Source organism: Strongylocentrotus purpuratus, unplaced genomic scaffold (genome assembly GCF_000002235.5).
Source record: "Strongylocentrotus purpuratus isolate Spur 01 unplaced genomic scaffold, Spur_5.0 spur5_scaffold_3, whole genome shotgun sequence".
In the NCBI taxonomy this organism is placed as follows: Eukaryota; Metazoa; Echinodermata; class Echinoidea; order Camarodonta; family Strongylocentrotidae; genus Strongylocentrotus; species Strongylocentrotus purpuratus.
The window spans coordinates 33,672,199-33,731,629 of record NW_022145609.1 but is presented as its reverse complement, the minus strand read 5'-3'; the positions used below and the strand labels follow the sequence as shown (position 1 = coordinate 33,731,629).

Below are 59,431 nucleotides of genomic sequence, written 5' to 3'. Positions count from 1 at the left end.
TAAAAGCTGATGGTGATTAGGTAAACCATATATACCAAAATGGGGATGAAATTGTGCTAAAATTGATTTGACACATAATTACTCCCATGTTGGGCAATTGTTAGTATTTAACCCTGTACCTTTACAGTATAAAATCATATAACCCTTTTGATCTTACCTTTGCACACTTTGGATCCATTTACTGTCGCAATCTCGTGACCTTCATAACAGTTACACTTGTAAGAGCCGATATTATTCAAACAGAAACTGTTGGAAATGTTCGCACATGGGTCACTTTCTTGGCATTCATTTACATCTGCAATGGAAGATTAAACAGGTAAAACAGAAGAAGAAATTTAAAGCATGTAGCTGCATTTATTAATAACCATGTTTAGACGTGGATTCCTACCCAGCGTAAGTTTTTCCCTGCATTAACAAATATTCTATAAATATTTAACGTACACCATTAGTTGTCCAAACGCTCTTACTCGGAAAAACTTGCCACGATTAAGTTAACACGACCTTCCACTGACCCATTCTTACTCACCGTTACTTCCGGAAGTGGTGGCGCCCGTACAAGCCGACCTGTAGTGTAAACGTTGTTATGCTACGTTTACACTATGTTCCCGGCGGGCACGGCAACCACGTTTCAGGCCACCGTGGACGATACGGGATTGACGTGACACAACTCGGGGGACCGTATGGCCAAACGTGACAGGCCGTGATTGCCGTGGATACCGTGTCAGATTTTTAAACTGTCAACAAATTTGCCACGGCAGTCACGGTGCGGATGAGAAACATAGTAGGCCGTCGTAAAACGGGGTGAACGTAACAAAACGTGACAGTCCGTAATAGGCCGTAACAAAACTGGGAGGTGGTCCGTAGTGGGACGGTAGGCCCGCACATTCCCCGGCATCGTACGGTCTGTTCAAGTTTTGTCACGGTCTGCCACGTTTAGTGCACGTTTTGTCACGGTTGCCTCACGGTTGCTGCGCATTTTCTCACGTTTTGCCACGTTTTGCCACGGTTTGCCACGGTTTCCCACGGTTTGCCACAACCAGGGTGTATGGTAGCCGTTTTGTCGCGTTAATCAATACGAAGAAAGAAGGTCAAGCTATGCCACCGAAGAAGCCAAGTCGTTCGAAAACCCTCCGCCCTGCACCACCACCACCAGTAGTGCTTGGGAGGCCTTCTTTTTATACCGTGGGCACAACCGTGCTCCAAAGCCGCCCGGCGTCCACGTTTCATCCGTAGAAAGCCTTGACAGAACGTGAAAAACGTGTCAGAACTTGATAAAAACGTGAGAAACGTGAAGGACCCCAACAGAACGTGAGGGACCGGGAGGGAACGCTCTGTCATCCCTGGTAGAACGCGGGCCGAACCGCAGTGCGCCTTGGAGCCTCCGGGACTCAGCATCCCCCCACGGCCCGTCACGGATACCGTGGTAGACCGTGAGAAAACTTGGCAAGACTTAACAAAACTTAAATCCAGAGATAAAAATTGGTCTAAATCCTAATGCGCACTACGTTTCGGGCAAACGGGGCTGCCGTGGCCGCCGGGAACATAGTGTAAACGTAGCATAACAAAAAGTATATCAATGAAGCTTTTATGAATCAAATTACCATGATTTCACCCAATTGGATCCAATTATGGACATTATATACGATATCGGTAGATCAGTTTACAAGGTAATGGAACCTGTTTCTCAATAATACTGTAGTAATGACACAACTTTGATAATGTTTGAGCTTTGGTTATGCATTCCTTTCACTTGTGCTCAGTCATCCGTGAAATAATGGATTCAAGGTCAGCAGAGTGTCAGGAGATTATTTACCAGCCCAAGACTTACACACAGCACCGACATTCATTAATTTTACCATCTCTCAGTGCACATTAATTTTTTTGAATTTTGAACTGCAATCACAGTTCCTTCTGGGTAAATTCGTTCAAAACTTTGCGGTTCAGAAATATGTAATGATTCGCCCAGGGAAGAATTTTCTTATCATGTTTTCTTCATCAACTTAAATTTCACCAAGAGCCCAATGTTATCTCCCCCGAATTGCCATTTTCTCAAACTTGAAGTGTTTCTGGGGAAAGGTACATTACAGTCCAGAAACAAAGAGTCCCCTAAACTAAATAAAATCGAGTTTTGAAATATGGAGGTGTTTTTTGTTTTGTTGGTGCAATCGAGTCGTCGACTGCTGATGACCCCATAGACAAATCATGTCCAGGCTACTTTGGCCTGTTTACTAATGCACATCTCTCTGAATGTCTTGTCTGTTTCTTCTGTCACACCTTCTATCCATCATTATTGCCTTCATCTCCATTACAAATCATTTAAGACGTATAACTTGCAGAGCTTGGGCTTCATCGCGTTGTGCTATACCTAAATTGGGCGAATCTCTTTAAATACATGCCTAAAACTTTAAAGATTAGATAAAAAAAAAAGGGATAGGTATCTTTTTTTATCTATAAAAGTTACCTGTTTCACAAATGATTCCTTTATAATTGGCAGGACAGAGACAACTATCATTTGAACAGGTTGCTCCATTAAGACAAGAATTGGTTCCGCAGTCAACTGTATGGAAAATAATAAAGGAATTTCTAACACATTTTAGTGTGTCTTATTATCAAGACAACAATACATAACAAAGATTGTTCACACAAAGGACATTGGACCATTTCAGATTACCTTTTAAGTCTTGCATTCAAAATTTAACTTTTTAATTCTACTGTGCTGTGTAAAAGTTGATTGTTATGTGCATATGCAGAAATATCTGCAGCCTTAGAGATCTCGTCAATACAATCGTATTATATAACTTATCTAGCAGAGTAATGGATGATAGTATGCACGGTACGTGCAGAGTAAGACGACCTAACGGTTCGCTTAAATGACACATGCATATCTGAATCGGATGTACTGTACATGATCACCGAGAGGGCTTACATCATCATTGATTGTGCGGTGGTGGGATAGTATTTCGACTCTGCATGAATGGTAGAGCTATACAAAAAAAAAAATCCAACACTTTACATCAGTAATTTTTTTAAAATCTGATGAGAATATTTACTCACCACCATTACAGGTACTTCCAATGTAACTGGAAGGACATGTGCATCCACTGCTGGAGCAGTTTCCTCCGTTGTGACAAGGATCAGAGCTACAATTAACTGTGATGATACATAAATAGAAATAGAAGCTGACACTGTATGCGGGTCATGGTGTTTCCGACTAAGATTTTGACACGATACATATATTTGTAAAATGATATATGATGCTGTGATAAAAGTTTGTAGGTTTACAAAACTATGGAATTGAGGATAGTTTCACAACAGTTGCATTTAGTATTTTCTTGTATTATGAAATTGTGTATAGTTTAAAATAAAGAAGTGTTTGCGGGATGCGCACTTTTTTTTTCCCAATGAAAATTTTTCCTCAGCCACCAGCCCCAGACAACCATGCCCCCATCTGCATGGACTGCATCAAAAATTGATACGTCACCCACAATAACCCGAATAAAACATTTTATACATCTCATTGGTGGGATGACACTAACGTGACCGTGCATCGTTCTCTCCTACCGCGTCTACAGTGCAAAAAGTTTCAATCAAAAAGTGATAACTCATGGCTAATAGACCGAATAAAACATTCTAATAACCCGAGTGGCTGAAAAAAAGGTCTGTTTTATTTAGAGTCGGTTTGGCGACGTGAATGTGGTATATCACCTCAGTCAGATCAACGAGGTCAAGACCAAATCTATTAATTCTTGGACGCTTTGTGTGATTTAATAGAGTACCGAAGTGCTTACGTCATACTCGCTACTGATTACTGGTCTGGGCAAGAGGTTCACTGCTAAATCATAGAAGCAATGTGCTGGAGCAGGGCAAATGCAATGTTTTGGGGCTAGTGTGATCAGCACACCATTGTTTAGCACAAAACCAGCAACCTTGACAACTCGGCAAGTATGACGGCACTCATATTTCGATCTATTGTAAGTCTCGAAATTTGTACTTGAGTACTAGGAATTCGAAACTATGCTTTACCCATGATTGTAACGATTAACGTGCAGAAAGCAGTGTTTCCCGCCTTATCTGTAGCATTGCAGGAGACGTTGGTATTCCCAGCAGGGAACCTGGAACTGCTACTGTGAGAGCAGACGACAGGTAGACTGTTATCCACATTGTCTGATGCTGGCGGGTTCACATCGATGTCCGTTGCTGTCACTCCATCAGTCGTGGAATAAATGACGTTAGTACAGCTTAGAATGGGTTCCTCATCATCTGCATCGTACATCCGGAGAAAGGTTTCATACATGTTAACTGACATAGTTATAAGAATATAATTTAATAATTCCTCAATGTCGAGGATTGGAAACCATTGCAGAATTTATATCAGGGATCACTCCCTTTGGAGTTAGATCCACTCCAAATCCTAGTGAAATCCATCCCAAGAGGGTAGATGACTCTTTACCCCCCCCCCTCCCTTCTCGGTTTTCCACTCCAAACATAATGATTGCTAACAAGACTCTCTCTCTAAAAAAGAAAAAAAGGATTTCCACTCCTCTGCATTGGGCAAAGAAATTATATCCGTCTATTGAGTATAGAGCACATCAAATGTTTCGGACTGGTATTTGTATGTTGTGTTCATGATAATCTCCATCAGTTTATCGTGTTGTTTGCTTTCAAACACCATTCCCATAATAATTACGTTTGGTTTCACGAGCAGTCGTTCTTCACATGCTCCGCTGGTAATTGCTCATCGGTAAAGCCCCCATCACACCAAACTAATTCTCACTACGTTCTGGAACCGTCCTAGAAAATCGTAAAACGGGTTATGGTCGAAGCAGAATGTGTAAAAATGTCTATAATACGATCCTAGCTCGTTCGTAAACAGTCCTCAATACGTCCATCTTGTTTGTTCCTCGTCCACAGCCAGTTCATATTAAGTTCAGATCGGGTAGATTAGGCAGTCTAAGCCAGTACGTAGTCAGTTTAAACCCATTATTAACTAGTTCTACCTCGTTCCCAATACGTCCAAACCCATTCTAGCTAGTTCGCCACTTATTCTAACTAGTTTTTAACCCGACCACCCCGTTCAGAGGCAGTTCAACTCTTCCTCATCTCGTTCTGACTGCGTTCGAACGCGCTCCTAGAGCGTGTGCAATCCCGTCCTGACTCATTCCCGTTCAACTTCAACGCTTTAGGTTTGCAGATCAAGACGTTCAAGTCAAGCAACTATCACACCAAACTAGTTCTCACTACGTTCTGGAAAATCTGAACGTATTAGCAACTATTTACGATCTTTTTAAGGACTTCATGGACGGGCTCGGACTGGCTTGGACGGGAAGGGTGGTCTAGAACTTGGGGCTGTTCAAAATTATCCCCGTTCTGCAATAGGACGGGGTGACAACGTACTTAAAACGAGATGGACGTACTACAAACGGAATTGTCGTACTATGAACGGAATTGCCGTACTTCGATCCTACTAGGAACGTGTTACCACGTGATGTGGTCGAGCATCAATAAGGAAGAACGCGTTGGGTTTGTATAGCGCTCGAACCAGGACGGGATTGCAAAAGCAGGATAGAAGTGCGTTCGAACGCACTAAGTACAAGATGAGGACGAGTTAAACTGTCTCTGAACGGGGTGGTTGGGTTATAAACTAGTTAGAACAAGTTCCGAACTAGTAAAAAATGGTTGGGACTGCTTGGAAATATCAAATTTATCCGATTTAAACTTGATATGAACTGACTGTAGACGGGTACAGACGAGTTGGACGTATTGTGGACTGTTAATGAACGATCTAGGATCGTATTATAGACATTAGTCCAGTGCGATCCCGTCAATAAATTCCTTAAACAGGTCGCAAACAGTTGTTATTACGTTCAACTCCGTTCGCACACAGTTTGAGTCCGTTTGGCAACATTTTCGAGAACGTAGTGAGAACTAGTTTGGTGTGATGGGGTCTTTAATGTTCTACTCTTACCAACTCCGTAAGTTTAACTCTAAATTTAAAGCCCAGTGCACACTTTACGATCCTCCTGCGATCCGCTTTTCGAAGAAATGGTAATAATATTGGATATGGAAATCTTTTTAAAAAATCGTTCTTCCAGATTTTGTTTAATAATAAGGTTACTTACAACCGCAAGTTTAGTGTATTTGAACCTTCTAGTTAGAATTAAAGCCAACTGGGACTTACATCTTACACAATCACAGGTCTTACGGTACTACGATTTTGGGCAGCCTCAGCTTTTTTTCTCTTCGAAAGAACTTGAAATCCATTAAAAGTTAGATTTCATAAAGCATTTCACTGTTCAGATCCTCGAATATTAAATTTTTTGTGTGAATATTCAAATTAAATTCTTTTGGAATTTTTTTTCGAAATCGGATTGTATTCAGATTTTATAATGTGTGGTGGGCCTAACATTCTTACCAAACTAATCTCACTCCTTACTCCGACCCCAACCTTCAAACTCAACTGCAACCATAGGGCCCCAAAAGTGCTCTGTTTTTATTTCTCTTATTTCTTGTTTGGTTCAGTTTCTGAATGCGTAGTCGGTACAACAGAAATAGACGATTAGCAATAAATATTGCCAAATTTAATTTTGCGTGCTTTATGTTCATTCTTACAGTTTATTCTGAAAAAAAGTGGAACTACGTTTTAAGGATATGAGACAGAAACCTTGAAGAAAAACATTTGTCAATTCCCTTACACCTTCCACCTTATATTTTGAAAAAAATGTTTGGTTAAAAAGGAAAATCATACATTTTCATACCCGTGACTGAAACAAAGAAAGTGCAATTGCCAGTTTTTCTGGCATTTTGAGTAGACGAACAATTTACAGTTGTTATGCCAATCAGGAAAGTATCATAAGATGAATGGGAACAGGTAACATTGGCATCTGCATCCGCAATAGTAGATGCAGTTGCCCTTATAACAACTCCTGACGATGAATTTAGTCCCGAATCCGTGGTGGAAGTTACATTTTGACAGCTAAGAATAGGTGCTTCGTCATCTGTATAAACAACACAAATATAGAAGATATTTCAATGATTGAAAAACGAGCATTAATCAATTGTCTTAAACATCTTAGTTAAAATTTTCAAAAGATTTGTGTATATTAAGGAAGATATGTTCCACCTTTGACAGGAACAAATTGAAAACACAGTTTATTCTGACAAAAGTAAAACTAAGTTTCAAAGAAATGATAAAGAAACCAAGAAAAACGCCAGTCGTCAATTCTCTTAATCGTTCTACCCTAAACTATGATATGAAAGATATTCGATTAGAAAGGAAAATTATTTATTAGTACATGTCACTGTAACAAAAAGAATGCAAGTGCCAGTGTTTCGGGCATCATCGGTAGACGAGCAATTTACAGTTGTAATGCCAATCAGGAATGCTTGGTTAGATGAATGCACTTTTGTAGTATATTTCTTATATTTACTCATAATCATGTATTGTGTGTGTGTGTCTGTTTGTGTGTGAATGTCTGTTTGTGTTTTGTTATGTATGCAAGTATGTATGCCATCCTGGGTAGTCATTTTCAAGACTTATATGTGTATAGAGTTTATTGTGCCATTAATTTTCTTAATTGTAAATAATGGAAACCATTGTTGAAGAAGATGTAAACATAATGCTTAGAAATTGTGCATATGCTTATTGTGGTGCATTTGACCAGAATCTACAAGGAAATTTCGATCTTTTGCATGTAAATGCCAGGAGTTTATGTAAGAATTATGATGAGATGTTACAATTGTTGTCTTGCTTAAAACATGATTTTTCTGTGATAGGTGTCTCTGAAACTTGGTTTAAAACTTCAACTGATATCAATATGTTTCAGATACCTGGCTATTCTTTTGTTCACATATGTAGGGCAGACAAAAATGGCGGTGGGGCATGTCTGTACATTAAAGATGATTTGGAATTTAAATTCCGTTTTGATTTATCTGGATCCAATTCAGGGTATGAAGTTGTTTTTGTTGAAATAACAAACCTCAGTAAAAAGATTATTGTTGGATGTGTATATAGGGCTCCAAGCTATGATAGTGTATCCTTTGTGGAAAACTTAGAACATCAGCTACAGATATTGAGTAGAGAAAACAAGGAAATATATTTAATGGGTGACTTCAACATCAATTTAATGAATTATGATACTGATCGTAGTGTTAAAGATTTTGTAGATTTCATGTACTCATTTGGATTATTTTCTCTCGTCACAAAACCTACCCGTATTACTGAAATTAGTGCAACATTGATTGACACTATTTTCACAAACTGCATTCAAAATGAGTTTAGCTCGGGTATAATATGTTCAGATATTTCAGATCATATGCCTATATTTTGTGTTAAAAAGGGCTCTGTGGTAACTTATGTCAAGAGAGATGGACAAGTTATGAAGCGGTCAATAAATGATGAAAGAATCTCAAGGTTTAAGCAACACTTAGCTGAAATTAATTGGCAGGCTCTGCCTCCACTGGAGGGCGTCAATGAGTCATATGAACATTTTTACAAATATTTCTGGAATTATATAATTTATGTTTCCCATTAATTGAAGTATCGATAAAAAGTAAATGTATAAAGCCATGGGTAACTCGTGGTTTATTGAAAAGAATAAATCATAAACATAAGCTTTATGGTAGTTATGTCAAGAGACCAACAGCTGAGAATAAAAAGAAATATATCGATTATAAGAATGTCTTGGTTAATACTCTTCGTATAGCCAAGCAAAATTATTACAATGATTTGTTCCACAGTGTTAAAGGTGATATTAGGAAAACTTGGTCTCATATCAATAAATTGTTAGGTCGGTCAACTAGGCATTCACTCCCTCAAGAGATGGATTTTAATGGAGTACTTCTTTCTTCTGCCAAGGATAAGGCTGAAAGTTTTAATAAATATTTCATTGGATTACCCATGAAAATCAGTGCAGACATTCCTAAAGTACCACAATCTTTTCAAGATTATATGAAACAGTGTGATGATAATGCGTCAATGTTTCTAAAACCAGCTTCAAAATCTGAGATCATCGATATTGTGTTGTCTTTGAAACCATCTAAATCTAGTGGTTCTGATGATATTTCACCTAGGATTATAAAGGAGTGCATTCACCTTTTTTTGATCCCTTGTGTAAAATCATGAATATGTCTTTATCTCAGGGAGTTGTTCCTGATAAACTCAAGGTAGCTAAAGTGGTACCAGTGTATAACAAATCTGACCGTCATTATTTACGTCATTATTTACAGGCCAATAGCATTGTTACCAATCTTTTCTAAAATTCTTGAGAAAATAATTTATAAACGCTTAAATGAGTTTTTATCTAAAAAGAATATCTTGATTCCTCAGCAGTGTGGTTTCCGCAAGCACTTCTCGACACAATTGGGTGTGTTTAATTTATTAAGTAATATCATAAAAGCTATTGATGGAGACAAGTATTGTTTGGGGATATTCTTAGATCTATCTAAGGCGTTTGATACTATTGACCATGGCATCCTCCTCAGGAAACTTGAGCATTATGGAATACGTGATGTAGCATTGTCTTGGTTCCAAAGCTATTTGTTTGACAGGACACAATTTGTTGTGGTGAATGGTACTAATTCTCAACTTGCTTCTATTAAATATGGTGTACCTCAGGGTACTGTTCTTGGTCCCCTGTTGTTTCTGATCTATATAAATGATATAATACACTCATCAACATTATTCTCATACTCACTTTTTGCTGATGATACCAGCTTGCTGTTGGCTGATAACAAGGCTGAAGATTTATTACTAATTGCGAATCAAGAGATTCAGAAACTGTATGCATGGTATTGTTGTAATAAGTTATTGTTGAATGTTCAAAAGACCAAATGTGTTATTTTTCGCTCCAAGGGTAAAAAGCTTCCAGATGGCATTACTTTTCTTAATGTTGAAGGCCATGATGTTGCGCTTAGTGAAAATGTTCAGTTCTTAGGGTTAACCATGGATGAGCATTTATCTTGGAGAAATCATTTAGATACTGTATGCACAAAGTTGTCCCGTAGTGTAGGTGTCATTTTTAGATTTAAATTTATTTTACCTGAAAGAGTGCTGATAACATTATATAATAGTATTATTCTTCCTTATTTGACATATTGTAATGTTGCTTGGGGAAACACTTTTAAGTCATATCTTGATAAGTTGAGAGTATGGCAGAAGAAGGCAATACGGCTTATTACTAATTCTTATTATAGACATCCAAGTTCTCCATTGTTCCTTCGACTAAGAATGTTACCACTAAGTGGACTTGTGTCATTTAATTGCATATTGTTTATGTTTAATCTTAAGTCTATGCCTCATGAATGTACGTTAAAAGATTTATTCCGTCAGAACTCGCAAATTCATACACGTCAAAGGTGTCTTATTCGACAGCCTTTTGCAAGAACAAATGTCACTCTGACCTCTTTCCATATCTCTTGCATTTAAGAATGGAACAGTCTGCTTGATGATATAAAAAATAGTACAACTCTTTCTAGGTTTAGAAGTTTATCCAAAACGTACCTACTTGAAAGACTGACATAGTTTTTATTTGCATCTTAGTAATTTCTTATTCTGAAATGCTTTTTGACCACTAAGGACCTACTCGTCAGTGTGTTTGCTGTGTATGGGCGTGTGTGTGTGTGTGTGTGTGGGTGTATGTTCTATATTCTGTAGCTTAGTATTTTCATCCATTATATAATCATACGTGACATTCTTTTTACTGTAAATGTATGTATTTTGTTGACTATAGGGCCCCGTTCACAAGCTTAGCTTCTAAAGGGGTCCTAAAACCTTTCAGTTTATGATGTAATTAAGTTAGAATATGTTGATTGATGTACTATTACCAGTCTCTTTTTTATGTAACAGATTATATCATGCGTTGTATGGTTTTGAATAAAATGAACTGAACTGAACTGAACTGAACTTAATTGAACTAGTATTACCTGTGATTGTAACTAAGAAAGTGCAATTGCCAGTGTTTCCAGCGTTATCTGTAGACAAGCAGGTTACAGTTGTGATGCCGATCAGGAATAGATGGTCAGATGAATGGGAACAGGTCACATTGGGATCTGCATCAGCATTGTCAGTTGCATAAAGCATGATATCAACGTGCGACGATGAATTTAGTCCAAAATCCGTCGTGGAAGTGATATCTGAACAATTCAGAGTAGGTGCTTCGTCATCTGTAAAAGGAAACAAAAGTAAAGCGGCGTTTTAAAGGAAATGATGTAGCAAACTTAAAGAGCAACACATGTTTATTCTCTGTCACCTTTTTTTTACCAAAGTTGGAAAGGATATTTAGTTTTTAAAGAACTTATATAGTTTTACCTGTAACTGTAACTAAGAAAGTGCAATTGCCAGTGTTTTCAGCGTTATCTGTAGAAAAGCAGTTTACAGTTGTGATGCCGATCAGGAATTCATGTTTAGATGAATGGGAACAAGTCACATTAGGATCTGTATCAACATTGTCAGTTGCATATGGCATGATATCAACGTCCGACGATGAATTTAGTCCCAAATCCGTCGTGGAAGTGATATCTGAACAATTCAGAGTAGGTGCTTCGTCATCTGTAAAAGGAAACAAAAGTAAAGCGGCGTTTTAAAGGAAATGATGTAGCAAACTTAAAGAGCAAGACATGTTTATTGTCTGTCACCTTTTTTTTAACCAAAGTTGGAAAGTATATTTAGTTTTTAAAGGACTTATATAGTTTTACCTGTGACTGTAACTAAGAAAGTGCAATTGCCAGTGTTTTCAGCGTTATCTGTAGACAAGCAGTTTACAGTTGTGATGCCGATCAGGAATTCATGTTTAGATGAATGGGAACAAGTCACATTGGGATCTGTATCAACATTGTCAGTTGCATATGGCATGATATCAACGTCCGACGATGAATTTAGTCCAAAATCCGTCGTGGAAGTGATATCTGAACAATTCAGAGTAGGTGCTTCGTCATCTGTAAAAACAAACAAAAGTAAGGCGGCGTTTTAAAGGAAATGATGTAGCTAACTTAAAGAGCAACACATGTTTATTATCTGTCACCTTTTTTTTTACCAAAGTTGGAAAGGATATTTAGTTTTTAAAGAACTTATATAGTTTTGGCTGTAACTGTAACTAAGAAAGTGCAATTGCCAGTGTTTTCAGCGTTATCTGTAGACAAGCAGTTTACAGTTGTGATGCCGATCAGGAATTCATGTTTAGATGGATGGGAACAAGTCACATTAGGATCTGTATCAACATTGTCAGTTGCATATGGCATGATATCAACGTGCGACGATGAATTTAGTCCCAAATCCGTCGTGGAAGTGATATCTGAACAATTCAGAGTAGGTGCTTCGTCATCTGTAAAAGGAAACAAAAGTAAAGCGGCGTTTTAAAGGAAATGACGTAGAAAACTTAAAGAGCAAGACATGTTTATTCTCTGTCACCTTTTTCTCCAAAGTTGGAAAGGATATTTAGTTTTAGAGGAACTTATATAGTTTTACCTGTGACTGTAACTAAGAAAGTGCAATTGCCAGTGTTTTCAGCGTTATCTGTAGACGAGCAGGTTACAGTTGTGATGCCGATCAGGAATTCATGGTCAGATGAACGGGAACAAGTCACATTGGGATCTGCATCTGCATTGTCAGTTGCATATGGCATGATATCAACGTGCGACGATGAATTTAGTCCCAAATCCGCCGTGGAAGTGATATCTGAACAATTCAGAGTAGGTGCTTCGTCATCTGTAAAAGGAAACAAAAGTAAAGCGGCGTTTTAAAGGAAATGACGTAGAAAACTTAAAGAGCAAGACATGTTTATTCTCTGTCACCTTTTTCTCCAAAGTTGGAAAGGATATTTAGTTTTTAGAGGAACTTATATAGTTTTACCTGTGACTGTAACTAAGAAAGTGCAATTGCCAGTGTTTTCAGCGTTATCTGTAGACGAGCAGGTTACAGTTGTGATGCCGATCAGGAATTCATGGTCAGATGAATGGGAACAAGTCACATTGGGATCTGCATCAGCATTGTCAGTTGCATATGGCATGATATCAACGTCCGACGATGAATTTAGTCCCAAATCCGTCGTGGAAGTGATATCTGAACAATTCAGAGTAGGTGCTTCGTCATCTGTAAAAGGAAACAAAAGTAAAGCGGCGTTTTAAAGGAAATGATGTAGCAAACTTAAAGAGCAACACATGTTTATTCTCATTCACCTTTTTACCAAAGTAGGAAAGGATATTTAGTTTTTAAAGGACTTATATAGTTTTACCTGTGACTGTAACTAAGAAAGTGCAATTGCCAGTGTTTTCAGCGTTATCTGTAGACAAGCAGTTTACAGTTGTGATGCCGATCAGGAATTCATGTTTAGATGAATGGGAACAAGTCACATTAGGATCTGTATCAACATTGTCAGTTGCATATGGCATGATATCAACGTCCGACGATGAATTTAGTCCCAAATCCGTCGTGGAAGTGATATCTGAACAATTTAGAGTAGGTGCTTCGTCATCTGTAAAAGGAAACAAAAGTAAAGCGGCGTTTTAAAGGAAATGACGTAGAAAACTTGAAGAGCAACACATGTTTATTCTCTATCACCTTTTTCTCCAAAGTTGGAAAGGATATTTAGTTTTTAAAAGAACTTATATAGTAGTACATGTGACTGTAACTAAGAAAGTGCAATTGCCAGTGTTTTCAGCGTTATCTGTAGACGAGCAGGTTACAGTTGTGATGCCGATCAGGAATTCATGTTTAGATGAATAGGAACAAGTCACATTAGAATCTGTATCAACATTGTCAGTTGCATATGGCATGATATCAACGTCCGACGATGAATTTAGTCCCAAATCCGTCGTGGAAGTGATATCTGAACAATTCAGAGTAGTTGCTTCGTCATCTGTAAAAGGAAACAAAAGTAAAGCGGCGTTTTAAAGGAAATGACGTAGAAAACTTAAAGAGCAAGACATGTTTATTCTCTGTCACCTTTTTCTCCAAAGTTGGAAAGTATATTTAGTTTTTAGAGGAACTTAAATAGTTTTACCTGTGACTGTAACTAAGAAAGTGCAATTGCCAGTGTTTTCAGCGTTATCTGTAGACGAGCAGGTTACAGTTGTGATGCCGATCAGGAATTCATGGTCAGATGAATGGGAACAAGTCACATTGGGATCTGCATCAGCATTGTCAGTTGCATATGGCATGATATCAACGTGCGACGATGAATTTAGTCCCAAATCCGTCGTGGAAGTGATATCTGAACAATTCAGAGTAGGTGCTTCGTCATCTGTAAAAGGAAACAAAAGTAAAGAGGCGTTTTAAAGGAAATGATGTAGCAAACTTAAAGAGCAACACATATTTATTCTCATTCACCTTTTTACCAAAGTAGGAAAGGATATTTAGTTTTTAGAGGAACTTATATAGTTTTACCTGTGACTGTAACTAAGAAAGTGCAATTGCCAGTGTTTTCAGCGTTATCGGTAGACAAGCAGTTTACAGTTGTGATGCCGATCAGGAATTCATGTTTAGATGAATGGGAACAAGTCACATTAGGATCTGTATCAACATTGTCAGTTGCATATGGCATGATATCAACGTCCGACGATGAATTTAGTCCCAAATCCGTCGTGGAAGTGATATCTGAACAATTTAGAGTAGGTGCTTCGTCATCTGTAAAAGGAAACAAAAGTAAAGCGGCGTTTTAAAGGAAATGACGTAGAAAACTTGAAGAGCAACACATGTTTATTCTCTGTCACCTTTTTCTCCAAAGTTGGAAAGGATATTTAGTTTTTAAAAGAACTTATATAGTAGTACATGTGACTGTAACTAAGAAAGTGCAATTGCCAGTGTTTTCAGCGTTATCTGTAGACGAGCAGGTTACAGTTGTGATGCCGATCAGGAATTCATGTTTAGATGAATAGGAACAAGTCACATTAGAATCTGTATCAACATTGTCAGTTGCATATGGCATGATATCAACGTCCGACGATGAATTTAGTCCCAAATCCGTCGTGGAAGTGATATCTGAACAATTCAGAGTAGGTGCTTCGTCATCTGTAAAAGGAAACAAAAGTAAAGCAGCGTTTTAAAGGAAATGACGTAGAAAACTTAAAGAGCAAGACATGTTTATTCTCTGTCACCTTTTTCTCCAAAGTTGGAAAGGATATTTAGTTTTTAGAGGAACTTATATAGTTTTACCTGTGACTGTAACTAAGAAAGTGCAATTGCCAGTGTTTTCAGCGTTATCTGTAGACGAGCAGGTTACAGTTGTGATGCCGATCAGGAGTTCATGGTCAGATGAATGGGAACAGGTCACATTGGGATCTGCATCAGCATTGTCAGTTGCATATGGCATGATATCAACGTCCGACGATGAATTTAGTCCCAAATCCGTCGTGGAAGTGATATCGGAACAATTCAGAGTAGGTGCTTCGTCATCTGTAAAAGGAAACAAAAGTAAAGCGGCGTTTTAAAGGAAATGATGTAGCAAACTTAAAGAGCAAGACATGTTTATTCTCTGTCACCTTTTTACCAAAGTTGGAAAGGATATTTAGTTTTTAGAGGAACTTATATAGTATTACCTGTAACTGTAACTAAGAAAGTGCAATTGCCAGTGTTCTCAGCGTTATCTGTAGACGAGCAGGTTACAATTGTGATGCCGATCAGGAATTCATGGTCAGACGAATGGGAACATGTCACATTGGGATCTGCATCAGCATTGTCAGTTGCATATGGCATGATATCAACGTCCGACGATGAATTTAGTCCCAAATCCGTCGTGGAAGTGATATCTGAACAATTCAGAGTAGGTGCTTCGTCATCTGTAAAAACAAACAAAAGTAAAGCGGCGTTTTAAAGGAAATGATGTAGCAAACTTAAAGAGCAACACATGTTTATTATCTGTCATCTTTTTTTTACCAAAGTTGGAAAGGATATTTAGTTTTTAAAGAACTTATATAGTTTTACCTGTGACTGTAACTAAGAAAGTGCAATTGCCAGTGTTTTCAGCGTTATCTGTAGACGAGCAGTTTACAGTTGTGATGCCGATCAGGAATTCATGTTTAGATGAATAGGAACAAGTCACATTAGAATCTGTATCAACATTGTCAGTTGCATATGGCATGATATCAACGTCCGACGATGAATTTAGTCCCAAATCCGTCGTGGAAGTGATATCTGAACAATTCAGAGTAGGTGCTTCGTCATCTGTAAAAGGAAACAAAAGTAAAGCGGCGTTTTAAAGGAAATGATGTAGCAAACTTTAAGAGCAACACATGTTTATTCACATTCACCTTTTTACCAAAGTTGGAAAGGATATTTAGTTTTTAAAGAACTTATATAGTTTTACCTGTGACTGTAACTAAGAAAGTGCAATTGCCAGTGTTTTCAGCGTTATCTGTATACGAGCAGTTTACAGTTGTGATGCCGATCAGGAATTCATGTTTAGATGAATGGGAACAAGTCACATTAGGATCTGTATCAACATTGTCAGTTGCATATGGCATGATATTGTAACGGCGACTTATATTGTTCGACAATATAGGAAGTAAAAGTCCCAAAATATAGCCCCGTTGTATGTTGAAGGTTAGTTGTTAGGGATGGCCGAGATTCGGGGAGAATAAACACTCGAGAGGCAGGAATTACAGTTGAAGAGTTTATTACAGCAAACCCAAACACATTTACAAGGATGGATAAAAGAGAATGTCTTGCGAATCAGAGAGGCAAAATAATGCAGCAGGCGTTAGAACAGGCTAAAAAGATAGACTAACATGACTGGAGACCATTTCTGAACTGGTTGGCTCTCTATCCCATTCGTAAAGTACTCTCGCTTCAAACACTGTGATGACAGGCTTGTCACACTAACTGACACAATTAACTCTCGACAGCTCACTAGTTTCACTCTTCACTGACAGATTCTTCGCTCCTAACTGCCTAAGATACGAATGCAGTCTGTCTTATATACCCTTCGAGAGAGATGGAGAAAGACCAGTCATGTAGGTCACAAGTATCGCGCTGCGGAGTATTTAGGAGAAGGGCGTCATTGAGCACATAAATAGAGAGCTCAAAGTCATATTGAGAGAGAGGATACAAGGACAGGAGAAAGTCAAGACAAGAAGCAAGCTGAAAGGGCTGAAGGACAGTGCAAGGTTGAAATGAGAGTTTCGGGCAAACAAGAGAGAAGGGAAAGAGCGAGAGCTCTGAAAGTCAGGCAAAGTCAAAGTGAGAAGGGACAGAGTGAAAGTTCTGAAAGTCAGGCAAAGTCAAAGTGAGAAGGGAGAGAATGAAAGTTCTGAAAGTGAATGCAAGGTCAAAGTGAGGAGAGAATAGAACTCCGCTGTATGCAAAGCAATTGGGATCGAGCTGGCTGGATTTGTAATAGCGTTATTATAGCAAGACATCCTTAACACAGACTGGTACAATAATCATGGATAGTTGTAAAGTAGACTAAAGCATGGAATAAAATATATACATAATATTACATCAAATATCTTAACCAAACTGCGTGACACTATCCTCCCCCTACGGAAGATATCGCTGTCCCCAGCGATGAAAAGGAGAATGAAGGAAAAATAACAAGAAGAACAGAAGAGAAGGATAAGAAAGGGATAGGAAAGAAAAGCAAAAGCAACAGTAAAATCATGATAAATAAAGCAAATATCGAAAAACGAATACGCAACAGATGCACCAGTATAGTAAAATGTAGGATAAATACAAATTTCCTTATAGTTGAACTCTACCAACAGACGCAATGATACAAAAGCATAACTTAACATCTATAGTACAACAAACAAGTCATGGGGAAAGGAAACCAAAGAGAGACTATAGGAATGGAGAGAGAAGAGAAGGCAAGGTGATGACAGCGAAAGAGACAAGAGAGAAAGAGATAGAGAAAGAATCAGGAAAAGAGAGGGAGCGTTGGTTATCAAAAGGAGCCTTATGTACACAACCAACAAGTTCAAGTTTGTTCCCTATGGTATACCAATGCAAAGATAGCATGGAAGAAACAGGCAAAATAATTAAGCCAATGGCCTGAGCCTCTAAGAAGATGTATATACATTACCCCCAAAAAAAGAGAAGACTTACAAAACAAAGGAATGTGACCTTTACTCATATATTAACAGTTGCAGGTACACATGTATAATGAATTAAAGATAGACGAAGATACAAAATACTATCTGACCTAATCTGACTATTAAAAATGCATACATAAAAAATAAATGAGTACATCGTGCGCTATATGGCGCAACAAAACAAAAACATTGCAGCAGGATGTAACCAATTAAGAAAGGTAAGAACAGCGAATTTGCGACAAGCAGTATAATTTCATGATAATGTGAAGGAACTTAAAACATACCGAAAACTTCGAGTAGTACATTTTCCCGCAAGTAGATACAAAAGTTAGGGCACACCCTATGTAATGTGGCAGAAATTAAATAGCAAATGGTGTAAAACATTGAAAATAGCATAACATCCGAGAGAGTACTAAGAGTAAACACAGTGGCAATAACTCCACCCAGTCACATAATTCTCAAATAGATGATAAGAGAAAAAGACAGAGAGATAGGCACAGAGAGAGAGGTAGGGAGGTTAGATAGAAGAAACGGAAAGTACAGTAGAAAACAGGCAATGGCAATGTACGAACAATTATTGAAGAGACAAAATAATTAGATCCAAATAATTATAGAAAGTACGCATGGTAATCAATATGGAACTCTCATAGTTCCATTAAATATAAAACTGACAGTTCGTCCAAAACAAGTCCTCCGATATAAGTTAAGGCACTCAATGTCCGCAAAAAAAAAAATATTTCACAAGGCATTTAGACGGAATCAACAAGTTCATGCCTGGAGTATGTCATCTATGGTAATTTAGTATACAAATCTGTCAGGGGCTATAGATCTTCGCGAAGAGCGGCGAGGGGAGAAGGCGTCTTTCTGGCTAGTCTGGGTACCAGTAGTACAAGTATTAGAAAAAGAAACATTATTACGAACTTTCTTAGATAGTTCCTTTACCCATTGTGGAATGTCATTAGATTTGAAGGGTTTAAGACGATCATGATGGAGGACTTTGACTTTTCCCTGTTGTTGCGCTTTAATCTCAAACACTAAGTCACTCATTTTTCTGGTCACCACACATGGACCAACCCAGAAAGCAGACTTCAGTTTTGGGGAAAGTCCCTTCTTTCTAGTTGTGTCTAAATAGTAGACTAAATCCCCTGGTCTGTAGGTGTTTACTGATAGTCTCGCATCATAATCTCTCTTCTGTCTCTGAGTTTGTGAGGCCAGATGCTTACGGGTTAAGTTGTATGCTTCCTTCATCGTTGAGACGATGTTGGCGGCGTATTCATGATAGTCCTGGTCATTGATGTCGGGCTTGTCTACACCAAGTGCTATTTCAATTGGGGTTCTAACCTCACGCCCTAACATGAGAAAATTTGGTGAAAATCCAGTAGTCTCATGAATAGTGCTTCGATAGGCTGATGTCAAGAGCGACAAATTTAAGTCCCAGTTCTCCTGCTTTTTGTCAACATAAGCAGACATCATATTAACAAGTGTTTGATTAAATCGTTCAATCATACCGTTGGATGACGGGTGGTATGGTGTAGTCCTTGTTTTCGTTATTTCCAGTAGCTGGCAAACGTGCTGGAAAAGTTGTGATTCAAATGTTTTGCCTTGGTCTGAATGTATTTCCAACGGTATGCCCCATCTAGCGATAAATTCATTCACCACGATGTTGGCGACAGTACGAGCTGTTTGATCAGGAATCCCATAGGCCTCGATCCATTTGGTAAATACATCTCCCACTACCAAAACATAACGGTTACCTTGGTTACTGATGGGAAATGGACCCATGATATCGAGAGCGACACGATCCATAGGAAATCCCGAGTTATATTTACCAAGAGGCCCCTTTGGTTTTGATGTCGGACGCTTGCGGGCACCACATGTTACACAATTACCAATATAAAGTTTTACAGATTCTCTCATATTTAACCAGTAAAATCGTTGGATTCTACTGAAAGTTTTTTTAACTCCGAGATGCCCTGATAGCACAGACTTGTGATTAGACTCCAAGATCTGATCACGCAGTATGAATGGGACGACGAGTTGTCTAGTAGTAGTTAATTTATGATTAGTGACATGCCGTTTGTATAGAACACCGTCAATTAATTCAAGCTGAGTCCATAAGAGCCATAGATTCCTGACGATTGGGCTTTTGTCATGAACTAAGGCTCGATTAGGTCTTTCAGGAGACTCCGAAATCCATTTGTAGATTATGCCGACGTCGGGGTCGTCACGTTGCATTGTCAACAAAGTTTCTCGGTCAAAATTATCACGCAGGACTTCCCGCTGCCCAGAGTTTCCTCCAGCGATGGCACCTGTGTCCGAGGCGCAGGGCAGGTTATCACTCGCTCTGACATTAACCGATGAATGTTTAGTTCTCGACTTCAATCTCGATGTCGACGCATTTCTCACTACTGAAACTCTAAGTGGGGATGGCCAATTCCCTCTCTTCATTACATCAAATCCATCTCTCACATAACGTAATCCTCTAAGCTCTAAAACAACAATATATAAGATAAAATCCAAAACAATCCTCGGAAGTCGACAAAACATCTTAACCACGAATACGACTACGACTAATATCATGGTGACGATATTAGAGAGTCGACTTGAATGGCTCGAGTCCTCTGGTTTCAATGGCGGCGTCTGGTCGCTGTAGTCACTTACTGATTTCAAGCGTGTTTGCTGCACTCTCATATGGGTAACGGGAACAACATCGTCGTCCTCGTCGAAGAACTGTGACCAGGCCTTGTGCCGCTTCACACATGTTGTACATCCACCGCATGGCAATTGTTCAATGATAGATTCTTTGTCATAACAGTCACATGATTCTGGATCACATGGTATTCGAGACATTGCGTCTGCATTACCATGATTCCTGCCAGCACGATGTTCGATGTCAAAGTCGAACTGGCTGAGAATCTCGATCCACCGGGCAAGCTGATCTGTAGGTTCGCGAAATGACATAATCCATCTAAGGGAAGAATGATCTGTGCGCACAAGAAATTTCCTCCCAAGTAGGTAATGTCGAAAATGACGAACAAACGAGACGATTGCCAACAATTCCCGTCGTGTAGTGCAATATCGGCGTTGAGTTTTGGTCAATGTCCGGCTAGCAAAAGCGACTGGTCTCTCAACTTCTCGTTGGGTGACGTCATCCCACTGGATTTGAGATAAGACCGCGCCTATTCCCGAAGAAGATGCGTCGGCATCAAGAATGAACATGCCGTGGTCATCGGGGTAGGCCATGACGTTGTCGCTAACCAGTACGTTTTTCAATTGTTCCAAGGCTGATTTACAGTCGTCATTCCATTCGAATTTACTAGATTTTTCAAGTAGCCTGTTCAAAGGAGCCGCAATTGTCGAAAATCCACGGATGAACCGGCGATAGTAGGAGCAAAAACCAAGGAAAGAACGGACATCGCTTATCGATGTCGGTGTCGGCCAGTTCCGCACTTGTTCAACCTTTCCCGGGTCAGGCCTGATGCCAGCCGCGCTGACGACATGTCCAAGGTAAGATACTTCAGTTTGGAAGAGATGACACTTACTTGGCTTTAGCTTAAGTCCTGCTTGTCCAAGGCGCCCGAGAACCTCGTCGAGACGGTTGATGTGCTCCCCAATAGTCGAGCTCATAACAATGATGTCGTCAAGATATAAAATCAAGGTTCGCCACTGAAGACCTTTCATGATGAGTTCCATTGCACGCTCGAATGTGCCAGGAGCATTGCATAGTCCAAATGGCATCGTGACATATTCGTAGTGTCCAGTCTGTGTACTAAATGCTGTTTTGTGACGATCCTCCTCTTTAATGTCTATCTGCCAGTAACCTGACTGTAAGTCTAAAGTTGAGAAGATTTGTGCACCTCCTAAGCAATCTAGGCAGTCTTCTATGCGAGGTAGTGGATAGGCATCCTTTCTTGTGACGTCATTTAGTTTTCGGTAGTCAACGCAGGGCCGGGTCGTGCCGTCACGCTTCTTGACATACACAAGCGGGCTCGACCAAGCACTCGTTGATTCTCGAATGATGCCCATTTGCAGTTGTGTCTCGATTATTTTCTCCTCCTCATCTATGAATGCTCGAGGTGGGCGACGGGGTCGCTGCTTGATTGGAGCTGCATCTCCAGTGTCAATGCTGTGCTGAACAATGGAGGTTCGTCCAATATCAGTAGAAGAAGATGCAATTGTAGATGAATGTTTATCCAGCAAGGCAAATAACTGATCCTGTGTATGCGGGTCTAATCCTTCACATGATTTCTGATATAATGTCTGTAAGTCATCTGGCCAGCTCTTTTGCGAAACCTCTTTATTCGAATCAGCCTTTACTGTGCGAATGCTGGGGTTTGAACTCTTGATTACATCATTATTACACATATCACATACATCACTGATTAATTCCATTGAACCTATTCGCATTCCAGCATGAAGATTAATTTCTTCACTTGATGTGTTAACGACTCGCACTGGTATGTCAATATCATTCCGAGTTACATCGATGAGACATCCCGCGACATGAAGATTCTTTATATTCCACTCATGAGCGGTTTGCTCAATAATAGCACATGCTTGGGAATCAATATCACAATTATCTATCTTCCCTGGTACAATGAACTCACATCTGGGCGGCACCACAACATCATATTTCACATAAACTGCACTTCTAATAGAATTACAGTCCTGAAGTTCGATTGGAATCAAAATATTATCAATATGAAGCCCACGTCTGGCCTCGAGGGTACAATTAAAATGGTGCATAAAATCAAAGCCAATCAGACCTTCATCACTTATATCTGCAATGTATGCATTCCATTCAAAATCTTTAGAACCAACATTCACAGTTGCTCCAATAATTCCATGTACATTTAGAATTCCTTTATCCGCTGACTGGAGCTGAACATGATCCGACAAGGGGATTAATTTTGGGCGAGTTTCGGTGGGCATTTGTTCATACAGTTTTATCGACATAACTGTCACTGCTGCCCCAGAATCGACCAAAAGTTTGCACGAGGCCCCATTCACATTACCTGTAATATACGCTGTCAGTCCGTTCGATTCATCAATGCGAATTATTCGGGGGCCCGATTTAACTCCATGGCCGGCCTCGACCTGGTCGATGAGGTCGGCCCTGTTTAGTTTCCCGAAGTATTGTCCATGGCTGGTTCTGCTGCCCGTTGTTGCTGCGGTGGCTGCGGCTGGAATGGTACGTGTGGCTGCCATTGCCGGGGTGGTGGGAATTGTTGCTGCGGCGGTTGCGTCCTCTGACGTCGCTGACACCGATCGGATTTGTCGAGCTCCTCTGCCGGATTCCTCTTGGAGATGGTGAAATCGCTCAGCAATCTCCCGAGCTTCTTGGAGAGTCGCTGGCTCTCGCATCCCTATAGCCATAGCCATAGAGCTATCACCAAGCCCTCGAAGAAAATGGCGGGTCCCGATCATCTCCCTTGTTGCAGCATCCGCCGTCGGGTAGCCAAATGTCGTGAGGCGGCGAATATCTGCAGCATAGTCAGCAATTGATTCCCTCTGACCAAGACGACGTAATTCTAGCTGCGACACAAACGTAGAAGGCGTCTTTCGTGCAGCAAAACGATGCTCGAGCGCAGATATCAAATTCCCGAAGTCAGCGATGTCGTCTGGGGCGAGCTGCTGGAAGACAAAATCGGCTGCATCACCTCGGAGACAGGCGAGAAGACGAACACGCTGCTCCGACTCCTCCCAGCCACAAGTAGCCGCGAGGTTTCTGAAAGACGATACAAAACTCTCCCATGATCGTCCAGTACCATTATACGGCTCTTGGGGTGGTAATTGGACTTTCACTCCAGTGTGAATGGACACCTCATTTTCATCTCTCCATTCAGTATTTTCACTAGCATCATTGTCATTGTCGATATCATTCGGCTCGCCGATTTGTTTCTTGGCGATGCTGAGTTCTGCCTTTAACTCCCTGATCTCTCTCTCAAGATCGGCTTTTCGCTTCCTCGGAGACATTGTATCGTATTTAAAGCACGTGTTAAAGTCTGTATCCCACTTCTGACACCAGTGTAACGGCGACTTATATTGTTCGACAATATAGGAAGTAAAAGTCCCAAAATATAGCCCCGTTGTATGTTGAAGGTTAGTTGTTAGGGATGGCCGAGATTCGGGGAGAATAAACACTCGAGAGGCAGGAATTACAGTTGAAGAGTTTATTACAGCAAACCCAAACACATTTACAAGGATGGATAAAAGAGAATGTCTTGCGAATCAGAGAGGCAAAATAATGCAGCAGGCGTTAGAACAGGCTAAAAAGATAGACTAACATGACTGGAGACCATTTCTGAACTGGTTGGCTCTCTATCCCATTCGTAAAGTACTCTCGCTTCAAACACTGTGATGACAGGCTTGTCACACTAACTGACACAATTAACTCTCGACAGCTCACTAGTTTCACTCTTCACTGACAGATTCTTCGCTCCTAACTGCCTAAGATACGAATGCAGTCTGTCTTATATACCCTTCGAGAGAGATGGAGAAAGACCAGTCATGTAAGTCACAAGTATCGCGCTGCGGAGTATTTAGGAGAAGGGCGTCATTGAGCACATAAATAGAGAGCTCAAAGTCATATTGAGAGAGAGGATACAAGGACAGGAGAAAGTCAAGACAAGAAGCAAGCTGAAAGGGCTGAAGGACAGTGCAAGGTTGAAATGAGAGTTTCGGGCAAACAAGAGAGAAGGGAAAGAGCGAGAGCTCTGAAAGTCAGGAAAAGTCAAAGTGAGAAGGGACAGAGTGAAAGTTCTGAAAGTCAGGCAAAGTCAAAGTGAGAAGGGAGAGAATGAAAGTTCTGAAAGTGAATGCAAGGTCAAAGTGAGGAGAGAATAGAACTCCGCTGTAGGCAAAGCAATTGGGATCGAGCTGGCTGGATTTGTAATAGCGTTATTATAGCAAGACATCCTTAACACAGACTGGTACAATAATCATGGATAGTTGTAAAGTAGACTAAAGCATGGAATAAAATATATACATAATATTACATCAAATATCTTAACCAAACTGCGTGACAATATCAACGTCCGACGATGAATTTAGTCCCAAATCCGTCGTGGAAGTGATATCTGAACAATTCAGAGTAGGTGCTTCGTCATCTGTAAAAGGAAACAAAAGTAAAGCGGCGTTTTAAAGGAAATGACGTAGAAAACTTAAAGAGCAAGACATGTTTATTCTCTGTCACCTTTTTCTCCAAAGTTGGAAAGGATATTTAGTTTTTAGAGGAACTTATATAGTTTTACCTGTGACTGTAACTAAGAAAGTGCAATTGCCAGTGTTTTCAGCGTTATCTGTAGACGAGCAGGTTACAGTTGTGATGCCGATCAGGAATTCATGGTCAGATGAATGGGAACAAGTCACATTGGGATCTGCATCAGCATTGTCAGTTGCATATGGCATTATATCAACGTGCGACGATGAATTTAGTCCAAAATCCGTCGTGGAAGTGATATCTGAACAATTCAGAGTAGGTGCTTCGTCATCTGTAAAAGGAAACAAAAGTAAAGCGGCGTTTTAAAGGAAATGATGTAGCAAACTTAAAGAGCAAGACATGTTTATTCTCTGTCACCTTTTTCTCCAAAGTTGGAAAGGATATTTAGTTTTTAGAGGAACTTATATAGTATTACCTGTAACTGTAACTAAGAAAGTGCAATTGCCAGTGTTTTCAGCGTTATCTGTAGACGAGCAGGTTACAATTGTGATGCCGATCAGGAATTCATGGTCAGACGAATGGGAACATGTCACATTGGGATCTGCATCAGCATTGTCAGTTGCATATGGCATGATATCAACGTCCGACGATGAATTTAGTCCCAAATCCGTCGTGGAAGTGATATCTGAACAATTCAGAGTAGGTGCTTCGTCATCTGTAAAAACAAACAAAAGTAAAGCGGCGTTTTAAAGGAAATGATGTAGCAAACTTAAAGAGCAACACATGTTTATTATCTGTCACCTTTTTTTTGCCAAAGTTGGAAAGGATATTTAGTTTTTAAAGAACTTATATAGTTTTACCTGTGACTGTAACTAAGAAAGTGCAATTGCCAGTGTTTTCAGCGTTATCTGTAGACGAGCAGTTTACAGTTGTGATGCCGATCAGGAATTCATGTTTAGATGAATAGGAACAAGTCACATTAGAATCTGTATCAACATTGTCAGTTGCATATGGCATGATATCAACGTCCGACGATGAATTTAGTCCCAAATCCGTCGTGGAAGTGATATCTGAACAATTCAGAGTAGGTGCTTCGTCATCTGTAAAAGGAAACAAAAGTAAAGCGGCGTTTTAAAGGAAATGACGTAGAAAACTTAAAGAGCAAGACATGTTTATTCTCTGTCACCTTTTTCTCCAAAGTTGGAAAGGATATTTAGTTTTTAGAGGAACTTATATAGTTTTACCTGTGACTGTAACTAAGAAAGTGCAATTGCCAGTGTTTTCAGCGTTATCTGTAGACGAGCAGGTTACAGTTGTGATGCCGATCAGGAATTCATGGTCAGATGAATGGGAACAAGTCACATTGGGATCTGCATCAGCATTGTCAGTTGCATATGGCATGATATCAACGTGCGACGATGAATTTAGTCCCAAATCCGTCGTGGAAGTGATATCTGAACAATTTAGAGTAGGTGCTTCGTCATCTGTAAAAGGAAACAAAAGTAAAGCGGCGTTTTAAAGGAAATGATGTAGCAAACTTAAAGAGCAACACATGTTTATTCTCATTCACCTTTTTACCAAAGTAGGAAAGGATATTTAGTTTTTAAAGAACTTATATAGTTTTACCTGTGACTGTAACTAAGAAAGTGCAATTGCCAGTGTTTTCAGCGTTATCTGTAGACAAGCAGTTTACAGTTGTGATGCCGATCAGGAATTCATGTTTAGATGAATGGGAACAAGTCACATTAGGATCTGTATCAACATTGTCAGTTGCATATGGCATGATATCAACGTCCGACGATGAATTTAGTCCCAAATCCGTCGTGGAAGTGATATCTGAACAATTTAGAGTAGGTGCTTCGTCATCTGTAAAAGGAAACAAAAGTAAAGCGGCGTTTTAAAGGAAATGACGTAGAAAACTTGAAGAGCAAGACATGTTTATTCTCTGTCACCTTTTTCTCCAAAGTTGGAAAGGATATTTAGTTTTTAAAAGAACTTATATAGTAGTACATGTGACTGTAACTAAGAAAGTGCAATTGCCAGTGTTTTCAGCGTTATCTGTAGACGAGCAGTTTACAGTTGTGATGCCGATCAGGAATTCATGTTTAGATGAATGGGAACAAGTCACGTTGGGATCTGTATCAACATTGTCAGTTGCATATGGCATGATATCAACGTCGGCGTTTTAAAGAAAATGACGTAGAGAACTTGAAGAGCAACACATGTTTATTCTCTGTCACCTTTTTCTCCAAAGTTGGAAAGGATATTTAGTTTTTAAAAGAACTTATATAGTAATACCTGTGACTGTAACTAAGAAAGTGCAATTGCCAGTGTTTTCAGCGTTATCTGTAGACGAGCAGGTTACAGTTGTAATGCCGATCAGGAATTCATGGTCAGATGAATGGGAACAAGTCACATTGGGATCTGCATCAGCATTGTCAGTTGCATATGGCATGATATCAACGTGCGACGATGAATTTAGTCCCAAATCCGTCGTGGAAGTGATATCGGAACAATTCAGAGTAGGTGCTTCGTCATCTGTAAAAGGAAACAAAAGTAAAGCGGCGTTTTAAAGGAAATGATGTAGAAAACTTGAAGAGCAAGACATGTTTATTCTCTGTCACCTTTTTTTACCAAAGTTGGAAAGGATATTTAGTTTTTAAAGAACTTATATAGTTTTACATGTGACTGTTACTAAGAAAGTGCAATTGCCAGTGTTTTCAGCGTTATCTGTAGACGAGCAGTTTACAGTTGTGATGCCGATCAGGAATTCATGTTTAGATGAATGGGAACAAGTCACGTTGGGATCTGTATCAACATTGTCAGTTGCATATGGCATGATATCAACGTCGGCGTTTTAAAGAAAATGACGTAGAGAACTTGAAGAGCAACACATGTTTATTCTCTGTCACCTTTTTCTCCAAAGTTGGAAAGGATATTTAGTTTTTAAAAGAACTTATATAGTAATACCTGTGACTGTAACTAAGAAAGTGCAATTGCCAGTGTTTTCAGCGTTATCTGTAGACGAGCAGGTTACAGTTGTAATGCCGATCAGGAATTCATGTTTAGATGAATGGGAACAAGTAACATTGGGATCTGCATCAGCATTGTCAGTTGCATATGGCATGATATCAACGTCCGACGATGAATTTAGTCCCAAATCCGTCGTGGAAGTGATATCTGAACAATTCAGAGTAGGTGCTTCGTCATCTGTAAAAGGAAACAAAAGTAAAGTGGCGTTTTAAAGGAAATGACGTAGAAAACTTGAAGAGCAACACATGTTTATTGTCTGTCACCTTTTATTTTTACCAAAGTTGGAAAGGATATTTAGTTTTTAAAGGAACTTATATAGTTTTACCTGTGACTGTAACTAAGAAAGTGCAATTGCCAGTGTTTTCAGCGTTATCTGTAGACGAGCAGGTTACAATTGTGATGCCGATCAGGAATTCATGGTCAGACGAATGGGAACATGTCACATTGGGATCTGCATCAGCATTGTCAGTTGCATATGGCATGATATCAACGTCCGATGATGAATTTAGTCCCAAATCCGTCGTGGGAGTAATATCTGAACAATTTAGAGTAGGTGCTTCGTCATCTATAAAAGGAAACAAAAGAAAAGCGGCGTTTTAAAGGAAATGATGTAGCAAACTTGAAGAGCAAGACATGTTTGTTCTCTGTCACCTTTTTACCAAATTTGGAAAGGATATTTAGTTTTTAAAGAACTTATATAGTTTTACCTGTGACTGTAACTAAGAAAGTGCAATTGCCAGTGTTTTCAGCATTATCTGTAGACGAGCAGTTTACAGTTGTGATGCCGATCAGGAATTAATGTTTAGATGAATGGGAACAAGTCACATTAGGATCTGTATCAACATTGTCAGTTGCATATGGCATGATATCAACGCCGGCGTTTTAAAGAAAATGACGTAGAGAACTTGAAGAGCAACACATGTTTATTCTCTGTCACCTTTTTCTCCAAAGTTGGAAAGGATATTTAGATTTTAAAAGAACGTATATAGTAATACCTGTGACTATAACTAATAAAGTGCAATTGCCAGTGTTTTCAGCGTTATCTGTAGACGAGCAGGTTACAGTTGTGATGCCGATCAGGAATTCATGTTTAGATGAATGGGAACAAGTCACATTGGGATCTGTATCAACATTGTCAGTTGCATATGGCATGATATCAACGTCCGACGATGAATTTAGTCCCAAATCCGTCGTGGAAGTGATATCTGAACAATTCAGAGTAGGTGATTCGTCATCTGTAAAAACAAACAAAAGTAAAGAGGCGTTTTAAAGGAAATGATGTAGCAAACTTAAAGAGCAACATATGTTTATTATCTGTCACCTTTTTTTACCAAAGTTTGAAAGGATATTTAGTTTTTAAAGAACTTATATAGTTTTACCTGTGACTGTAACTAAGAAAGTGCAATTGCCAGTGTTTTCAGCATTATCTGTACACGAACAGTTTACAGTTGTGATGCCGATCAGGAATTTATGTTTAGATGAATGGGAACAAGTAACATTGGGATCTGCATCAGCATTGTCAGTTGCATATGGCATGATATCAACGCCGGCGTTTTAAAGAAAATGACGTAGAGAACTTGAAGAGCAACACATGTTTATTCTCTGTCACCTTTTTCTTCAAAGTTGGAAAGGATATTTAGTTTTTAAAAGAACGTATATAGTAATACCTTTGACTGTAACTAAGAAAGTGCAATTGCCAGTGTTTTCAGCGTTATATGTAGACGAGCAGGTTACAGTTGTGATGCCGATCAGGAATTCATGTTTAGATGAATGGGAACAAGTCACATTGGGATCTGTATCAACATTGTCAGTTGCATATGGCATGATATCAACGCCGGCGTTTTAAAGAAAATGACGTAGAGAACTTGAAGAGCAACACATGTTTATTCTCTGTCACCTTTTTCTCCAAAGTTGGAAAGGATATTTAGATTTTAAAAGAACGTATATAGTAATACCTGTGACTATAACTAATAAAGTGCAATTGCCAGTGTTTTCAGCGTTATCTGTAGACGAGCAGGTTACAGTTGTGATGCCGATCAGGAATTCATGTTTAGATGAATGGGAACAAGTCACATTGGGATCTGTATCAACATTGTCAGTTGCATATGGCATGATATCAACGTCCGACGATGAATTTAGTCCCAAATCCGTCGTGGAAGTGATATCTGAACAATTCAGAGTAGGTGATTCGTCATCTGTAAAAACAAACAAAAGTAAAGAGGCGTTTTAAAGGAAATGATGTAGCAAACTTAAAGAGCAACATATGTTTATTATCTGTCACCTTTTTTTACCAAAGTTTGAAAGGATATTTAGTTTTTAAAGAACTTATATAGTTTTACCTGTGACTGTAACTAAGAAAGTGCAATTGCCAGTGTTTTCAGCATTATCTGTACACGAACAGTTTACAGTTGTGATGCCGATCAGGAATTTATGTGTAGATGAATGGGAACAAGTAACATTGGGATCTGCATCAGCATTGTCAGTTGCATATGGCATGATATCAACGCCGGCGTTTTAAAGAAAATGACGTAGAGAACTTGAAGAGCAACACATGTTTATTCTCTGTCACCTTTTTCTTCAAAGTTGGAAAGGATATTTAGTTTTTAAAAGAACGTATATAGTAATACCTTTGACTGTAACTAAGAAAGTGCAATTGCCAGTGTTTTCAGCGTTATATGTAGACGAGCAGGTTACAGTTGTGATGCCGATCAGGAATTCATGTTTAGATGAATGGGAACAAGTCACATTGGGATCTGTATCAACATTGTCAGTTGCATATGGCATGATATCAACGCCGGCGTTTTAAAGAAAATGACGTAGAGAACTTGAAGAGCAACACATGTTTATTCTCTGTCACCTTTTTCTCCAAAGTTGGAAAGGATATTTAGATTTTAAAAGAACGTATATAGTAATACCTGTGACTATAACTAAGAAAGTGCAATTGCCAGTGTTTTCAGCGTTATCTGTAGACGAGCAGGTTACAGTTGTGATGCCGATCAGGAATTCATGTTTAGATGAATGGGAACAAGTCACATTGGGATCTGTATCAACATTGTCAGTTGCATATGGCATGATATCAACGTCCGACGATGAATTTAGTCCCAAATCCGTCGTGGAAGTGATATCTGAACAATTCAGAGTAGGTGATTCGTCATCTGTAAAAACAAACAAAAGTAAAGAGGCGTTTTAAAGGAAATGATGTAGCATACTTAAAGAGCAACATATGTTTATTATCTGTCACCTTTTTTTACCAAAGTTTGAAAGGATATTTAGTTTTTAAAGAACTTATATAGTTTTACCTGTAACTTTAACTAAGAAAGTGCAATTGCCAGTGTTTTCAGCGTTATCTGTAGACGAGCAGGTTACAGTTGTGATGCCGATCAGGAATTCATGTTTAGATGAATGGGAACAAGTAACATTGGGATCTGCATCAGCATTGTCAGTTGCATATGGCATGACATCAACGTCCGACGATGAATTTAGTCCCAAATCCGTCGTGGAAGTGATATCTGAACAATTTAGAGTAGGTGCTTCGTCATCTGTAAAAGGAAACAAAAGAAAAGCGGCGTTTTAAAGGAAATGATGTAGCAAACTTGAAGAGCAAGACATGTTTATTCTCTGTCACCTTTTTACCAAATTTGGAAAGGATATTTAGTTTTTAAAGAACTTATATAGTTTTACCTGTGACTGTAACTAAGAAAGTGCAATTGCCAGTGTTTTCAGCATTATCTGTACACGAACAGTTTACAGTTGTGATGCCGATCAGGAATTTATGTTTAGATGAATGGGAACAAGTAACATTGGGATCTGCATCAGCATTGTCAGTTGCATATGGCATGATATCAACGCCGGCGTTTTAAAGAAAATGACGTAGAGAACTTGAAGAGCAACACATGTTTATTCTCTGTCACCTTTTTCTTCAAAGTTGGAAAGGATATTTAGTTTTTAAAAGAACGTATATAGTAATACCTTTGACTGTAACTAAGAAAGTGCAATTGCCAGTGTTTTCAGCGTTATCTGTAGACGAGCAGGTTACAGTTGTGATGCCGATCAGGAATTTATGTTTAGATGAATGGGAACAAGTCACATTGGGATCTGTATCAACATTGTCAGTTGGATATGGCATGATATCAACGTCCGACGATGAATTTAGTCCCAAATCCGTCGTGGAAGTGATATCTGAACAATTTAGAGTAGGTGCTTCGTCATCTGTAAAAGGAAACAAAAGTAAAGTGGCGTTTTAAAGGAAATGACGTAGAAAACTTAAAGAGCAACACATGTTTATTCTCTGTCACCTTTTTTTTAACCAAAGTTGGAAAGGATATTTAGTTTTTAAAGTACTTATATAGTTTTACCTGTGACTGTAACTAACAAAGTGCAATTGCCAGTGTTTTCAGCGTTATCTGTAGACGAGCAGTTTACAGTTGTGATGCCGATCAGGAAGTCATGTTTAGATGAATGGGAACAAGTCACATTTGGATCTGTATCAACATTGTCAGTTGCATATGGCATGATATCAACGTCCGACGATGAATTTAGTCCCAAATCCGTCGTGGAAGTGATATCTGAACAAGTCAGAGTAGGTGCTTCGTCATCTGTAAAAGGAAACAAAAGTAAAGCGGCGTTTTAAAGGAAATGATGTAGCAAACTTGAAGAGCAACACATGTTTATTCTCTGTCACCTTTTTTTTACCAAAGTTGGAAAGGATATTTAGTTTTTAAAGGAACTTATATAGTATTACCTGTGACTGTAACTAAGAAAGTGCAATTGCCAGTGTTTTCAGCGTTATCTGTAGACGAGCAGGTTACAGTTGTGATGCCGATCAGGAATTCATGTTTAGATGAATGGGAACAAGTAACATTGGGATCTGCATCAGCATTGTCAGTTGCATATGGCATGACATCAACGTCCGACGATGAATTTAGTCCCAAATCCGTCGTGGAAGTGATATCGGAACAATTCAGAGTAGGTGCTTCGTCATCTGTTAAAGGAAACAAAAGTAAAGCGGGGTTTTAAAGGAAATGATGAAGCAAACTTGAAGAGCCACACATGTTTATTCTCTGTCACCTTTTTCTCCAAAGTTGGAAAGGATATTTAGTTTTTAAAGAACTTATATAGTTTTACCTGTGACTGTAACTAAGAAAGTGCAATTGCCAGTGTTTTCAGCGTTATCTGTACACGAGCAGTTTACAGTTGTGATGCCGATCAGGAATTCATGTTTAGATGAATGGGAACAAGTCACGTTGGGATCTGTATCAACATTGTCAGTTGCATATGGCATGATATCAACGTCGGCGTTTTAAAGAAAATGACGTAGAGAACTTGAAGAGCAACACATGTTTATTCTCTGTCACCTTTTTCTCCAAAGTTGGAAAGGATATTTAGTTTTTAAAAGAACTTATATAGTAATACCTGTGACTGTAACTAAGAAAGTGCAATTGCCAGTGTTTTCAGCGTTATCTGTAGACGAGCAGGTTAGAGTTGTAATGCCGATCAGGAATTCATGTTTAGATGAATGGGAACAAGTAACATTGGGATCTGCATCAGCATTGTCAGTTGCATATGGCATGATATCAACGTCCGACGATGAATTTAGTCCCAAATCCGTCGTGGAAGTGATATCTGAACAATTCAGAGTAGGTGCTTCGTCATCTGTAAAAGGAAACAAAAGTAAAGTGGCGTTTTAAAGGAAATGACGTAGAAAACTTGAAGAGCAACACATGTTTATTGTCTGTCACCTTTTATTTTTACCAAAGTTGGAAAGGATATTTAGTTTTTAAAGGAACTTATATAGTTTTACCTGTGACTGTAACTAAGAAAGTGCAATTGCCAGTGTTTTCAGCGTTATCTGTAGACGAGCAGGTTACAATTGTGATGCCGATCAGGAATTCATGGTCAGACGAATGGGAACATGTCACATTGGGATCTGCATCAGCATTGTCAGTTGCATATGGCATGATATCAACGTCCGATGATGAATTTAGTCCCAAATCCGTCGTGGGAGTAATATCTGAACAATTTAGAGTAGGTGCTTCGTCATCTATAAAAGGAAACAAAAGAAAAGCGGCGTTTTAAAGGAAATGATGTAGCAAACTTGAAGAGCAAGACATGTTTATTCTCTGTCACCTTTTTACCAAATTTGGAAAGGATATTTAGTTTTTAAAGAACTTATATAGTTTTACCTGTGACTGTAACTAAGAAAGTGCAATTGCCAGTGTTTTCAGCATTATCTGTACACGAACAGTTTACAGTTGTGATGCCGATCAGGAATTTATGTTTAGATGAATGGGAACAAGTCACATTAGGATCTGTATCAACATTGTCAGTTGCATATGGCATGATATCAACGCCGGCGTTTTAAAGAAAATGACGTAGAGAACTTGAAGAGCAACACATGTTTATTCTCTGTCACCTTTTTCTCCAAAGTTGGAAAGGATATTTAGATTTTAAAAGAACGTATATAGTAATACCTGTGACTATAACTAAGAAAGTGCAATTGCCAGTGTTTTCAGCGTTATCTGTAGACGAGCAGGTTACAGTTGTGATGCCGATCAGGAATTCATGTTTAGATGAATGGGAACAAGTCACATTGGGATCTGTATCAACATTGTCAGTTGCATATGGCATGATATCAACGTCCGACGATGAATTTAGTCCCAAATCCGTCGTGGAAGTGATATCTGAACAATTCAGAGTAGGTGATTCGTCATCTGTAAAAACAAACAAAAGTAAAGAGGCGTTTTAAAGGAAATGATGTAGCAAACTTAAAGAGCAACATATGTTTATTATCTGTCACCTTTTTTTACCAAAGTTTGAAAGGATATTTAGTTTTTAAAGAACTTATATAGTTTTACCTGTGACTGTAACTAAGAAAGTGCAATTGCCAGTGTTTTCAGCATTATCTGTACACGAACAGTTTACAGTTGTGATGCCGATCAGGAATTTATGTTTAGATGAATGGGAACAAGTAACATTGGGATCTGCATCAGCATTGTCAGTTGCATATGGCATGATATCAACGCCGGCGTTTTAAAGAAAATGACGTAGAGAACTTGAAGAGCAACACATGTTTATTCTCTGTCACCTTTTTCTTCAAAGTTGGAAAGGATATTTAGTTTTTAAAAGAACGTATATAGTAATACCTTTGACTGTAACTAAGAAAGTGCAATTGCCAGTGTTTTCAGCGTTATCTGTAGACGAGCAGGTTACAGTTGTGATGCCGATCAGGAATTCATGTTTAGATGAATGGGAACAAGTCACATTGGGATCTGTATCAACATTGTCAGTTGCATATGGCATGATATCAACGCCGGCGTAATAAAGAAAATGACGTAGAGAACTTGAAGAGCAACACATGTTTATTCTCTGTCACCTTTTTCTCCAAAGTTGGAAAGGATATTTAGATTTTAAAAGAACGTATATAGTAATACCTGTGACTATAACTAAGAAAGTGCAATTGCCAGTGTTTTCAGCGTTATCTGTAGACGAGCAGGTTACAGTTGTGATGCCGATCAGGAATTCATGTTTAGATGAATGGGAACAAGTCACATTGGGATCTGTATCAACATTGTCAGTTGCATATGGCATGATATCAACGTCCGACGATGAATTTAGTCCCAAATCCGTCGTGGAAGTGATATCTGAACAATTCAGAGTAGGTGATTCGTCATCTGTAAAAACAAACAAAAGTAAAGAGGCGTTTTAAAGGAAATGATGTAGCAAACTTAAAGAGCAACATATGTTTATTATCTGTCACCTTTTTTTACCAAAGTTTGAAAGGATATTTAGTTTTTAAAGAACTTATATAGTTTTACCTGTAACTTTAACTAAGAAAGTGCAATTGCCAGTGTTTTCAGCGTTATCTGTAGACGAGCAGGTTACAGTTGTGATGCCGATCAGGAAGTCATGTTTAGATGAATGGGAACAAGTAACATTGGGATCTGCATCAGCATTGTCAGTTGCATATGGCATGACATCAACGTCCGACGATGAATTTAGTCCCAAATCCGTCGTGGAAGTGATATCTGAACAATTTAGAGTAGGTGCTTCGTCATCTGTAAAAGGAAACAAAAGAAAAGCGGCGTTTTAAAGGAAATGATGTAGCAAACTTGAAGAGCAAGACATGTTTATTCTCTGTCACCTTTTTACCAAATTTGGAAAGGATATTTAGTTTTTAAAGAACTTATATAGTTTTACCTGTGACTGTAACTAAGAAAGTGCAATTGCCAGTGTTTTCAGCATTATCTGTACACGAACAGTTTACAGTTGTGATGCCGATCAGGAATTTATGTTTAGATGAATGGGAACAAGTAACATTGGGATCTGCATCAGCATTGTCAGTTGCATATGGCATGATATCAACGCCGGCGTTTTAAAGAAAATGACGTAGAGAACTTGAAGAGCAACACATGTTTATTCTCTGTCACCTTTTTCTTCAAAGTTGGAAAGGATATTTAGTTTTTAAAAGAACGTATATAGTAATACCTTTGACTGTAACTAAGAAAGTGCAATTGCCAGTGTTTTCAGCGTTATCTGTAGACGAGCAGGTTACAGTTGTGATGCCGATCAGGAATTTATGTTTGGATGAATGGGAACAAGTCACATTGGGATCTGTATCAACATTGTCAGTTGGATATGGCATGATATCAACGTCCGACGATGAATTTAGTCCCAAATCCGTCGTGGAAGTGATATCTGAACAATTTAGAGTAGGTGCTTCGTCATCTGTAAAAGGAAACAAAAGTAAAGTGGCGTTTTAAAGGAAATGACGTAGAAAACTTAAAGAGCAACACATGTTTATTCTCTGTCACCTTTTTTTTAACCAAAGTTGGAAAGGATATTTAGTTTTTAAAGTACTTATATAGTTTTACCTGTGACTGTAACTAACAAAGTGCAATTGCCAGTGTTTTCAGCGTTATCTGTAGACGAGCAGTTTACAGTTGTGATGCCGATCAGGAAGTCATGTTTAGATGAATGGGAACAAGTCACATTTGGATCTGTATCAACATTGTCAGTTGCATATGGCATGATATCAACGTCCGACGATGAATTTAGTCCCAAATCCGTCGTGGAAGTGATATCTGAACAAGTCAGAGTAGGTGCTTCGTCATCTGTAAAAGGAAACAAAAGTAAAGCGGCGTTTTAAAGGAAATGATGTAGCAAACTTGAAGAGCAACACATGTTTATTCTCTGTCACCTTTTTTAAACCAAAGTTGGAAAGGATATTTAGTTTTTAAAGGAACTTATATAGTATTACCTGTGACTGTAACTAAGAAAGTGCAATTGCCAGTGTTTTCAGCGTTATCTGTAGACGAGCAGGTTACAGTTGTGATGCCGATCAGGAATTCATGTTTAGATGAATGGGAACAAGTAACATTGGGATCTGCATCAGCATTGTCAGTTGCATATGGCATGACATCAACGTCCGACGATGAATTTAGTCCCAAATCCGTCGTGGAAGTGATATCTGAACAATTCAGAGTAGGTGCTTCGTCATCTGTTAAAGGAAACAAAAGTAAAGCGGGGTTTTAAAGGAAATGATGAAGCAAACTTGAAGAGCCACACATGTTTATTCTCTGTCACCTTTTTCTCCAAAGTTGGAAAGGATATTTAGTTTTTAAAGAACTTATATAGTTTTACCTGTGACTGTAACTAAGAAAGTGCAATTGCCAGTGTTTTCAGCGTTATCTGTAGACGAGCAGTTTACAGTTGTGATGCCGATCAGGAAGTCATGTTTAGATGAATGGAAACAAGTCACATTGGGATCTGTATCAACATTGTCAGTTGCATATGGCATGATATCAACGTCCGACGATGAATTTAGTCCAAAATCCGTCGTGGAAGTGATATCTGAACAATTCAGAGTAGGTGCTTCGTCATCTGTAAAAGGAAACAAAAGTAAAGCGGCGTTTTAAAGGAAATGATGTAGCAAACTTGAAGAGCAACACATGTTTATTCTCTGTCACCTTTTTTTACCAAAGTTGGAAAGGATATTTAGTTTTTAAAGTTCTCTTCACCAAGGAAAAATAGAAGGAAGGCATTGAAAGCAGTCATAATTAACTGCAATGGCCTCAAGAGTTTTACGAAACAGTCCCAATTTCAGGCCCTGATCGATCACCACAGACCTGATATCATACTTGGTTGTGAATCGAAGCTAGACGGCACCTGCCCGACATATAGCGTCTTTCCTAGCTCTTACAATGTTTTTCGAAAGGACAGAAATGAACATGGCGGAGGAGTTTTTGTAGCTGTTCACAACTCCCTCATCGTGTCAAATTGTCCAAAGTTTGACACAGACTGCGAGCTAGTATGGTGTCACCTTCAATTCACAAATGCCAAGCCTCTCTTCATTGCAAGCTATTGCCGCCCTCCTTCTGGCCGAGAACAAGGACTCGAAGAACTACGCAACTCAATTGCCACATTGATGTCTAGACACCGACGCAATCATCCAAATATTATAATCGGCGGGGACTTTAACCTACCAGATATCGATTGGAAGGAATGCATTGTTAAAAACAGCAATCGCACTAGCATCCACCAACTCCTCCTTGATATCCTGCTAGAGAACTCTCTTCTCCAGTTTGTTAATGAAGTTACCCGCCCTGCATCTGAGAATACACTTGATCTTCTTCTTGCGTCAAATCCAACACTGGTGTCCGATGTCTGTGTCCATCCAGGAATATCGGACCATAACATCGTTGCTTTTTCGATCTCGGGGAATCCAAGAACTTGCCGCATTCCGCCAAGAAAAATCTACCAATTCCACAAAGCTGATCTTCAGAAACTCCGCAAGGCTGTTGCGAAATTCTCAATGGATTTTCTATCATCTTCACCAGAGCTGAAGTCAGTTGATGAAAACTGGACCTGTATCACATCACTCATCAACAAGTGCAAGGATGAATTCATCCCATCCAAGATGTCAAGAGCCAGACGCAACTTGCCTTGGATCACCATTTCCCACAAAAGGCAAATGAGGAAGCGGGATCGTTTGTTCAAGAGGGCACGAAGTCAGCCTAGTGCATCCAATTGGAAGGCCTACAGGCAGCTTCGAAACGAACTGACCAAACGTGTCCGCCAAGCTCATCACAATTACGTCTGCAACATAATAGGTGAGAGCCTATATGCGAACCCCAAGGCTTTCTGGTCATATGTAAAACAGCGTCGATCTGAAAACTTTGGTATACCACCCTTGAGAAATGATAACAAGCTCCATATCACAAACAAGGACAAGGCTGAATGTTTGAATAATTACTTTCATTCTACCTTCACCAAGAGCAACGTGGATCAAGTTTGCATAAACCGGCCCTCCCTATACAATGACATAGGGCATCTCCACATCCACCGGTCTGGTGTAGTTAAGCAACTGCATCAACTGAATCCATCCAAAGCCAGTGGCCCAGATGAGATACATCCAAGACTTCTGAAGATGCTAGCACACGAGATAGCCCCTGCATTGTCATTTCTGTTTCAACAGAGTTACAATACCGGAGAAGTGCCTTTGGACTGGAAACGTGCACTTGTAGCCCCTATTCATAAGGCAGGAGATAAATGTTGCCCAGGTAACTACAGACCTATATCGCTGACGTGTATCTGCAGTAAGGTGATGGAACATATTATGCTTAGCCACATTTCTAAACATCTTGCAGCTAACAACATACTCATTGATGAACAGCATGGTTTCAGACAGAATCTTTCGACAACAACACAACTTGTCACAGCTACCGATGATTGGTCATCCTCTCTTCAATCTAGAGGCCAAACTGATATCGTCTTTCTCGACTTCCAAAAAGCGTTTGATCGCGTACCACATCCACACCTTAGATCCAAACTACATTACTACGGAATCAGGGGAGACTCTCTCCGCTGGACTATGTCACTCCTAGCGAATAGACATCAAGCTGTCGTCGTCAATGGTGCTCGCTCAGCATGGATGCCTGTTACTTCAGGAGTACCGCAGGGTTCTGTCATCGGCCCCGTACTTTTCCTGCTGTACATCAATGACATCAAACTCAACATCAAGTCCACAATGCGTCTATTTGCAGATGACAGTGTCATCTACCGGCGTATCGACTCTCCCTCAGACACTCATATACTGCAAGAAGATCTCCATGTTCTTGCAGACTGGTCTACTAAATGGCTGATGGGATTCAACATCAAGAAGTGTGCTTCATTGTCAATCACAAACAAGAAGCACCCCATCACAGTGGACTACACCCTACTAAATGAGTCAATTCCTCGAGTAAAACAATACAAGTATCTTGGTGTCACGATTACCCATGACCTTAAATGGAACACCCAATGTAAACTCACCACCCAGAAAGCCAATAGAACCCTTGGCCTCCTACGCAGAACTCTATCACCGTGCACCAAGAACATCAAATACAAAGCCTACACAATGCTTGTTCGTCCCCAACTTGAGTATGGCAGTGAAGCTTGGAACCCTCGGACTCTGACATCAATACAAAGTCTTGAGAAAGTACAGCGAGCTGCCGCCCGTTTTGTATACCAAGACTACCGGAGAGTAACATCAGTCACAGCACTTGTCAACAAACTGGGATGGGATACCCTTCACAATCGCAGGCTTCTTGCACAGTCCACTTTGTTTTACAAGATGCAACATCATCAACTCAACATGCCTCTTCCCACTCACATTATCCCAGCTACATATCTGGGCAGAAATGATCACCCTCTGAAGTATGCAGTACCGCCAGCTTCCATTGATAGCTTCAAGTACTCCTTCTATCCTCGCACCATCTGGACGTGGAACCACCTATCAGCTGCTGCGGTAATATCTCCAACAGTGACCATCTTCCAGGAGACTGCTCTACCCATCATCAGAGCGTTGCCTCCTCCTGTTGGGTCCAAGCTACTGTAGACTCCACGTCTTGGTTTTTACTTGCACGTCCACCGTTTTATTGTAAATAATAGACATCATTCACTGTTTTGAATTACTTCATGCACTGTCACTATGCCAGCACGTTGCACGGACATCCCAGTTTAGCTGTATGATAGCTGCCATCGGGATTATCTCTACAAGTAACAAGTAACAAGTAACAAGTAAAGAAACTTATATAGTATTACCTGTGACTGTAACTAAGAAAGTGCAATTGCCAGTGTTTTCAGCGTTATCTGTAGACGAGCAGGTTACAGTTGTGATGCCGATCAGGAATTCATGTTTAGAAGAATGGGAACAAATAACATTGGGATCTGCATCAGCATTGTCAGTTGCATATGGCATGATATCAACGTCCGACGATGAATTTAGTCCAAAATCCGTCGTGGAAGTGATATCTGAACAATTCAGAGTAGGTGCTTCGTCATCTGTTAAAGGAAACAAAAGTAAAGTGGCGTTTTAAAGGAAATGACGTAGAAAACTTAAAGAGCAACACATGTTTATTCTCTGTCACCTCTTTCACCAAAGTTGGAAAGGATATTTAGTTTTTAAAGGAACTTATATAGTATTACCTGTAACTGTAACTAAGAAAGTGCAATTGCCAGTGTTTTCAGCGTTATCTGTAGACGAGCAGGTTACAGTTGTGATGCCGATCAGGAATTCATGGTCAGATGAATGGGAACAGGTCACATTAGGATCTGTATCAACATTGTCAGTTGCATATGCCATGATATCAACGTCCGACGATAAATTTAGTCCAAAATCCGTCGTGGAAGTGATATCTGAACAATCTAGAGTTGGTGCTTCGTCATCTGTAAAAGGAAACAAATGTAAAGAGGCGTTTTAAAGGAAATGATGTAGAAAACTTGAAGAGCAACACATGTTTATTCTCTGTAACCTTTTTTTTTTTACCAAAGTTGGAAAGGATATTTAGTTTTTAAAGGAACTTATATAGTTTTACCTGTGACTGTAACTAAGAAAGTGCAATTGCCAGTGTTTTCAGCGTTATCTGTAGACGAGCAGTTTACAGTTGTGATGCCGATCAGGAAGTCATGTTTAGATGAATGGGAACAAGTCACATTGGGATCTGTATCAACATTGTCAGTTGCATATGGCATGATATCAACGTCCGACGATGAATTTAGTCCAAAATCCGTCGTGGAAGTGATATCTGAACAATCTAGAGTTGGTGCTTCGTCATCTGTAAAAGGAAACAAATGTAAAGAGGCGTTTTAAAGGAAATGATGTAGAAAACTTGAAGAGCAACACATGTTTATTCTCTGTAACCTTTTTTTTTTTAACCAAAGTTGGAAAGGATATTTAGTTTTTAAAGGAACTTATATAGTTTTACCTGTGACTGTAACTAAGAAAGTGCAATTGCCAGTGTTTTCAGCGTTATCTGTAGACGAGCAGGTTACAGTTGTGATGCCGATCAGGAATTCATGGTCAGATAAATGGGAACAGGTCACATCAGGATCTGTATCAACATTGTCAGTTGCATATGGCATGATATCAACGTCCGACGATGAATTTAGTCCCAAATCCGTCGTGGAAGTGATATCTGAACAATTCAGAGTAGGTGCTTCGTCATCTGTTAAAGGAAACAAAAGTAAAGTGGCGTTTTAAAGGAAATGACGTAGAAAACTTGAAGAGCAACACATGTTTATTCTCTGTCACCTCTTTCACCAAAGTTGGAAAGGATATTTAGTTTTTAAAGAACTTATATAGTTTTACCTGTGACTGTAACTAAGAAAGTGCAATTGCCAGTGTTTTCAGCGTTATCTGTAGACGAGCAGTTTACAGTTGTGATGCCGATCAGGAAGTCATGTTTAGATGAATGGGAACAAGTCACATTGGGATCTGTATCAACATTGTCAATTGCATATGGCATGATATCAACGTCCGACGATGAATTTAGTCCAAAATCCGTCATGGAAGTGATATCTGAACAATTCAGAGTAGGTGCTTCGTCATCTGTAAAAGGAAACAAAAGTAAAGCGGCGTTTTAAAGGAAATGATGTAGCAAACTTGAAGAGCAACACATGTTTATTCTCTGTCACCTTTTTTTACCAAAGTTGGAAAGGATATTTAGTTTTTAAAGAAACTTATATAGTATTACCTGTGACTGTAACTAAGAAAGTGCAATTGCCAGTGTTTTCAGCGTTATCTGTAGACGAGCAGGTTACAGTTGTGATGCCGATCAGGAATTCATGTTTAGATGAATGGGAACAAGTAACATTGGGATCTGCATCAGCATTGTCAGTTGCATATGGCATGATATCAACGTCCGACGATGAATTTAGTCCAAAATCCGTCGTGGAAGTGATATCTGAACAATTTAGAGTAGGTGCTTCGTCATCTGTAAAAGGAAACAAAAGTAAAGCGGGGTTTTAAAGGAAATGATGTAGCAAACTTGAAGAGCAACACATGTTTATTCTCTGTCACCTTTTTCTCCAAAGTTGGAAAGGATATTTAGTTTTTAAAGAACTTATATAGTTTTACCTGTGACTGTAACTAAGAAAGTGCAATTGCCAGTGTTTTCAGCGTTATCTGTAGACGAGCAGTTTACAGTTGTGATGCCGATCAGGAAGTCATCTTTAGATGAATAGGAACAAGTCACATTGGGATCTGTATCAACATTGTCAGTTGCATATGGCATGATATCAACGTCCGACGATGAATTTAGTCCCAAATCCGTCGTGGAAGTGATATCTGAACAATTTAGAGTAGGTGCTTCGTCATCTGTAAAAGGAAACAAAAGTAAAGCGGCGTTTTAAAGGAAATGACGTAGAAAACTTGAAGAGCAACACATGTTTATTCTCTGTCACCTCTTTCACCAAAGTTGGAAAGGATATTTAGTTTTTAAAGGAACTTATATAGTATTACCTGTAACTGTAACTAAGAAAGTGCAATTGCCAGTGTTTTCAGCGTTATCTGTAGACGAGCAGGTTACAGTTGTGATGCCGATCAGGAATTCATGGTCAGATGAATAGGAACAGGTCACATTAGGATCTGTATCAACATTGTCAGTTGCATATGGCATGATATCAACGTCCGACGATGAATTTAGTCCCAAATCCGTCGTGGAAGTGATATCTGAACAATTTAGAGTAGGTGCTTCGTCATCTGTAAAAGGAAACAAAAGTAAAGCGGCGTTTTAAAGGAAATGACGTAGAAAACTTAAAGAGCAACACATGTTTATTCTCTGTCACCTCTTTCACCAAAGTTGGAAAGGATATTTAGTTTTTAAAGGAACTTATATAGTATTACCTGTAACTGTAACTAAGAAAGTGCAATTGCCAGTGTTTTCAGCGTTATCTGTAGACGAGCAGGTTACAGTTGTGATGCCGATCAGGAATTCATGGTCAGATGAATAGGAACAGGTCACATTAGGATCTGTATCAACATTGTCAGTTGCATATGGCATGATATCAACGTCCGACGATGAATTTAGTCCAAAATCCGTCGTGGAAGTGATATCTGAACAATTTAGAGTAGGTGCTTCGTCATCTGTAAAAGGAAACAAAAGTAAAGCGGCGTTTTTAAGGAAATGATGTAGCAAACTTGAAGAGCAACACATGTTTATTCTCTGTCACCTTTTTACCAAAGTTGGAAAGGATATTTAGTTTTTAAAGAACTTATATAGTTTTACCTGTGACTGTAACTAAGAAAGTGCAATTGCCAGTGTTTTCAGCGTTATCTGTAGACGAGCAGTTTACAGTTGTGATGCCGATCAGGAAGTCATGTTTAGATGAATGGGAACAAGTCACATTGGGATCTGTATCAACATTGTCAGTTGCATATGGCATGATATCAATGTCCGACGATGAATTTAGTCCCAAATCCGTCGTGGAAGTGATATCTGAACAATTTAGAGTAGGTGCTTCGTCATCTGTAAAAGGAAACAAAAGTAAAGCGGCGTTTTAAAGGAAATGACGTAGAAAACTTAAAGAGCAACGCATGTTTATTCTCTGTCACCTCTTTCACCAAAGTTGGAAAGGATATTTAGTTTTTAAAGGAACTTATATAGTATTACCTGTAACTGTAACTAAGAAAGTGCAATTGCCAGTGTTTTCAGCGTTATCTGTAGACGAGCAGGTTACAGTTGTGATGCCGATCAGGAATTCATGGTCAGATGAATAGGAACAGGTCACATTAGGATCTGTATCAACATTGTCAGTTGCATATGGCATGATATCAACGTCCGACGATGAATTTAGTCCCAAATCCGTCGTGGAAGTGATATCTGAACAATTTAGAGTAGGTGCTTCGTCATCTGTAAAAGGAAACAAAAGTAAAGCGGCGTTTTAAAGGAAATGACGTAGAAAACTTAAAGAGCAACACATGTTTATTCTCTGTCACCTCTTTCACCAAAGTTGGAAAGGATATTTAGTTTTTAAAGGAACTTATATAGTATTACCTGTAACTGTAACTAAGAAAGTGCAATTGCCAGTGTTTTCAGCGTTATCTGTAGACGAGCAGGTTACAGTTGTGATGCCGATCAGGAATTCATGGTCAGATAAATGGGAACAGGTCACATCAGGATCTGTATCAACATTGTCAGTTGCATATGGCATGATATCAACGTCCGACGATGAATTTAGTCCCAAATCCGTCGTGGAAGTGATATCTGAACAATTCAGAGTAGGTGCTTCGTCATCTGTTAAAGGAAACAAAAGTAAAGTGGCGTTTTAAAGGAAATGACGTAGAAAACTTGAAGAGCAACACATGTTTATTCTCTGTCACCTCTTTCACCAAAGTTGGAAAGGATATTTAGTTTTTAAAGAACTTATATAGTTTTACCTGTGACTGTAACTAAGAAAGTGCAATTGCCAGTGTTTTCAGCGTTATCTGTAGACGAGCAGTTTACAGTTGTGATGCCGATCAGGAAGTCATGTTTAGATGAATGGGAACAAGTCACATTGGGATCTGTATCAACATTGTCAGTCGCATATGGCATGATATCAACGTCCGACGATGAATTTAGTCCAAAATCCGTCGTGGAAGTGATATCTGAACAATTTAGAGTAGGTGCTTCGTCATCTGTAAAAGGAAACAAAAGTAAAGCGGCGTTTTAAAGGAAATGACGTAGAAAACTTAAAGAGCAACACATGTTTATTCTCTGTCACCTCTTTCACCAAAGTTGGAAAGGATATTTAGTTTTTAAAGGAACTTATATAGTATTACCTGTAACTGTAACTAAGAAAGTGCAATTGCCAGTGTTTTCAGCGTTATCTGTAGACGAGCAGGTTACAGTTGTGATGCCGATCAGGAATTCATGGTCAGATGAATAGGAACAGGTCACATTAGGATCTGTATCAACATTGTCAGTTGCATATGGCATGATATCAACGTCCGACGATGAATTTAGTCCAAAATCCGTCGTGGAAGTGATATCTGAACAATTTAGAGTAGGTGCTTCGTCATCTGTAAAAGGAAACAAAAGTAAAGCGGCGTTTTTAAGGAAATGATGTAGCAAACTTGAAGAGCAACACATGTTTATTCTCTGTCACCTTTTTACCAAAGTTGGAAAGGATATTTAGTTTTTAAAGAACTTATATAGTTTTACCTGTGACTGTAACTAAGAAAGTGCAATTGCCAGTGTTTTCAGCGTTATCTGTAGACGAGCAGTTTACAGTTGTGATGCCGATCAGGAAGTCATGTTTAGATGAATGGGAACAAGTCACATTGGGATCTGTATCAACATTGTCAGTTGCATATGGCATGATATCAATGTCCGACGATGAATTTAGTCCCAAATCCGTCGTGGAAGTGATATCTGAACAATTTAGAGTAGGTGCTTCGTCATCTGTAAAAGGAAACAAAAGTAAACGGCGTTTTAAAGGAAATGACGTAGAAAACTTAAAGAGCAACGCATGTTTATTCTCTGTCACCTCTTTCACCAAAGTTGGAAAGGATATTTAGTTTTTAAAGGAACTTATATAGTATTACCTGTAACTGTAACTAAGAAAGTGCAATTGCCAGTGTTTTCAGCGTTATCTGTAGACGAGCAGGTTACAGTTGTGATGCCGATCAGGAATTCATGGTCAGATGAATAGGAACAGGTCACATTAGGATCTGTATCAACATTGTCAGTTGCATATGGCATGATATCAACGTCCGACGATGAATTTAGTCCCAAATCCGTCGTGGAAGTGATATCTGAACAATTTAGAGTAGGTGCTTCGTCATCTGTAAAAGGAAACAAAAGTAAAGCGGCGTTTTAAAGGAAATGACGTAGAAAACTTAAAGAGCAACACATGTTTATTCTCTGTCACCTCTTTCACCAAAGTTGGAAAGGATATTTAGTTTTTAAAGGAACTTATATAGTATTACCTGTAACTGTAACTAAGAAAGTGCAATTGCCAGTGTTTTCAGCGTTATCTGTAGACGAGCAGGTTACAGTTGTGATGCCGATCAGGAATTCATGGTCAGATAAATGGGAACAGGTCACATCAGGATCTGTATCAACATTGTCAGTTGCATATGGCATGATATCAACGTCCGACGATGAATTTAGTCCCAAATCCGTCGTGGAAGTGATATCTGAACAATTCAGAGTAGGTGCTTCGTCATCTGTTAAAGGAAACAAAAGTAAAGTGGCGTTTTAAAGGAAATGACGTAGAAAACTTGAAGAGCAACACATGTTTATTCTCTGTCACCTCTTTCACCAAAGTTGGAAAGGATATTTAGTTTTTAAAGAACTTATATAGTTTTACCTGTGACTGTAACTAAGAAAGTGCAATTGCCAGTGTTTTCAGCGTTATCTGTAGACGAGCAGTTTACAGTTGTGATGCCGATCAGGAAGTCATGTTTAGATGAATGGGAACAAGTCACATTGGGATCTGTATCAACATTGTCAGTCGCATATGGCATGATATCAACGTCCGACGATGAATTTAGTCCAAAATCCGTCGTGGAAGTGATATCTGAACAATCTAGAGTTGGTGCTTCGTCATCTGTAAAAGGAAACAAATGTAAAGAGGCGTTTTAAAGGAAATGATGTAGAAAACTTGAAGAGCAACACATGTTTATTCTCTGTAACCTTTTTTTTTTTACCAAAGTTGGAAAGGATATTTAGTTTTTAAAGGAACTTATATAGTTTTACCTGTGACTGTAACTAAGAAAGTGCAATTGCCAGTGTTTTCAGCGTTATCTGTAGACGAGCAGTTTACAGTTGTGATGCCGATCAGTAAGTCATGTTTAGATGAATGGGAACAAGTCACATTGGGATCTGTATCAACATTGTCAGTTGCATATGGCATGATATCAACGTCCGACGATGAATTTAGTCCAAAATCCGTCGTGGAAGTGATATCTGAACAATCTAGAGTTGGTGCTTCGTCATCTGTAAAAGGAAACAAATGTAAAGAGGCGTTTTAAAGGAAATGATGTAGAAAACTTGAAGAGCAACACATGTTTATTCTCTGTAACCTTTTTTTTTTTACCAAAGTTGGAAAGGATATTTAGTTTTTAAAGGAACTTATATAGTTTTACCTGTGACTGTAACTAAGAAAGTGCAATTGCCAGTGTTTTCAGCGTTATCTGTAGACGAGCAGGTTACAGTTGTGATGCCGATCAGGAATTCATGGTCAGATAAATGGGAACAGGTCACATCAGGATCTGTATCAACATTGTCAGTTGCATATGGCATGATATCAACGTCCGACGATGAATTTAGTCCAAAATCCGTCGTGGAAGTGATATCTGAACAATTCAGAGTAGGTGCTTCGTCATCTGTTAAAGGAAACAAAAGTAAAGTGGCGTTTTAAAGGAAATGACGTAGAAAACTTGAAGAGCAACACATGTTTATTCTCTGTCACCTCTTTCACCAAAGTTGGAAAGGATATTTAGTTTTTAAAGAACTTATATAGTTTTACCTGTGACTGTAACTAAGAAAGTGCAATTGCCAGTGTTTTCAGCGTTATCTGTAGACGAGCAGGTTACAGTTGTGATGCCGATCAGGAATTCATGGTCAGATGAATAGGAACAGGTCACATTAGGATCTGTATCAACATTGTCAGTTGCATATGGCATGATATCAACGTCCGACGATGAATTTAGTCCCAAATCCGTCGTGGAAGTGATATCTGAACAATTTAGAGTAGGTGCTTCGTCATCTGTAAAAGGAAACAAAAGTAAAGCGGCGTTTTAAAGGAAATGACGTAGAAAACTTAAAGAGCAACACATGTTTATTCTCTGTCACCTCTTTCACCAAAGTTGGAAAGGATATTTAGTTTTTAAAGGAACTTATATAGTATTACCTGTAACTGTAACTAAGAAAGTGCAATTGCCAGTGTTTTCAGCGTTATCTGTAGACGAGCAGGTTACAGTTGTGATGCCGATCAGGAATTCATGGTCAGATAAATGGGAACAGGTCACATCAGGATCTGTATCAACATTGTCAGTTGCATATGGCATGATATCAACGTCCGACGATGAATTTAGTCCCAAATCCGTCGTGGAAGTGATATCTGAACAATTCAGAGTAGGTGCTTCGTCATCTGTTAAAGGAAACAAAAGTAAAGTGGCGTTTTAAAGGAAATGACGTAGAAAACTTGAAGAGCAACACATGTTTATTCTCTGTCACCTCTTTCACCAAAGTTGGAAAGGATATTTAGTTTTTAAAGAACTTATATAGTTTTACCTGTGACTGTAACTAAGAAAGTGCAATTGCCAGTGTTTTCAGCGTTATCTGTAGACGAGCAGTTTACAGTTGTGATGCCGATCAGGAAGTCATGTTTAGATGAATGGGAACAAGTCACATTGGGATCTGTATCAACATTGTCAGTCGCATATGGCATGATATCAACGTCCGACGATGAATTTAGTCCAAAATCCGTCGTGGAAGTGATATCTGAACAATCTAGAGTTGGTGCTTCGTCATCTGTAAAAGGAAACAAATGTAAAGAGGCGTTTTAAAGGAAATGATGTAGAAAACTTGAAGAGCAACACATGTTTATTCTCTGTAACCTTTTTTTTTTTTACCAAAGTTGGAAAGGATATTTAGTTTTTAAAGGAACTTATATAGTTTTACCTGTGACTGTAACTAAGAAAGTGCAATTGCCAGTGTTTTCAGCGTTATCTGTAGACGAGCAGTTTACAGTTGTGATGCCGATCAGGAAGTCATGTTTAGATGAATGGGAACAAGTCACATTGGGATCTGTATCAACATTGTCAGTTGCATATGGCATGATATCAACGTCCGACGATGAATTTAGTCCAAAATCCGTCGTGGAAGTGATATCTGAACAATCTAGAGTTGGTGCTTCGTCATCTGTAAAAGGAAACAAATGTAAAGAGGCGTTTTAAAGGAAATGATGTAGAAAACTTGAAGAGCAACACATGTTTATTCTCTGTAACCTTTTTTTTTTTACCAAAGTTGGAAAGGATATTTAGTTTTTAAAGGAACTTATATAGTTTTACCTGTGACTGTAACTAAGAAAGTGCAATTGCCAGTGTTTTCAGCGTTATCTGTAGACGAGCAGGTTACAGTTGTGATGCCGATCAGGAATTCATGGTCAGATAAATGGGAACAGGTCACATCAGGATCTGTATCAACATTGTCAGTTGCATATGGCATGATATCAACGTCCGACGATGAATTTAGTCCAAAATCCGTCGTGGAAGTGATATCTGAACAATTCAGAGTAGGTGCTTCGTCATCTGTTAAAGGAAACAAAAGTAAAGTGGCGTTTTAAAGGAAATGACGTAGAAAACTTGAAGAGCAACACATGTTTATTCTCTGTCACCTCTTTCACCAAAGTTGGAAAGGATATTTAGTTTTTAAAGAACTTATATAGTTTTACCTGTGACTGTAACTAAGAAAGTGCAATTGCCAGTGTTTTCAGCGTTATCTGTAGACGAGCAGTTTACAGTTGTGATGCCGATCAGGAAGTCATGTTTAGATGAATGGGAACAAGTCACATTGGGATCTGTATCAACATTGTCAATTGCATATGGCATGATATCAACGTCCGACGATGAATTTAGTCCAAAATCCGTCATGGAAGTGATATCTGAACAATTCAGAGTAGGTGCTTCGTCATCTGTAAAAGGAAACAAAAGTAAAGCGGCGTTTTAAAGGAAATGATGTAGCAAACTTGAAGAGCAACACATGTTTATTCTCTGTCACCTTTTTTTACCAAAGTTGGAAAGGATATTTAGTTTTTAAAGAAACTTATATAGTATTACCTGTGACTGTAACTAAGAAAGTGCAATTGCCAGTGTTTTCAGCGTTATCTGTAGACGAGCAGGTTACAGTTGTGATGCCGATCAGGAATTCATGTTTAGATGAATGGGAACAAGTAACATTGGGATCTGCATCAGCATTGTCAGTTGCATATGGCATGATATCAACGTCCGACGATGAATTTAGTCCAAAATCCGTCGTGAAAGTGATATCTGAACAATTCAGAGTAGGTGCTTCGTCATCTGTAAAAGGAAACAAAAGTAAAGCGGGGTTTTAAAGGAAATGATGTAGCAAACTTGAAGAGCAACACATGTTTATTCTCTGTCACCTTTTTCTCCAAAGTTGGAAAGGATATTTAGTTTTTAAAGAACTTATATAGTTTTACCTGTGACTGTAACTAAGAAAGTGCAATTGCCAGTGTTTTCAGCGTTATCTGTAGACGAGCAGTTTACAGTTGTGATGCCGATCAGGAAGTCATGTTTAGATGAATGGGAACAAGTCACATTGGGATCTGTATCAACATTGTCAGTTGCATATGGCATGATATCAACGTCCGACGATGAATTTAGTCCAAAATCCGTCGTGGAAGTGATATCTGAACAATGTAGAGTTGGTGCTTCGTCATCTGTAAAAGGAAACAAATGTAAAGAGGCGTTTTAAAGGAAATGATGTAGAAAACTTGAAGAGCAACACATGTTTATTCTCTGTAACCTTTTTTTTTTTACCAAAGTTGGAAAGGATATTTAGTTTTTAAAGGAACTTATATAGTTTTACCTGTGACTGTAAATAAGAAAGTGCAATTGCCAGTGTTTTCAGCGTTATCTGTAGACGAGCAGGTTACAGTTGTGATGCCGATCAGGAATTCATGGTCAGATAAATGGGAACAGGTCACATCAGGATCTGTATCAACATTGTCAGTTGCATATGGCATGATATCAACGTCCGACGATGAATTTAGTCCAAAATCCGTCGTGGAAGTGATATCTGAACAATTCAGAGTAGGTGCTTCGTCATCTGTTAAAGGAAACAAAAGTAAAGTGGCGTTTTAAAGGAAATGACGTAGAAAACTTGAAGAGCAACACATGTTTATTCTCTGTCACCTCTTTCACCAAAGTTGGAAAGGATATTTAGTTTTTAAAGAACTTATATAGTTTTACCTGTGACTGTAACTAAGAAAGTGCAATTGCCAGTGTTTTCAGCGTTATCTGTAGACGAGCAGTTTACAGTTGTGATGCCGATCAGGAAGTCATGTTTAGATGAATGGGAACAAGTCACATTGGGATCTGTATCAACATTGTCAATTGCATATGGCATGATATCAACGTCCGACGATGAATTTAGTCCAAAATCCGTCATGGAAGTGATATCTGAACAATTCAGAGTAGGTGCTTCGTCATCTGTAAAAGGAAACAAAAGTAAAGCGGCGTTTTAAAGGAAATGATGTAGCAAACTTGAAGAGCAACACATGTTTATTCTCTGTCACCTTTTTTTACCAAAGTTGGAAAGGATATTTAGTTTTTAAAGAAACTTATATAGTATTACCTGTGACTGTAACTAAGAAAGTGCAATTGCCAGTGTTTTCAGCGTTATCTGTAGACGAGCAGGTTACAGTTGTGATGCCGATCAGGAATTCATGTTTAGATGAATGGGAACAAGTAACATTGGGATCTGCATCAGCATTGTCAGTTGCATATGGCATGATATCAACGTCCGACGATGAATTTAGTCCAAAATCCGTCGTGAAAGTGATATCTGAACAATTCAGAGTAGGTGCTTCGTCATCTGTAAAAGGAAACAAAAGTAAAGCGGGGTTTTAAAGGAAATGATGTAGCAAACTTGAAGAGCAACACATGTTTATTCTCTGTCACCTTTTTCTCCAAAGTTGGAAAGGATATTTAGTTTTTAAAGAACTTATATAGTTTTACCTGTGACTGTAACTAAGAAAGTGCAATTGCCAGTGTTTTCAGCGTTATCTGTAGACGAGCAGTTTACAGTTGTGATGCCGATCAGGAAGTCATGTTTAGATGAATAGGAACAAGTCACATTGGGATCTGTATCAACATTGTCAGTTGCATATGGCATGATATCAACGTCCGACGATGAATTTAGTCCCAAATCCGTCGTGGAAGTGATATCTGAACAATTTAGAGTAGGTGCTTCGTCATCTGTAAAAGGAAACAAAAGTAAAGCGGCGTTTTAAAGGAAATGACGTAGAAAACTTGAAGAGCAACACATGTTTATTCTCTGTCACCTCTTTCACCAAAGTTGGAAAGGATATTTAGTTTTTAAAGGAACTTATATAGTATTACCTGTAACTGTAACTAAGAAAGTGCAATTGCCAGTGTTTTCAGCGTTATCTGTAGACGAGCAGGTTACAGTTGTGATGCCGATCAGGAATTCATGGTCAGATGAATAGGAACAGGTCGAATTAGGATCTGTATCAACATTGTCAGTCGCATATGGCATGATATCAACGTCCGACGATGAATTTAGTCCAAAATCCGTCGTGGAAGTGATATCTGAACAATTTAGAGTAGGTGCTTCGTCATCTGTAAAAGTAAACAAAAGTAAAGCGGCGTTTTAAAGGAAATGACGTAGAAAACTTAAAGAGCAACGCATGTTTATTCTCTGTCACCTCTTTTACCAAAGTTGGAAAGGATATTTAGTTTTTAAAGGAACTTATATAGTATTACCTGTAACTGTAACTAAGAAAGTGCAATTGCCAGTGTTTTCAGCGTTATCTGTAGACGAGCAGGTTACAGTTGTGATGCCGATCAGGAATTCATGGTCAGATGAATAGGAACAGGTCACATTAGGATCTGTATCAACATTGTCAGTTGCATATGGCATGATATCAACGTCCGACGATGAATTTAGTCCCAAATCCGTCGTGGAAGTGATATCTGAACAATTTAGAGTAGGTGCTTCGTCATCTGTAAAAGGAAACAAAAGTAAAGCGGCGTTTTAAAGGAAATGACGTAGAAAACTTAAAGAGTAACACATGTTTATTCTCTGTCACCTCTTTCACCAAAGTTGGAAAGGATATTTAGTTTTTAAAGGAACTTATATAGTATTACCTGTAACTGTAACTAAGAAAGTGCAATTGCCAGTGTTTTCAGCGTTATCTGTAGACGAGCAGGTTACAGTTGTGATGCCGATCAGGAATTCATGGTCAGATAAATGGGAACAGGTCACATCAGGATCTGTATCAACATTGTCAGTTGCATATGGCATGATATCAACGTCCGACGATGAATTTAGTCCAAAATCCGTCGTGGAAATGATATCTGAACAATTCAGAGTAGGTGCTTCGTCATCTGTTAAAGGAAACAAAAGTAAAGTGGCGTTTTAAAGGAAATGACGTAGAAAACTTAAAGAGCAACACATGTTTATTCTCTGTCACCTCTTTCACCAAAGTTGGAAAGGATATTTAGTTTTTAAAGGAACTTATATAGAATTACCTGTAACTGTAACTAAGAAAGTGCAATTGCCAGTGTTTTCAGCGTTATCTGTAGACGAGCAGGTTACAGTTGTGATGCCGATCAGGAATTCATGGTCAGATGAATGGGAACAGGTCACATTAGGATCTGAATCAACATTGTCAGTTGCATATGGCATGATATCAACGTCCGACGATGAATTTAGTCCCAAATCCGTCGTGGAAGTGATATCTGAACAATCTAGAGTTGGTGCTTCGTCATCTGTAAAAGGAAACAAAAGTAAAGCGGCGTTTTAAAGGAAATGACGTAGAAAACTTAAAGAGCAACACATGTTTATTCTCTGTCACCTCTTTCACCAAAGTTGGAAAGGATATTTAGTTTTTAAAGGAACTTATATAGTATTACCTGTAACTGTAACTAAGAAAGTGCAATTGCCAGTGTTTTCAGCGTTATCTGTAGACGAGCAGGTTACAGTTGTGATGCCGATCAGGAATTCATGGTCAGATAAATGGGAACAGGTTACATCAGGATCTGTATCAACATTGTCAGTTGCATATGGCATGATATTAACGTCCGACGATGAATTTAGTCCAAAATCCGTCGTGGAAGTGATATCTGAACAATTCAGAGTAGGTGCTTCGTCATCTGTTAAAGGAAACAAAAGTAAAGTGGCGTTTTAAAGGAAATGACGTAGAAAACTTAAAGAGCAACACATGTTTATTCTCTTGCACCTCTTTCACCAAAGTTGGAAAGGATATTTAGTTTTTAAAGGAACTTATATAGTATTACCTGTAACTGTAACTAAGAAAGTGCAATTGCCAGTGTTTTCAGCGTTATCTGTAGACGAGCAGGTTACAGTTGTGATGCCGATCAGGAATTCATGGTCAGATGAATGGGAACAGGTCACATTAGGATCTGTATCAACATTGTCAGTTGCATATGGCATGATATCAACGTCCGACGATGAATTTAGTCCCAAATCCGTCGTGGAAGTGATATCTGAACAATCCAGAGTTGGTGCTTCGTCATCTGTAAAAGGAAACAAATGTAAAGAGGCGTTTTAAAGGAAATGATGTAGAAAACTTGAAGAGCAACACATGTTTATTCTCTGTAACCTTTTTTTTTTTACCAAAGTTGGAAAGGATATTTAGTTTTTAAAGGAACTTATATAGTATTACCTGTAACTGTAACTAAGAAAGTGCAATTGCCAGTGTTTTCAGCGTTATCTGTAGACGAGCAGGTTACAGTTGTGATGCCGATCAGGAATTCATGGTCAGATGAATAGGAACAGGTCACATTAGGATCTGTATCAACATTGTCAGTTGCATATGCCATGATATCAACGTCCGACGATGAATTTAGTCCAAAATCCGTCGTGGAAGTGATATCTGAACAATCTAGAGTTGGTGCTTCGTCATCTGTAAAAGGAAACAAATGTAAAGAGGCGTTTTAAAGGAAATGATGTAGAAAACTTGAAGAGCAACACATGTTTATTCTCTGTAACCTTTTTTTTTTACCAAAGTTGGAAAGGATATTTAATTTTTAAAGTAACTTATATAGTTTTACCTGTGACTGTAACTAAGAAAGTGCAATTGCCAGTGTTTTCAGCGTTATCTGTAGACGAGCAGTTTACAGTTGTGATGCCGATCAGGAATTCATGTTTAGATGAATGGGAACAAGTCACATGAGGATCTGTATCAACATTGTCAGTTGCATATGGCATGATATCAACGTCCGACGATGAATTTAGTCCAAAATCCGTCGTGGAAATGATATCTGAACAATTCAGAGTAGGTGCTTCGTCATCTGTAAAAGGAAACAAAAGTAAAGTGGCGTTTTAAAGGAAATGACATAGAAAACTTAAAGAGCAAGACATGTTTATTCTCTGTCACCTTTTTCTCCAAAGTTGGAAAGGATATTTAGTTTTTAAAGGAACTTATATAGTATTACCTGTGACTTTAACTAAGAAAGTGCAATTGCCAGTGTTTTCAGCGTTATCTGTAGACGAGCAGGTTACAGTTGTGATGCCGATCAGGAAGTCATGTTTAGATGAATGGGAACAAGTCACATTAGGATCTGTATCAACATTGTCAGTTGCATATGGCATGATATCAACGTCCGACGATGAATTTAGTCCCAAATCCGTCGTGGATTTGATATCTGAACAATTCAGAGTAGGTGCTTCGTCATCTGTAAAAGGAAACAAAAGTAAAGCGGCGTTTTAAAGGAAATGACATAGAAACCATGTTAATTGTAAACTTTCTGTCACCTATTACCCCCGAAGTCGGAAAAGATGTTTGGTTGAAACGAAACTTTTATAGTTTTACCTGTGACTGTAACCATAACCGTTGTTGAAATAACTTCTGGGCTATTCAGAATTGTTGTTTCGCCATCTGGATAACCACAGAATGAAGAAAAATTAGGGAAAAAATTTGTTGATAAAAAACAGACAGAAGGAAGATAAATACAAATAAAGGAAAAGATGTGGAAACCTGAATTTCAGCATTTTATTACTTCGTTTAAACCGTCTACTCTAGGTTGTTTTTTTTTTAATATATTTTTTTTCATAGATATGTGATTTATAAGAAATTATTTGAGGTGTGATAGTATGGTGGTTAGGATGTGATTAATGAAAATTACATGTCAATCAATAATTTCGATTAGGCTTTTTCCGGAAACTGATTAGAAGTACCGATTGGCGTAAAGCGCGTAGAATTTACTACCTTGTGGCCTAAAAGTGGTATACCTACAAACAAAGAGAACACATTTCTCATTGACCAACTCCTTTCCCCTAATGTGTTTTGTTTTTTTGGTTGTTTTGAAATTTTTTACTAAACGCTTTCAAAATGAAAATATTGCTTTATATTTCTAACACGGTCGCAATGATTAGACTTCGTAGAAATCACCTCAAGGGTATCCATAATATAAATGAATATAAATTATACCTTCAACAAATACCTGTGACTTGAATAGACAATGTTATTTATGTTATTAATGTAAATTACCTAAAATATTTATTTGTTAATGTGTTGCAAATGAAAATCAATAAAATCCCTGTGGAGGGAAAAATATGAAAACAAATTAATTAAACCAGTAATATTACAAACGTCTACCCAATTCAATTTAACACAATAATAATTGTTTCAATGTTTGATGTCATGTTCTCCTTTCTAGTTGTTAATGATGACCTAGTATGTGTCAATGTACCTTTTATAACCTTATTTCATGTCTTCTTGTAGTTTACCTGTTAATCTGACAATAAAACTGAATTTGAATTGAATTGGATGGCAATTTTAATACCCTCTTGTCCATCACATATGAATTATGTTAATATTTGCACATTACAACATGTGATGGAATAGGCTATCGCGATTGCCTTTACTTGATTTTTCGAAAGCTTTTGCGATACTGTTGTTCTAACATTTATGCAATAAATCTTTAACATAATCGTTGTGCCTTCACATTTTCGTTTTTTCAAAGAAATCCTTACCTGCAGCTGATATGATCATAACCAATGTTAGATAAACACAGGGAAGGAAGAGCGAGGACTTCATGTTGATTCCTCACGCAGGCGAAATATGATATCCAGTCTTAACAGGCATAGAGAAGTAGAGAGAAAGAAAATGCAAGAGATGTGGAAACAAAAACTCATTCTATTTAATAAAGATTGTAAACCACCCCCTTCCCAACCCCCCAACCCCCAAAAAAAAAAAAAAAAAAAAAATTGAGAACCTTATTTTTGTGTTCGTGACAGATCTTGTATAGTTACTCCGCTTCAGAAATATTTGATAAATTGTTCTTTTTATCAGTGGCACCTTTTAAAAAAAAATACGCTATGCCAGTTGGTTATTCATTGAGAAATGATAAGAAGTGTAGTTGTCAAGCATAATAACGAAAATCAATTAAGATAATACAAAAAACTAAGCAACCGCTAAAATAATGTCGATTTAAAAATTATGGTTATATCATATTTTGCTGCTACCTGTTTGGCGTTCAACTATAAGGGAGAGAGCAACGTCGATCTGGCGCTGCTCAGTGGCTGCCGGGCTCACGATCAATTGGGCAAAAAAGAATTTCCATTTTAGGTTTAATAAAATTTGGAATGGACTTAAAAAGATTATTATTATTATTATCATGTTATGTTAAGGAAGAGAGAGAGAGAGAGAACATGATTTTACTTACAAACAAAGTCAATCAGGTTGGCACAGTGCGTGCATTTTCTTTCTCCAAGTGATAGTCGTCCTCCGTATAAATGTGTTTCGATGTCAAACATTAATCATTAACAGCACCAGAGGAAAATCCAACCCTTCTCCAAAAATCCTTTTCGGAAATGAAATGAAAAGAGAGAGAGAGAGAGATCAAATTTCTTCGTGTTTTGTCACACAAAGGCAATGATGACATTGTCACTTCCGTTTCTCTAAAGAGACTCAGCATGTATTGATCTAAAATTGAAAGATTGAGGCTAAAGCGTGTACAGTAAAACCTAAACGTCCCCACAAAAATGCCCTACCCATCCGATTAACATGATTAAAATAGTTTCATTCCGTAAATGGGGGAGCAATTAAAGCTAATTCGAAATTAATGTAGTTGCAAAACAGTTCGGATAAACTGGGTAATTAAAATATTCTTTCACGACACACCTATCTAAATCGGAATGCAGTGACGTATCTTTTGATAATGGAACCCCGAGCTAA

At 38.6% G+C, this 59,431-nt stretch overlaps 2 protein-coding genes across 2 annotated transcripts; both read right to left on the bottom strand.

Moving 5' to 3' along the window:
* Positions 1–25,026: 25,026 nt before the first annotated feature.
* LOC105440998 lies at positions 25,027–38,266 on the bottom strand. Its single transcript, XM_030995904.1, has 15 exons — positions 38,230–38,266; positions 37,470–37,709; positions 36,698–36,937; positions 35,644–35,883; positions 34,684–34,923; positions 33,626–33,865; positions 32,955–33,194; positions 31,129–31,368; positions 30,169–30,408; positions 29,209–29,448; positions 28,151–28,390; positions 27,479–27,718; positions 26,425–26,664; positions 25,656–25,895; positions 25,027–25,127 (listed from the first exon to the last, which is right to left on the bottom strand). The coding sequence occupies exons 1-15, from the start codon at positions 38,264–38,266 to the stop codon at positions 25,027–25,029; spliced, it is 3,258 nt and encodes a 1,085-aa protein (XP_030851764.1).
* Positions 38,267–41,512: 3,246 nt separating this feature from the next.
* On the bottom strand, positions 41,513–58,291 carry LOC115928569. The gene is made up of 23 exons (XM_030995903.1): positions 58,228–58,291; positions 56,688–56,927; positions 55,916–56,155; positions 55,527–55,766; positions 54,759–54,998; positions 53,991–54,230; positions 52,840–53,079; positions 52,072–52,311; positions 51,300–51,539; positions 50,532–50,771; positions 49,753–49,992; positions 48,986–49,225; positions 48,603–48,842; positions 47,825–48,064; positions 47,058–47,297; positions 46,293–46,532; positions 45,526–45,765; positions 44,758–44,997; positions 43,992–44,231; positions 43,225–43,464; positions 42,457–42,696; positions 41,745–41,917; positions 41,513–41,533 (listed from the first exon to the last, which is right to left on the bottom strand). The coding sequence occupies exons 1-23, from the start codon at positions 58,289–58,291 to the stop codon at positions 41,513–41,515; spliced, it is 5,058 nt and encodes a 1,685-aa protein (XP_030851763.1).
* Positions 58,292–59,431: the final 1,140 nt, after the last annotated feature.

Excerpts from the sequence above, each read along its gene's own strand:
- LOC115928569 (XM_030995903.1), bottom strand. The coding sequence starts at position 58,291 with ATGAAGTCCTCGCTCTTCCTTCCCTGTGTTTATCTAACATTGGTTATG. Across the intron at positions 54,999-55,526 it reads TTTCTTAGTTACAGTTACAG|ATGACGAAGCACCAACTCTA; the intron begins GTAATACTATAT and ends TTCCTTTTACAG. Across the intron at positions 41,534-41,744 it reads TCCTGATCGGCATCACAACT|ATGACGAAGCACCTACTCTG; the intron begins GTAACCTGCTCG and ends TTCCTTTAACAG.
- LOC105440998 (XM_030995904.1), bottom strand. The coding sequence starts at position 38,266 with ATGACTGCTTTCAATGCCTTCCTTCTATTTTTCCTTG. Across the intron at positions 33,195-33,625 it reads TTTCTTAGTTACAGTCACAG|ATGACGAAGCACCTACTCTG; the intron begins GTATTACTATAT and ends TTCCTTTAACAG. Across the intron at positions 27,719-28,150 it reads TTTCTTAGTTACAGTCACAG|ATGACGAAGCACCTACTCTG; the intron begins GTATTACTATAT and ends TTCCTTTTACAG.